Below are 72,089 nucleotides of genomic sequence, written 5' to 3'. Positions count from 1 at the left end.
CAATTTTTTACTCGATCCATGTAAAAACCGGAAGACATGTTAAAAAAATTTTATTTAGCTTTCAGAAACTTCAAACAGAATGTAAAAATTCGCTCTAGAACAAAAGTAATTATATTTTAAGCAGATAGTGGTATTTTTAACAATTTTCAAGATTCTGATGACGTCACAGAAAATGTGCTGACGCAAGCAAAAATTTATTGCCGCCATTTTGTTCCTTTTATGACGTACTATAAGTGTGCCAAGTTTGATTCAATTTGAACAATCCTATGAAAAGTTATTGAGGGGGGGGGCGGAATCCGCCCCCCCCGGTCATAGTATGTTCGAAAAACCCCGGACCGAATACTGAATACTACAATAGTACAATAACTGTACACTAATTTATACATTCTTGGGTTTTAAAATGATTAGAAATCTTTCTAGGACACATAACTAATTTCGAAACATTAATAGATTTATGGTTTTACGTTATGATGACATACATTGTATTTATCAATGCTCAAAATATATTTTCTTTCTTGTTGAATAGTTATAATTGAGTTATATAGAGTAGTGACAATAAAGGTTGTGTAAGTTCTAGTTAAAATAGTATTGCCAAATTTAAATACATGGTAAAGTTAAGTCTGCTAAATTACGTGCCCACGTGTTATACGCGCCTACGTGCTTTGCGTGTCTTAGCGTTCTACGTGCTTTGTGTCTACGTGCCTTTATTTTCTGGGTATTATGGGTTTTCTCCTTCATTTATTAGTATAACAGAGTAGAATTTTTTATTGTCACTTAGAGCTTGTTTTAGAATATATTAAATAATCCACTCTGGAGTACTGTCCCAATATTTTAAAGAAAGCAGACGAGAAAAATGACAAAGCAACTATTATGATAAACGCCGACTTGAAAGCTTGAACGACCTAGCTGTTGAGGACGCAATTTATTATCTGACACTGTCTATTTAAACCCGTGAAATAATTTACTTAAATTTAAAAAAAAAAAATTATTGTGCATTTTATCACCAAACGCTTTGTTGGAAGTTTTATTAAGAAGGCTTAAAAAAAAATTTTTAAACGTAAACCCTTGAAATAATTCACTTAAGAACTTTAAAATTTATGATAAAGATGAAAAAAATGTATCGTCCGTCGATTCACACTTCACTACCTTATCTTGGAGATAAGGTATTAAAGATAATTTTTTTTTATATACGAATTAAAATGTTATTATATTTCTCTTTCATGTGGCCATGATACCATATTGTTTATCAAGGTGAAGAGAGGGAGGTCAACTGAGTTCTTTAAACGACGTACAACTCTACACAGAATGTTAAATAAATATAAACAAGTTTAGGGATAAGACGTCAGCCAGGACGGCACTAAGTGGGAGCTAGTATGAAGATACGGCGGATGATGAAAACGGTGATGATAGAAATGTCTCTAATATATTTACATGAAGAATAATGACATTATTACCATAACTTGCAGTTTATAAAATAACAAATTATAACCAAAAACTGCGTAAACAGATACCGAATATGCTTTCGAAATCCAGCGTGTGTCCGAAAAAGCTAAGAGGTGTTTCTTATCATTTCTAAAACTCAAGTACTAATATAAAAATGAATCAGCATAGAGTTAGCATGATAAATACGGAAATGTTCAAAAACCAAACTTTAGGATACATAGTACTTTTTGTGGTGATTCCTTCTACCCTTGTTACTAATTCTTTCGAATTACATCCAAATAAAAAATCGCTATTCAATGCAAAGAGTCTAAACGTAAATCATCAAAATTTGTTAACAACACTTTTAACATTTTTACACCAAAAGTTGCACTAGCGAAAGCTTTTTCGAAAGATCCATAATTGTTACATCTTTAGTGGTGAAATAAGCGAGAAGTCGACACCTTTTACGTAGCTACAAAAACAAACATAAAAATTGGAGAATTGAATCCAGAAATAACACAGACTTTTTAAGAGAAAATAAAATTAAGGAATAAAAAAAATTGATGGTTTCCTCAACAAATTTTTTTAAAAACTTCGTGTCATCAAGCTAATTAAAATTTCTTCTCATTGAACTCTGAATCCACTAAGTCTTCCATCCTAACTGCATGATCGTAGCTAACATCTAGATTGAGTAAAAACGTATTCCCTGCACAAGTCTCTTCTATATTGAATATGATCGACTAAAGTTTGTGGGGGGATGTGGCTCCCCTGGACTCCCACGACCAGCGACGGATATAATTATTTATTAGTTATGTTCGTACTGGCCGAATGTATCTAGTATATATATCCATTATCTTAGCTATTGCTAATTTAATTGTTTTCGATCGTCATAAATAGCCGAATTCGTTAGTTATTACTGCCAGTAATTGACATTTTATGTAGGCACCAAACTTGAAATAAATTGTTAGTTGGCAAAATAAAACGTGTAAAACAAGCATTTTCCCGCCATGCAGAGCGGATATTAAGTAAAAGTTCCCAGTAGCGTAATAAAGATGTCAAAAATTAAAACATAATAACTATTTACCGACGTAACTAATTAATGTCTTGGTTTCTACCCAGTAGTTAAGTTTAAAATTTAACTTCGAGGCTTAACATAAACCGAACAAAATAATGTAGCCTAGCAATGAAATATGAAAGACGGGTCACTTTAGAAAGAAAATAAAATTTAAATAAGGGCATAGAGCGTGGGTTATGAAAAAAAAACATTTTTTTTTGTTTTTGATTTTTAAAATTGTAATATTTTTTGTGGCATGATACATTAAGAAAGAAGAAAGAAAGAAATATCTTATGAGTATATAATCTATTATAAGCAAGTTCAGAATACTTCCATTCAAATCGATTTTCGTAACAAGAATGTAAAATGTAAATAAATTATATTGTATACATTACATTCTAGTAACTTGCTTCATACGTCTTCGTTATGAAATGTTAAATAATACTCACACCACAATGCAAACTTAAGGACTTCATTTGCAAAGGAAAACATAGAGAGAGTAAAGGCGTTTTCCACGATGGCTGTTAAACTGTCCGAAAGAGCATATAAAAAATGGCTTCAGAAACGAAAACAAACTCTTATTGCATTCACACTACAGAATGTTCTCATTGGAACGGAATTCAGCTTAACATTTTTGACGCTTTGGTTATATTTGAAAGAAATGGTAAAGCCGGATTACCCGAAAGTATATTACAGCGCCATTTCTTCATCTTACCTACTAATATCTATGAGCTCGTCCTTGGTTATCGGACGCCTGAGCGATCGATATCGGAATGTCAGAAGAACTGCTATCGTTTTAAATATATTAGCTGCTTTTGGCAATGTTATTTATGCACTTCCATTTTCACCTTTTTTATTACTGTTCGGGCGACTTTTATCTGGGTTTGGTGGTCCGTTACGTTCTGTTATAATCGGGGAGCTGGCACGAGTATACTCCAATGAGGAATTACTTTCGATATATTCAGTTATGGGTATGGCGTATTCAATTGGATTTGTGTTTGGTCCTGGTATTAATTTCGCCTTTAAATCCGTAAATGTTGAAATCGGAGCTTGGAACATAACATACCTGAACTTGCCAAGTCTATTCCTAGCAGTTTTGTTTATCATCCAAATAATGTTAACTCTATATTTTGTGCATGATTTGTCGAAAGAATATGATCTAAAAGAGGAAGATGGGTTATCAATTAAGCGTAGCAATGCTGCTCAATGCGATTCACAAGTAACAATTTCGTATTTCGAAACAGAAGATTCTCCTTTAATTACCAAAAGATGTAACAATATGCCTTCGACGATTAATGTTTTGAAGCAACTTTTTTCAAAGTTGCCTACAACTCTTCTTTTATGTTCTGCATTCTTTGAGAATTATTTTGTTGTCTCTTTTGACATTTGGTTGCCTTTATTAGTCGTGGACGTTCTAAAATGGTCCATAGTTGAATTGAACCTTATTGTGCTTCTCACCGGAGTAAGTTGTATTGCTTCCTGCATCATATTAATATTTAAGACTCCGGTCGACAAAACAATCTACCTTCTGGCGATATTTTCCACTATTTCGATTATTTTTTCTGAATCTACGTTCATGGTGTTGTCATACATTTCCAATTGTTTACCTCTAAGTATCACATTATGGATCATTTTCGGTATTTCATATTGTTTTTTAATCGTAACTGAAGAGATATTCCTTGTGGGTTGTTTGGCGAAAATGGTATCATCACATATTCAAACTTACGTAGATAGCATTCGGTTAACTATGTATAGACTTGGTGGCCTGGCTGCATTGGCAACTTCTGCATTGATATTTGATTATATTTTAATCGTTGGAACAGTTCATGTTGTGTTGGTAGTCATTGGAATAACATTGTTAATTTATGAACGGCACGCGTTGAGATATCCCAAAATAATTATATATTAATTAATAATTATTTCTAATGAAACATTTTCATAAACATTTTCATGCACTTGCATCAGTGAGAGAAAAACAATACCGAAAGTGTTATGACTTAGAACGATTTCCTCTCTTCCGGGCTATTTATATCACAGGCGGGACGGGTTTGAAGAGATCTCTCTTATATAAACAGTCCTTCAGAATACATAACACGAATCTTATTAAAGTTTTTACACTTTTGATCCTGGAAAATAAACACTATATCAATATAGGACTATGGATTTTTCAACTTATTTTAAATTATACATAATTTAATTTTGTATTTTTTGAGCTTTTTGTAGACTTTGATATTTGAAACACAGAAAACAACACCGCTAACTTGAGGTTTTTAAGATTCTGTCTATAATCTCCACTCCTTTTAGGCGTTATAACTTTTAGATATTTTTGAAAACTAGTCGTTAGCCCGTGGAAAAATCCACGGGTTCACCTGTTGCAGCTAAGCTACCATTTTGCGTGGCAGACCGACGGACGGACGGACAGACGTATACGGGCATTATAATATAGATATATCACGTGATTTGTTTGCAGTTTTGATTATACTCTGCTAGTATCACTAATGCATTTTCGATTTTTTAAAGAAAGAATGTATATTTACGTAAATAAAGTTTGTCGGCCGTCTTCTCAATAATTTATAGACTAGTCGATAAATCCCGTGGAGTAATCCACTTAGGCAGAAGGACAATGGAAAAATATGTTGTTTTAGTTTTCTTGCTGACGTCAGCAGTGCAAATACAAAATAAATATATTTTTTTAAAAATTTGTATACCTGTTGCCTTCATCGTATAGATCTTGAAATGCTGATCAAGAAAATGTATATGATCATGTATCTTTGACAAACGGTTGCAGAGATATCAAGGTTTAAAGATTTAAAGGTTTTTTGATGACGTCATCAAACCGTCCATTCCGAAACGGATTCGGGAACCCGGGTTTGGAAAACTTACCCAAATTGGTCCCAGGTTGTCCCTAGTTACCCACGCGGTGAAAAAAAAGTTATTTGGCCTCAAAGTTTTAAGTGCATTGTAATGGCTTCACTAATCTTAATTAACTTTCCTTTGACGTCAATACTATTTTATCGGTAAAGTTTGGTAAATTACAGAACAATTTTATAGGCGATGTTTTATAAAATTTGTTAAAGAAAATTTTGAAGAATGTAATCCACTTTGCAAAAGTGACAGACAGACACACGGAACTGGCGTATTATTATATAGATACTTCTGCAAACATTTTACGTGACTTGTTTACCGCACTTAAAACTCACCATAACCATTTTCTTTCTATTTTTTATTTAGTTACCTGTGTTGTTAGATGGACACTTGTAGAAAAAATGTCGTAAGCTTCGGCACATGGAGCACGCAATTAATTTGAAATGGCAAATGGTTAAGCGTCCAAGGCAACGAAAGGAATGCTTGCAGATTGCGCGAATGTGAATTTGTAACCTATACATAATCCTTTTTTTAACAAAGCAGTACTAAAACACGTGAAAAAAGCTACACCTTCTGAAGAAACCTCATCCCCATTTTTTCTATAGTTAAAAGCAATCCCGACGACGAGGTAGTTTTGAGGGATCTGTTAAAGCGGACATTATCTTAATCCTCAAAATTTTCTTTTTCTTCCTGCTTACTTTTAGGTTAGATTTCTTTGTATCTACCAGCAGATATGCCTTGGAATGTGCTCTAAAACATAGATGACGATATCTTCTGGACTTAGGAATAAGATTGTTGTAATTGACGTTTTTCATGTCGATATTTTGTTGATATTTTGATGTTTTACATCAAAGATAGGATGGATATTCCAATGCTTTAAGACGCAAATGAATTACGAAAAAGTAAGCACGCAAAATTCTGAAAACTTTTAAAATTTCTAACCAGGATGGTCCCTATTCTTATATCTGTATTGTGTTCTAATTAATCTGAAACTCAAGCCTGATATTCGCACGACGCATATATTCTTATAAAAGCAAAAAAAACAGCGTATTGGCATCCTAGTATCTATAAAACTAACAAACTGCTCCTTATCAGATCCCCAAACAATATCTATCCTTCTTAGTCTTATAAAACATTTGCGCGAGTAAAAAGGAAAGCAACGACTAATGGAAGATGAATGCTGACGGCTTTATATTTAAAAAGCGACATCATCAAACGGAATTATTAATGTTTTAAACTGAGCTACTTCAACAACAATGAAGCCGCTGCGATCAATTATATTGTAAATAACAGATGCTCAATGAATTAGTAAATTGAAAACAAATATACATGACATTTATAGTTAATATTTTTTACCTTTTGATAGCTGGAATACTAAAATTATAACTTCAGGTGGCTGCTATGAAGTACTTTCATTTCTTTTCTATATCGAATTTGTTCCTTCTTATTGAGTTTTAGACAGATGCTTCCCTTATTTTGTTTCTATACGACAACAAATTGAAATACTATTAACTTTTAATATTAACTTCGAAGATGAAATTGCTAATATTTTTCAAAAAATTTATTTTACCCCTTTAAAAAAATTTATTTTATATTCCTTTTCTTGATTTTCTTCTGTCAAAAACCATGTAATGCCAGAGCTTCTTGATAATTTTTTTCAATAATTAACCCACACGTTAGCAATTCACATATTCAGCAGTCTAATTGCCAAAACCATCTGAACCTAAGAAATATCGATTTTATCCTTTTTGCCTGTTTAGTCCAGTGTAGAGGCATCTAGTCACGTACAAACTAACCTGTTGTGGAGCTTCTAGTTGGCCTTTGTTAATTGGATATAAAAATTTGTGGTAGAGAATTTTATACATAGTTTTTGTTTTTATTATTTTTTTTTAATATTAAAGGCCAAGGCAGTAACATAAACATATTTTCTACTAGACCGTTCTTAGACCAGTTGTTTATAAAATAAGAGCTATATTAGGTGTGCCATACTGTCATTGTTTCGGAAGCTGGTTTACTTCAGGTGATACGTAATTTATAACTTTCAAGAGTAATCAGAGCCTTGACTATACTTTTTGTCTCTAAGGTACAAAACGAAGTTCGGTTTTAAGAATGGTGAGAAAGTTTAATAAACGGTAAAAAAGAAGGTTCCTTGAAATGTGAAATTATAAAGGTAAAATGTAACTTTCAAAATTAACGTGCTGTGACTTGGTTAACAGAAGAGTCAGATGTTTGAAAAAAATCCAATCGCAGCATAAAACCACGATGAGTAAACAAAGAATACGTTTTTGTTATGTTAAGCTAGTCGATCAGCCCATAGAAATTTCAACTTAGGCAGAAGAAAAATGGAAAATATCTGTAATTTGAATTTGGTTGTCGTCAGCAATGACCCGTCGATGTACAATGTTGACGTAAAATTATCTTTACCAAGTTGTTTGACCGTTACCAGTATTGTGTAAATCTCGAAACGCTGATCAACATAATGTATAGGATCGTGCCGTATTGAGAAGCGCTTAAGGAGATATAGAAGTTTAAAAATTTTCCTTGTCGAAACACAAATTTTTCTCAGAAATTCATTTATCCCCTTCCTTGATGTTAAAGGCTTGACACGTTAATCAGGAAAAGTGTATAAGATCATATGCTTTTGATAAACGGTTACAAAGATTTTGACTCTAGACTTTAGCAACCGTCTGTTTCAAAACAGGTGGATTAACCCAGCTTTGGAAAAAATGAACTAATCTTGGTCTAAGGTGGTCGATGACGTCCACCCGTTTTCAAGTTATTTGACATTAAGATGTGAGAAAACCCGTTTAAACAGAGAAACAATGCAAAATATAAATGTGTTTTTGTGTAAATGAGTTAACAATTTTCTAGAAATATTTTTTTCTGTGGCGTCATAAAAATTCCTGTCTGTTATTGAGGTTAGCAAAGCGTCATCAAAGTTTTGGCACACTAAGTTTAATTAAGATTTATCTACTTACAGAACGTTTTAAAAACAAAACAAAAATGACAACTTACGCTTGTCATAATTAAGGTGTGGTGTGGATATACTTGTGGAAGAAAAACAAGGTATATAAAAATAGCAAACCAAGTCTATGTTATTATTGCCGTGACTTTTAGTTTGTTATTTATTCCCATAACTAAGAAATAATTCACTTAACGAAGCACGCCACGAGAAGGCAAGTCATGGGATTTTGTGCTTTAATCTAATATTAAAGAAGAGGTACTCCGAATAAGTAATAGTCCGTCAAGTCGCTTAACAGAATCAGTGCAATGCCTATTACTTACTTTTAGGGCAATTTAAGCAGGTCCTAAAGAAACAACACATGTATGTATGTGCAGCTAAAGAAACGTCATCAAAATTTAAAGCACGAAACTACAGAACACTTATCTGGTCTTTATGCGGTAAATCAACTGGATTAGGCCCTACGTGGCAGTCCAATGGCCTGAAAAATATTTGTTATGTGATCCACAGTAGCCTTGAGTAAACCGTGGTTATTACCAGGGCGATGTAACACAAATCTAGCAGCATTACTAAAACGCCTTACTGTTACTATAACTCTCTAACCTAGCTGTTGACTAGACATTGATTTTAACACAGTCACAATATCCAGTCACAATAAATCAGGCAAAATGAAAGAAAAATAAAAGAATTAGTAATGGATCTGAATAACGAATCAGAATGAAATAGGCTAATCATTATTAACTAAACCAACTGCTCTTATATAAAGTTTTCATTGATTCTGTTTTCTTCGTCATTTTTCTTTTACCTACTTAGGTCTCAGAACCCTGGAAACTATTAAAAAATAGGAGACAATATCGAAATGATGCAAACTAGCTTTTTATTAACTAGAACTGTATAAGAAAAAATGCGGTAGAGCAAAAATAAGGTATAGACCTTAGAAAGCGTACTTGAAGCACACACACAAAAAATTTTTTTTGCTTTAATACCTTTTATTTATCGCTTTACTACCACCCCCAAAATTCTTCCTTTTTATAAGAACTTTAGCTACTTTTTCTTGTGGCTAGTCATGAAATAATACATTTTCGCTAGGTAATAGAATATTTTGCAAAGAAAGTAAGCAAAATCAGAAATAACTTACTTCTCTTTTTTAAATAAAATAAATTTTTTTTGTACATCTTCCATATTTACTACTTCTTTCTAAAGTATTTAATTTTTGAAAACTTCTCTTTCTGCTGAAACAAACACAGAATACATATCAAAATCATATTTTTTTCATTAAAATAACCGTATATAATCAACCTACTATCTCCGTAGAACAAACTTTTTAACGTTTGTTTTAATTGTCACGGGAAACTCGTAAATTTCCACAAAATTGGTTTATTATAAACACGTGATTTTATTCGGCAAATAAAAGCTCCTTATTTCTATCACGTAATTGTAAAACGTAAACAAATAAAAGTTGCGGCATTTCTCTACAAGGAAAACATGCTGCTTCAGCTATTTTTTGATAGAAAAAATGAGCACATCCCCTTTGCCTGTAACGGACACATGGACAGACTTAGCCTAATAATATAGCCGACAGGTCGTTTAAGCCTGTGTGCAAATCCACTTAAGCAAAGGAAGATTCTTTATTTAAATTCAGATGACGTCGGCAATGATAAACGAAAAAAGAAAAAAGATTTACCCTTTACCTGTATTCTATAGAACCTGACATGCTAATCAAAATGATTTACAAGATCGTGTGCTTTAAACAAAGGGTTCAGGAGCTATAAGGATTTAAATCTTTTGCTGACTTTAACAAAGACCGCCAAACATACAAAAACTAGTTTTAAGAAATTTGTACACCCGTTGCCTTTATCGCATAGAGTTTGGAACGCTCATCAAGAAAATGTATGGGGTGATTTACTTTTGACGAACAGTTACAGATAAATTGGAGTTTTAATGTTTTTTATGATGTGATCAACCCGCCCATTCCGAAATGGATTCGGAGACACAGGTTTAAGAAATGTACCCATTTTAGTAATATGTTGTCCCTAGTTACTGATGTGGTGAAATATCATTGATTTCACCAACCTCGTCCCCAGGGCTCTTTTTCTCTTTCTGACAAACTCGGACGGCGAGAAGAAATAGCCCTGGCACTGAGCAGTCATTATCGCAATCTGATGAGGTGTCAAATTTACTATTACTGCCGAAATATTAACGGCGAGTTGTATATAGGGGAAATAAAAAAAAATGGTGGAAAAAATGTTTAAAACTCTATTTTTGGGATTTTATGTAGCATAGCCTTACCTTATGTAGCGTTAGTTGTTTAAATATTATATGGAGAAAGAAAAACAAGAAGGACAGAAACGGTTTGCACATTATAGTTTTGGATTCACCTAGTAAAAATTATGTCAAATTTAGTTTTAAAATCAAAATAAGCATGATCCATCGTATAAGCAGTTCTTTTCATATGAAGTTCTAATACTGTTGTCTGATAAGCACAATCTAAGCATGGCCAATAGACAGACTGCCAACTTTCCTATACTCACAATGCGTTCTGAATTGTCTACTACCGGAGTTGAACCGGGACTTAGATAATGCTTGACAGCTTCTTTGAAAAAAGAAATACTTATTTTACATCTGAAATTGGAGATTGGCATTCTTTTATAATAAACTTTAACATTTTTACTTTTTTTTATATGCATATAGATTTTAGTAAACTTCAGTAGCAAAAAACGTTGCTATTTTTTCAAAATCGAACAAAATCGAAATTAAACGGAGAGGTTTTATAATGCAAATTAATCTGTACGGACACTCGTTACCAGTTCTGGAATAATACTCCTTATGAAGCGCTAAAGACACAAAAACAAAAAAGGTTTTTTCATTATTTTGCGTGCACTTCTTTATGTGTAGCCATGTCTATCTTTATTGCAGTTATAAATTCCTAAAAAAACTAAAAAGGAAAAACGCGCGCTTTTTTCATTAACCAAAAAAAAAGAGATAAGGTAAATATCAATAGACGATAAAGTTCGTTTATTTTTCTAATCTATCGTCGTTGAAAAAAATTGCAGCGAAGATATAAATGTAAACTGTCTACTGCTGTTTATTTTTGTCCTAGTTTTTAAATGAACTGAACATATAATTAATATCTTCCTGGTTGAATAAAATAAACAACAACGGTTTGACAAAAATACCAATGAATTTATATTGTTAAAAAATGCCTCATTTTCTATTTCACTTATTTAAGTTATGTTATAGTCTGTCATTGCTGCAATACACATGTTGCAGTAGAGGGCGAACTCCATCTTTAAGCGTTTCTATGTTATTACATTATACGCAATTTTTTTGCATTCTGTTTAAACGATTTTTGTTTCTATTTCGAACACAAGCTGAATTCTACTTCTACTTAATCTCAAACATCATCAATGGCTAATTAAGGCCTAACATAGGCATAATTAACAAAATTTATTTCCTCTTGCCCTTTTTGATTACGTAATATGAGTACAGCCCTTTTATGTATACCATGCTAGCAAAAGCTGGTTTGCATTCTGGTTTCCATACCTCTTTGTGATATACCTTAGAGCTTGGTACTAAAACGGTCAAACGTCCATAAAATAAAGTTACGCCATTATTCTTTTAATCTCAGTGAATCGGTTTGTTAAATTTATTAATGCCTTTCGCAATCATATTTAGGATTTTATCTCTACAACACAAGGAAGCAAGTCTGTCTTTGGAAAGAAAGCAAACAGAATATATAAATAAATTAATAAAAAAATAAAAATTATTTATCTTATCTTGCATGTATCATATCTGTTATTCAAAACAATAATTTTCGATATTATGTATTTTTAAATTATTCATAGAAAATCATGGAAATAGCTTAATCGAAGATTGAAAATTTAACAAATGCAAAGAAAAATAAGAATATTTGATAGAAATGAATTTAATAGCTTTTACTTCTTCTAAAATTAATTATTAAATATTTTCCTTTTTTATCTTTGTTAATATATTCCTCGTGTGTACCATAAAAAAAAGGAAAATAAATGTTTATTATTAATGAAAATAATCTGGTTAAATCTAATAAAGACTCTTTGTACACCCCCCCCCCCCCTGTGTTGGTTTAAACCCTGATGCTAACTAAAAGAGAGCAATATTAGCCTTAAAATTTACAAAAAATGGATTCTTTTCTATCTTTCCTTTCTTCAATCTTTTCTTATCATATATATAATATGTTAAGTAGGACCACCCACAGAGACTTTTGAAACCAGATGAAAAATCTGTTCAAGAAACTGTGCCAGATGAGAAAAGAAAAAATTTCCGTAACTTTTTAGTTTTCTGGAGAATATATTTAAAGTGAAAGAACAGAAATGTAATACATTTTTTTAACATCATTTGTTTTCCAATTTAAGGGGTTATGGAACGGCTGTCGGTTGTCGACTTTAGTAACTTACACGAAAGTCGAGCTGATGGCGGCGAAAAATGGCTATTTTTCCGGAATGTATGTAATTTAGAGACTCGAACATATAGATATATCTAGAATTTTTATCTTGTCTTTTCTTAGTCATGTTTTCATCCAGAATGAGTCTTCTTGAAATATTTCTTTGTAATATACTTTTCGAAAAAAGATATTGAACCAGCAAGCAAAGTGCGCTGGTCTGTTCATTGCGCGAAACGCGTTTGCCGGCATTTTAATATGTGCGTGGGATATACGGAATGTGAGCGTTTTAACCGGTTCGTAGTTCTTTTAAATAACCCTACTTTATTATAAGTAACTTTTGCATCAAGGGCTAAATCCATGTCACGTTTCGCTTGAAAAATTTTGAAACAAACAAAAAAATTTGAGCATGCGCATTGGTAAGTTTTAATTCTCCCTTTTAGTGGTTCAAGAGAGAGTAGAAATCCCATTATACCCAATCCCATTATTCGAAATTAAAAAGAGAAAATATTATTTGCCCTATGAGAAAAAGTAGGGCAACAATGAAAAAATTAACCATTTACAAGTATTATTATTATTTATTATTATTATTATTATTTATTATTTACCCAGGATAGCCTCTTCAATTCCTAATGGTACTGCTATCATCGAGGGTCCTGCAAAGGGTATCCAAGCGCATTTAAAGCTCCTGTTCCAGCAGTTAAAGTCGTGCAAGCACAGCAATCACTTAACTAGACAACCGCCTAAGACCAGTCATATCATCATGCAAAGCACTAAGCAGATATGATAGGTTCGCAATTTTATAGTCTCCGGGATGACTCTCTCGGGGTTTAAACCCAAGACCTCCCGCACTGAAAGCGAACGCTCTACTACAAGGCCACTTGTCAATTGACCTTTTCTCAAAAAGCTGTTTATTTCATGTAGGTGAAAGAAAAAATATCAATTTTCATAAAACGCGCGAAGAAAATACACAACAGTTGTATTTATAGTATTTCTAAATTCTTCGTTGCATTTGTTGACAAATTAGAGAAATCAGCACAAATTTATCTTATCTCTTTTTGATTTTACCTCTGAATGAAAACAGAACGCGCTTTTTTGTGGGATTCACCAATTAAACTATTCCTCAACAAATAAACTGTTCTAGTAGTAATTTTAAAGCCGCACGTCCGTTTTGTTTCTAAAAAGAATGATATAATGGCATTAGGAGATTTGGGTAAAGACATTCGTGAAATTGGAATAAACAAAAAATATTATATAAAACTTAGTCGTAAAAAATCATCATAAAACACTTATTTTCCAGAAAGCTACATTGATTTTTTTCCTATTCCTTTTGGTAAAATTAGTGTTGACATGTATATGTTTCTAAGCCAATACCCAAAACGGTCTTACACATGTATGGTAGAGCGTTCGTTTCTAGCGCGGGAGTGTTAGATTCAAACCCGGGCCGAGTTAAGCCAGAGGTTATAAAAGTGTGAATCTATCTTTTCTGCTTAAAGCTCAGCATCAGAATAGGATTAATATTTTAGGCGGTTTTCTAGTTGAGTGATTGTTATGCTTACACGACTTTGGTAGCTCAAATGGGAAATTTAAATGAAGTCGTTAATAGCAGTACTAATAGGTACTAAAGAGGCTATCTTGGGAAAATAATTTTAACAATAATATTTACGATCTAGATGGAGCAACAGATAGAGCAATGTTTAAAAAAAATTGGCATTGTCACTGGCAATGTCATTTATGCATGGTTTTTTAGCTAGCTTCATTAATGGTGGACAAAATATATGATTTTAGCTAGCTTCATTAGTGATGGCCAAACCATATGATTTAACTTTTCAATATAACTAGTCGCTAACCCGTGGAAAAATCCACGGGTTGTCCGTCCTTCTTTTACTGCATTTGCGTGCTGCTCACTACCTACGCAGCTAAGCTACCGTTTTGCGTGACAGACAGACAGACGGACAGACGTATACGGGTATTATAATATACATCAAATTTTTCTGTCGTACAGTGTGCAATATGTTTTGCGCAATTTAAAGTTTAAAACTTAATTTTCATTTATTAATTATAGTTGGCCATTTTTTATTGTGAAAAAAACGTGCCTTAAAATTTTAATTAAACTTTTTCATTATCTATATTTTTTTCTTTATTTAGAAAAGCAAGAAGTTATGTCAACGGGGGGAAGCGAACAAAGAAAAAAATGTATTTCTTATGCATGAAACGTGGATGGTCAAATATTCTCATGATCAGAAAACAAAAGAACTTTAAAGATTTATAAATAATAGAATAGTGTGTTTCGACCTAAAGGAATGAAATAAAGAATTATATATATATAACACAATAAAAACAATGCTAAAAAAATATTGCTTATTCAATTTTAAGTTTATTTTTTATTTTTTATTTTTCTTTAAGAGTGAATAAAAAATTGATTATCTCAAACGAACATGGAACATTTGTAATTTTGTTTAAAAACACTTTTATTAAGAAAGAAAAGAAAAACGAATTGAGAGGCGGTTGCAACAAAAAGGTAATTTTTTCTGCCCGTACAAGTTTATTTTATTAGAGTATTCATCTATAAAACAACTTTGGCACGAATCCAGTTATTTTTCTCAATCAAAAGCAAAAAAGATCTAAAATCGCTAATAAAATTTGCTTCATCCTTTAGAAAAAGTTGTTACGGACTTTTTTAATAAGAATCGTATTTTTTTCTCAGTCTGCAATAATACTGAAAAAAGCCCAGCTAACATATCAGCTGTTAACAAATGCTGCAACATTAGCGTCGCTTAAACGGAAAAGGAAAAGGCTGTTATAACACAACAAGAAACTGAATGTCAAAAATTATTTGAATTTCTTAAAATACATTCTCATGTCTACAGATCGAGCTTTAGTATTATTTTTAAAATATACATGAAATTTTGGAACTTCAGCCTCGAGGAAGTATTCTTAAAAAATGTGTGTAAGCCTGTAAACGCGTAAATGTTCTTAAATTTTCGAACTTTTTGGTAAGCCTTAGCCTTCTGTTACGCTAGCTAAGACTGATCAATTAAAGTATTATTACAAGTAATAAGCAGATATTGTATATGCATTTGTTGAATGTCAAGATTCATTCACTTGAGGTAAAAAAGGGATATTTCACAAGTATTACCGAAAATGAATAAATCTGATTCAACAAACGCAAAATCATATATTATTGGTTGAACAATTGCTGCGTTGACGAATTGATTTTGAAAAGTGAAATGGCTAATATGGCGACAGCACCATGGTTCGAATGTTTTCGAAAAAAATTAATGCCTCCAGATTCTAAAAAGTTATCAAGTACTACCGTTTTAATGTGCTAAAATGATGAATCTTTAAAAAATGGTGGGAGATATACCAACACCCCATGATTATTAAAATTCCAAATGGAACAGGAAAGGATAGCAACCCTTCTACGCCCGTCGCTCCCCTCTCCCAACCCACCACATTTCTACAGTCCTGTGGCAAAATTGCTTATACAATCCCGTTCTGAGGTTGCCATATGGTGATACTATGAGTGGATACTATGAGCAATGGTACGTACAAATACATTTTAAATCGGACAGCAATCTTGTTCAATTTTTGTATAAAATATATAGATTCACATTTCAAGTATTGTACCAGATCTATATTTAACAACAAAAGATGTAAAAACATATACCCTGATAAATAGGCAAATTTCTATTAATTTAATCTCTTTGTTGTAATATTAATGAATGCTGCATTCTCTGAAACGGTATCAAAGCTTTTACCTGCGCTTGCCAACTTTCACAAAATACCACTGAATGCTTTAAATATTCAAAGAACGCTTGGCATTCAAAACATATCTCTGCACTTTCAAAAGAAAAGCAAAACAGAGTTTATGTATAAAAACAGTATGCCGACCAATAGAAACGAATTCATACCGAATTCATGAATAATTAATTATTTTCGTTTCAAAAATAGCTCATTTTAGGCATGTTGTTCTTCCTTTTTTTGATCAAGAAAAATCGATTATTGTTATTGTGGAGTAATATTTATAAACGTCTCCCATGGTACGGTCTGGACTAATTCAACAACCGATTTTTAGAGATAGTTGTAAAAGATTAAAATCTGCATCGTGGAGACACCTATTTCTTGCCGAAAGTGAACAACGTGGTTGTCGAGGTATGCTCAAGTATTCTGTTTACTGTTGTTTTTTTTGTTTCTTGCAAGGCGATGTTTTTTGGTAATTTAACAACATTACAATAACAAAGAAACAAAAATTCAGATAAATATAATACAGAAAAATATATTAAATTGGAATCAATTCAAGGAAAAAAATTAACAGATATTTCTTAAAAAGAGAGATTAAAACGGATCATTCGGGTGCTGAAATATCAACTATGGAAACACCAAGTACGGAGAAAATTTGTAAGAAATATTATGAGTCACAAAACTTTCAAAAAGTCAAAAGTTTAGAGCGATATTGTTCTATGCTTTGAATGGCTTTGTATAACAGAAATTTGCTGAAAAATAAGAATCTGCAGATATCATTGACACCCTATTTAAACATGCATATTTTATACCATAAGGTGGAAACGAAGTGAGAGACCAGTTCTAAAGGATCCTTAGGACAAAAACATTTTAATGTATAGTTTGTTCCTTCTCTAATGTTACTTATCTCCATCCTACTTGAAATGCGGTTTCTAGATGGCTACCTTTACCTCTCTCTTTGTCTTTTATAAAAAAGTTGCGTAGAAGAGTTTGTGTTTAAAAAATTCAGAGAAAGGATAAAAAACTTCAGTTCTCGTTCAAAATCTATATCCACTATGTAAAAATTGTATTAAAGTTATACTGATGCGTCATTTATATTTAGTCATATTGCCATGTTTTTAAGATAGCTACCTTTTTATTCGACAATTTGAAAAAAAATTCACATGTATATGGTTAAAATGATATAAACCATGACAACAGAGATATCCTAAATTCATGTGCATTTACATAAAATTTCTCTGAAAATGTAACAATATCTGGTCTGGCAAGTTGGGTCAAAGGGAACTTGTTCTACACTGTGAAAGATAAAATAAATGGGAATTACATAAAACACAATGTCAAGCTTATGATTGCCATATATGTAAAGTAAATTCTGACAGAGGACATGAGGACAGCAAAACAAACATGGGAGGAACAATAGGCTTCCGATAGATGAATAAAATGTCACCAAGTGCTCTCAGTGAAATCTATTGTCAAACATAGGAAGCATAGCAATAATTTACAAATAAAAGAGAAAATTTGTATGTGTATGTTACAGAATAAGGACAGACTTAACATCAGCATTTCCCTAAACAAAGTTATAATTTAAGCAAATAGCAAAAGATATATCAATAGATCCACGCATTCCCTTCCTTGCATTTATTCTGTCTCTATTAATAAGGAATTATATATATGCAACATTAAAAATACTACAGAAAGTTGATGGTAAATATATATATATCATTATGTGCAGAATTAGTTACGGTATAAGCAACTCCCTTTTTTTATAAAACACCTTTCTTACTGTTGATTACAGATGTCATGAAGGAAGTCTATTTTAAGAAGGAGAAAACTAAATTATTGATGAATCTTTTCCTATTTATTGATGTGTTTGTTAATTTCTAACTTCTTATCTATAATAAATTAGATGTTTAAGTTATGTTGGTGGCGCGAGGTAACATGTTTACAAATATATTTTTCATATAGCTAGACAATAAGAAGTAGCTAAAAGTTTTTTTTATTTCTGTTCAACTATTTTTTAAGTTTTGTTGTAGCAATCTTTGTCCTCTATTTATGTCCAAAGTTATAAAGCAGTAATCTGATGCCTAACCTAGATAAATAACTAAGAATGAAGAATAGCTTTATTATATTATATTTATAATTATTTATTTTTAATAGTACAAATAAGGTCAAACTGGTAACATATATACCTAAAAAGGCATTTTGTTTCTGTCCTATGAAGTGTCTTGTAAGAAAATATATATTTTTGTTTTCTGAATGACTCAGCAACGTTTTTTAAAAGCTGGTAGAAATATTTAAAACCAATATTCTCCAGGGTTTAGTTTTTGAATCTTATTAAAAATATGTGAAAAACAGCTTTATCAAGTACGAAAAAGAAGAGTAGCAAGGTAAGCATTTAGCTATACATACAAATAAAAGAGATATTCCGAAGAAAGAAAAATGATAAATGACATGCAATTTTTGTGGCTAGCTAACTACTGTTTAAAATAACTGAAGGTTTCAAAGCATCATTTCTCTGTTGCTACAATGGTTATTGTTGTGCTAAAAAGTCTAAATACATTGCATGCAACTGATTTAGAAGGCTACGCTCGAACTATATGTTGATTATATACCTTTTGTTGGAATTCGAAACTATCAATAGAGCTGTCGAAGTAACGAGAATAATGTAATATTTTATAAAAAGGATCACTTAAAACTGCAAAACGAAATACCAAAAAATATAATGTCGATGGTAAATAAGGAAGATAGTACGCAACATTAAACTAATCATACCAAAAAAAATGTAGTTTTCCATATTTTAAATAAGTTTGCTCTCAAACCACTGCTCATGCCACAATATTTGTTTTGATAGACAGCAAACTTTCTGTATTTTTATTTCAGCCAATTACAAAGGTGCTTTTGGTTTATACCCAATAAGACGGTTTTCTATTGTTCCTAACACAATAAAAATTAAAGTTGGAAGGTAATTAACATAAGGCGTTAACCGAAACGCGTGAAAGATTTAATTTACATTTGTTTTGCTGTTGTTAATGGACGATGCGGTGTCTTTGAATTATTTGCTAATAGCTGCAATGGGAATATGGAGAAGCATTTACTTAATTATTTAATTAAATATAAGTATAATGTCCATGAAATCTCACTATTTCTATTGTAAAGATATATATAGTAGTCCTTTTAAATTTTCCAATCGGTACTAATAGGAACACCGTTTGTTGTATCAAATCTGTGACATTGTGAATCATATGTTAAATGCTGCCTGCTTTTTTACTAATTTAAGAGGCAAAAATGGTTTAATTTGATTCGACAAAGCTTTTAACGCAGTTATTCACAGTTTTTCTGCTGAGGAAAACTAGACAGCCTTCAACGCGAAAAAAATATTGAACGAATCAAAAACATTCTGGCCTCCACAAAATCTTTTTATGAATGGACATTTTCCGGAATTAAATATTTTTATTTGTTTTGTTACGTTCCGGAATATAGAGGGAGCCTCGACATGCTTTGCAATAGCAGCGTACAAAGCTTTTTTAATCTTCAATGTTTTGATGAAAAAACGTGTAAATAATTTGCATATCTGTTCAGTTTATGAGAACTAATTATCTTATTACTTATGTGTACCTATATGCTACTACTGGCTGTGGATTATATGTCTAAATATGATTGTTGAGGGATGTAGCTATTCCAAAGCATTTCTAATGCTTGTTTTTTCTGACACTGTTTCTTAGAAGTGTTGTAGTTCAACTAGAACACATGTGAAATATAGTGTTACCGATTGTGATAGAGACTTCAAAATGTCACTTTTGTGTGTGTGTGTTTTACGTTATATATGGTAGCTATCTTTGCTTCTTTGGAAAAACCATGAGCACGATATTTTTTCCTATTTAACTAAATCTTTAACTAATTCTTATATCTTTGGCAATCTTTATTCTTTTTTTAGATGGAAAAGGGAACAAAATTTTCCGAGGAACTCATACATAAATATCTGTATGGCTACAAAACAGACATGAGGCTTGTCTCTTCCGAAGATGTTTTGCATACTTTGCAGAAAGGTGAGTTTCAAAAAAGACATAAAATGTTGATTATGTTTGTTTTCGATATCAAGTATTAATGTGGCGTGGATGTTAATATTTTCACTACCTTGTTACAGCTAGATGGGTTAACACAGCGTTTTCAGCATATGGCTTTTTAAACCTGTAATTTTCTCGCATAATTCGTGTGAAGATTTCTACCCGTGGGAATAAATATCGTCTGAGCATGTGTAGGGGCAATGGTATTTAGTTGGCTCCCTGAACGAATTGCTTTTTCTCATCTAAAAAACATGGAATTTATGCATTTGTTATAAAAAAATTAAATTGGTTGTGGTAATCAGCCATTGAGGGATTTTTTTAAAATTCCATTGTCAGGGCAGGATGATTGTCCTAACATTTATTGACATTAATTTCTGTTCCAACTGAAATACAAAATAATATGTTAGAAAAAAACAACAATATGGAAACATGTGACAATTAATGAATAAAATAAAAAATACCAGCTATTCAGATCACAGAGTTCAAAATTATTTTTAAATTGATCTTATTTTATTTAAAATTTAAAAAACCGGAGTACCAACTTGATAATTTTATATGTAAATCTCCTTCAATTTTGTTTAATTGTAGCGTGCTGCAAAAAAACCTCCTTTCTTGACCATTTATGAGTAATTACACTTCAGACATGATTCATATAAGAATTATTATCGTTAGCAAATTATGCAAGAAACACCGTGTAAAACGATTAAAAATTGTCTATAATGGGAATTACTTTTAGAATAGATGAACTTTCAAGCAACTCCCCTAATTTCTGTTTTGGAAATATCTCCGAACTACTACGAACTTTTCCGTTTACTTGGCTTTCTTTATCTAGCACTTCATGTGTTAGATATTTCTTTAAAAATACACCTTTCCCGAATTAGTTTTCTTTGACGTACTGCTGCTTTCTCTTAACTTTTTCCAAACAAAATGAATGTGATTTTTGAAATGATCTCCTGAAACTTGATAAAATGTTAAATCACGAGATTCATACAGCAAACAAACAACCTGTTATAATAGGTTTTTTAATTTTCTACTAATTGACCTTTGCTGGTAACCGAGGGTTTTTAGTACAAGTCGAAAAATGAGAAGACTTTGTCTGTAACATTAATACCACCAAAACAGCATTTTGACATGTCAGATAAAGTTAAACCATTTGTACACACCAACTTCATGATGCTGACTTTAGTTATTTCTTATGTATTAACTCTTATTTCAAAAATTGTGTTTAGCAAAAGATGCTTTTACCCTCTTGCTCTTTTAATATTCCTCAATTTCTAAACTAAAGCAGAATTTCTTTTCATTTTGAAGAATAAAGCAGAAAAGAAAAAACAAGTGCTACAACTCCCCTTTGAAAATTCGCGGATAATGTAATACGAGAAATGCATACATAGCAAAGATAACATTGTACTTTACACAGCGCAAACTTCTTTCGCAGCAAACTTTATTTAAACTCAATAAAGGACTCTGTTGTTGCTCCTTCTTTTTCTGATCACTAAAGTCAGATCACTTTGATTTGGAGACTCTTTCATTAAAATGTCCATTTGACAGCAACATACGATTCTAAAAAGATATAGCCATTAATAATGTTGATACCATTTTTATGTATTAGATTTGTCAAGGAAATGTCACAGGTTACCAGAAACTCCTCCACTATCTCCAAGAAAAATTCGAGTCCCAGACGAAGTATCTCTATGTACTTCAAGTGTGCCTGGGAACCTGTTCGGAGCATGCGCAATTAAAAGAATACCACATGGAACATGGTTTGGTCCATTTGAGGGAAAGTTGGTGCGAACGACGGATGTGACTGAAGGAGTCAATAATGAATATATGTGGGAGGTAGGGAAGCACTTTCTGGTTAAACCAACAGTATAACACTTCCGAAGAAGTGCAAGTGTAAACAATAGGCTTATTATTATCGTTAACTTAATGATGAAGATTTTCTATGCCATAATGTGCACACAATGTGCTCCTTACGAAATATCTTCAAAGATTCGTTATTCAGGGTTGTCTTGACTCCTCAAAACTCCTTAAATCTTCCCTAAAGTAGATTTTTAAAGAATGTTTTTATTTTTGAATTGCATTAAAATGCTGCTTTTGTACAGCAAGAAGTTGTTCTTCTATGGCAGCACCTTTAGATTACCAAATATTCTAAAACATTTTTGAAAAAGCTCAATAATTCTTTGCATGAAAACACCATCATCTCAAAAATTTTGTTGAAAATTCTCATGAAAAGTCCACAAGCCAAGTTTTGCTCTATAAAAACAGTGGCAAACTGTTATTTTGTCCACGACACAAGTGTATGCTAAGAATATAATGAAACATTTTTCTTTTTATGCCATTCTTAGATATTTCACGACGGAGAAGTCAGCCATTTTCTCGATGGATTCAACGAGAATAATTGGATGTCATTTGTTCGATGCGCTCGTCATAAGAAGGAGCAAAACTTAGTGGTGTTTCAATATCACGGTTGCATTTATTATCGCACCACCCGCGATATTCATCCTGGTAGCGAGCTACTTGTGTGGTATGATACCAAATATACCCAACTTCTTGGGATACCTTTAGCTTGGAATGATAACAGAAGTACGTATAATATATTGCATCGCAGTCACTTCTAGCAGCTCTGTTTAAGACCTTGTAGATAATTTTAGCAGTTCTGTGGATAATTTGACAAATCAGATAACAACTTCTTGGGGGCCAGTATTCAAGGTTTTGTCAGCAATATAAAAAAACTTGATGGCTTTTGCATAAAAGTGAACTCTAAATATAATTTTCATTTTATTTCAATTTTCAGATTCCAACAACAAGAGAAAATCACAAAACCAAACAGAATCTGATCCAAATAAAAGAAAGAAGGACGCTACCACATCTTTACTTCAAAAGCTAGAACCCAAACCGTCTCCTCGCAAAACATGCGATATAGAAACGTTAATCGACGTATCAAAAAAGCTGGAGATGCAATCTAAAACTTTATCCTTGGATTTATCCCCTACCTTACCAATGAGATGTGAAAAGTGCCATTTTTCTTTCCATTCTAAAGATCAACTACTTAACCATAAATGCATGGCCGTATCCTGGACTCCAACCAGCCGTCTACCAAGCATGGATAAATTTCGAGAGAATTATTTCAACCGACCCATACATGTGATGCCGTACACAGATCCTATTTCCTATTATAACAACTATTTTCAACGCAACGTATCCAATTACCATTATCCTTCACCACCAATGGATCCGCTGCGTCAATTATCATCTGTAACTCATAAGGGTGCCCCTATAGCCATAAAAAACTTTTAGAAACACAGATATATATATATATATATGTATATATTTTATTATTATTAAAGTAGTTTATTATATACGGTAAAGAAGTTTTTTAGGAGATAGTTGCGTTGCATAGATACTATTGTGCTTTTTTATACTTTTGTTTTGCTGGCAGTTATGATGCTCATAAAGTTTTAGTCTAAAGTGAGATAATTGACATTGCTTCTAACCAATTTAAAACTTAAATAGTTTCCTTGTTTTACTTTCTTTATATTTCATTTCTTCATTTTTTCTGCGTTAATTTTCTAGTTTTTGTTTGATATATTAGATTGCGGCTTTGTCCATTGAACTTATTGACGCGGCTCAGAAACTTTTATTAGCTCTCGTGTAGGTAAAAAGATTTGCAACGAAGATATTATCTTCTTTGCTCAATTTTAGTTGATATAGTGGTTTAAAGCCAGCTAAATATGCCAGTGAAATAAGAACAGATGGTGTTTTGACTATATTTTTTAAATCATGCTAATATCGTTGGTAACCTGCCCAATTGTTTTCTGCATAAAGCATAGTGCAAATCTTTTTGCCTAGGCTAAATGTTACTAAAAAATATAGCTATTGACATGCAGCCAAGAAAAAATTAAAAAGTTCAATTAGTGTTTTCTATGTTATTGTTTATTTTTATTTCCTGTAGCTTTTGCTATGGTTTTTGTTGTTGGCAGTGACGTTTTCGTTGTTGTTGGTTAGTTTGTTTATTTTTTTTACTTGTGTTTGTTTGTTTACTATTTGTTTTTGTTTATTATTTTGTTTGTCGTTTGTTATTTTTGTTAGTCTCTTTGTTATTGGTGCATGTTTGGTATTGTTTATCTGTGATTATTTGTATCTGGGGTGGTTTGTTTGTTTGTTAGTGTTTGTCGTTTGCTGTTCGGTCGTTGTTGTCATCTGTTTGTTTGTCTGGTCCAACGGTTTTTGCTCTTTAAAAAAAATGTTCAATGGATAGCCTTCTTGTAAAAAAGTCTCTATTTTTAGTTAGTTTAAAACTTTAATGTACAAAAATTTCTAGTTTATATGTTTTCATATATTTTCTCGACATATATTTTATTTTCATTGTGTTTAGCTATAGAATATATTATGTAGATAAATAGTAACAAAATCCCTTTTTATTAGCTATCCTCTCGAGAGTTTGGGACCTATATTTAAAGTTTAATTTTGAAATCCATTTATTTTAACTATATCAATAGCATGGTTTTTGTATGTAAGCTGGTCTCCTCTGCACTTGACAACTCATTTCAAAATGAGTATACAAAAAGAACGCAGTACCGAAATGAGTTCGGGAAATATTTTTGGCTCCTGATTATCATAGGCCGGCTAAAGAACGGGAAAAAAATTCCTGGTTTCCGAGCTCTCTGTCAGCTAAATAACAGGGTAAACACGGCTCCTTATTACTTTGTCAGGTAGCTAAATAAACGAGAAAAATCGTTGCTTATCATCCCAATCAATTTTGTAAGAATATTTAAGCTATTTTCTTGTGAATAACATACCAGTTTTCTTCAAGAAACACTGCAAACATTTTACTCCAAAGTCGGAAATCCGTTAGGCATGCACATATTACACTTTCCCTAGTTAGGCAAAAAACATTCGAAAGAAAATTTGACCTTAAAAAATAAAATTTTGCTAACCAGAGACGTTTTTGAACATTTTAGGTAGTAGGATAGAAGAATATAAAAAACTTGTAAAACTAAAAATAATTTCATAATTATACAGCTGGTGAAAAGTTTTTTCGTTCGATCGCATAGAGCTAAGTTAATGGAGAAGTGTCCGCTTTAAGGAGGTGTCCGCTTGGATTGTCCGCTTTAAAGAGTTCTTTATATATTAACGCGCTTTTACAACATTACCTGCGGTCTGTTGTGTCCAGAATGAAAAATTAATAAGTTTTTGAAATTACAGGAAAAGCGCGTTTTGACAATTTAGTATCACTTAAAAACGCGGGTACTAAAAGTAAAGCTTTTCCCCGTCTTACACAGCCATGTGTTAAAACAATGTCATCTTTTTTTCTTATGGTTAAATAAACCCACACACATATCAGGAATCAAGCCTCGCCATTTTTTTGCACATAGGAACATTCTGGGGGTCGCTTCATCATAGGACCCCATGAGAAGTCAACAGTCAACAATTTAAAAAAAAAATAACCATTGGCTTGAGTAACGTAAAACGATGCAAAAACACCAATAAGCTCATTACCTTTTCTTCATCCGAAGCCTAGTCTATTCCATAAACCCTGGGTTCTTCAGACAGAGTAACCCTAACGCATTTTCTCCAATAAACGCCCTCCCTTTTAAACGCCCCTCTGCAATAAACGCCCCCTCTAAAAGCTGAAAATTTTTATAAACGCCCGGGGCGTTTAATTGAGAAAATACGGTAACCTATATTGAAATTTTATGAATTGTTTTAGTTCAATATCGGTGCCCACAATATGCGCGGGATGACAGAACAAACGACGAGAGAAGATGTGAGATGAATAGGATTTCTAATCTGACGCTTTTGACTCTAAATATAGTTTTTATATGGGATTAACAAGCATAATATTAGTAATTGATGATAGATAAAAGCAAACCATCATCAATTATCCGCTTTCTGTGCAACGCAATGCTTTGACGTGTCTCTATAGCGTCCGTCCTAATTACGTTATTATAAACACCTCCATGCGCCGATCTGGCAACTCTGCTCGTTACATAACTTCATTGTTTTGACTATACGCTATCCCTAATATTAACTTTGGAAAAATGCTGACAAAACAATGCAGGCAATTGCGCACAGGGCCGAGCGAAAAAAAAAAACAATGTGAAAAACGTCCTATTTCCATAGCTAGCTATATATTTGCATCTTAATATCGTGATGTGTTTTTTCCAATGCGAGATCCACCAAAATTTTTTCTAAAGTTCATTTTATGATAAGAATGGTTGCAATAATTGCAAACTTGTCTGAGATGGAGCTAAGTATTGTTCTGCCCGGATAATGAACATTAGCCTGATTGAGTATGTTCTGCCCAGATTGCGAAAACGGCCTGTTTACAACCGGGACGGCCGGATTATGTACGCATGGTCAGATTATGTTTTTTTGCACTGGTTATGTCGTGGTGACCGGATTATGAACGCTGATATAATGGCTGGCCAGGCAGGCTGTGATTGGCATTTTCTTCGAACTTTTGTGCACCTTGCCCCGGTTAAGAACAGGGCAGAAAATACATAATCAGGGCAACATAATCAGGACAGGCAGCTACGACATATACGACAGTATAATATTATTTCTCACTTATTATAGAACGAACATAATCGGGGCAGGCCGACTTATGTATCACAGTCAAATATTATTCGGGACTTATAGAACGAACGTAATCGGGGCAGACCGGCTTATGTATGACATTTTTTCTATTATTTCTGACTTATTATAGAGCGCACATAATCGGGGAAGGCCGGCTTATGTATGACAGTCAAATAAATATTATTCAGGACTTATAGAACAATTATAATCGGGGCCGACAGCTTTTATGTCATTCGTCATCACTTCTGACAAGCAAATAGCCCTGGTGGCAAAGTTGTTGTTGATCTCAAATGAAACAAAATTTCGCCGCAAATACTAAATTTTTGGATTCGCAAGTTTTATAACTTTTCACCAAACTGAATTCCCGCAAAAAGAATAATTTAGGTTCCGTGAAATTTAGTTACTTTAAAGTATATTATGCTGAAATGTATTTACTACAAAAGTAAAATCTCTGGGTTTTTTATGTATAAATAGGTTTTTTTAGCATAAAAATAAACAACATAATAATTATCACGGATTGTCTGTAACAGCAATGTACGGAACGCTCTTTTCTAATGTTTATAGAATTTTTTAATCTATTTATATCTCAGCAATCATAGTGTGCATGATAAAATGAATGGTGGCAATGGAGAGGAGATTTGCATGTGTCCTATGAAATGCATTTTATATTTATTTTTGATATTCTCAGTGACCACCTGTTGCTTGAAGGTAGTGAAGATAAAAAAAGAAAATTATAATCTATACTATTTATCTATTTATTTTAACATTTATCAATAATTTCAACAGGAATTAATAATTTAGTCCTGGGCACTAGGTTGTAAAATACATGTTAATTAAACCTAAAAATGATACCTGCTATACTGCTCTTTTACCAGAAGCAAATCATGTGATTGCAAAGATTAGATTAGAATTACATTCAACACAAATGAAGAATGATCTCCAGCATTGTGTTTCAGAGAGAGCTCATGACATTAGCAAACAATTGAAAGTTAAAGCAGTTTCACAACATTTTTTTAAATAGCAGAAAAAAGATGTTGTGCAATAATTGAAATGTATTTTTATATTTTCACCACCAGGTAGCTAAAGATTAAAATACCTTCTGGTGGCCCACAAATATAATTGTTCATACACAAGGAGAGTATGACGTGAATATTCACCTTCATGCCATTCAAAAATAAATACTAAAAAAAATTGTTTTATTCATACACAATGAGAGTGCACAACTCAAAATTTTTCTTTTATATTTCTTTTATTCATATTTTTCTTGCAAGGCGTATTCAAGCATCATTTCTATACAACTTAAACATAATAACGTTGTGGTAAACAAAAAATAGTTAAGTGTGAATCACACTTGCAAATATTTCCATCGCACTTGTAAATTTTGCTTACAAGTGCGACCATAGCACTCGTAATTTTTTTAGCAGGTGCTTTTTGCAGCTCTGGCTTAGTTTTATTCAAGAAATGGCCTGTTTATACTGGCATTTTTGCAAAGTTGTTTTAAGGGATGACTTACAGTCAAAGTAATAAAGTTTTGTGGTGAACAGAGTAGGAAGATCGTTGCTAAAAGCTGTTTTTTCACAAAAGATTTTGTTGAAAAGTTTATTGTAAAGCGCTTGGTGAGAAACTTTTTATCATGTTGTGCGTATGGAAAATGTATTTCCTTTTATATTGGACTTTTTATTTTTAACACGATTCAATTTAACAATTTCAATCATTTGAAGACAGAAGGATGTTAAAGATATAAAATGGATATCACTTCAGTCATGATATTAATATGAAAGACTTTATATTTGGCGAAATTATTTGTACTTTCGAAGCAGTCGTCAGGAATTTCATTATTATCTTTGCAGCACAAACTTTCAGAGAATCTCATTTACATTAATTATTGTTTCCAATTCGATTGCCTCCTTTTTGTATAACTTTGTCTTCATGGTTTGAACTTAAAAATTTATCTTGCTCTAAAAATTTATCAGTCTCAAGACTAAATGACTTTAGAGCCGAAATATCTGGAACAGTGTTTTCTTCATCACTGGACAAGAAACTATGATGCATTTTTTTGTTTCTTATTCGAAAGTCTGTTGAATTATAAGCACCAACATAGGGCCTCGTTTAGCTCGCGCAATGTTTTTAACTATAAAACGTCATATTAAAATTAGAACCCAGTCTTTTTTATTTTGACGCGCTTTTTTAAAAAACGAAGATTTTGCGGAGATATTAACAGGGTATATAGGTAATAAATTCTTGTGTTTATGTGTTATTTTTCGGATTTTATAAGTTCAAATACGTAGTGGAAAAAAAAATTCACATTTTTGAGGTTACTTCCCCTTAATCTGATTATAAGTAATTAGTTTCGATTGCTTCATTTTTTATAACAAAATTATTGAAATTTTTATGTTTGTAGGGTCATTTTCTCTTCTTTTTAGAAGGGAGTATGGCACAGCTGTTTTTTCATTCTACGGCAAACTACACAAAATTTTAAATTTTATAGGATCGCTTTTTTGTCAATTTAAAATGAAAAACAGTGATTATCCAAGAGAGAGATGTGCATTTTTTACATAACTAGCCTCACAAATATCGAGAGATATACCCTGTCTATTATTTCCTAGAGGGGCCATGGTTTAGATGGAGAGTCCTAGAGTATTTAATGCTCAATTTGAGCGACGCGAACCCAATTAGGGCCTGCGCTCTACTAGACAACTCCCGGCAGCATTCAACGGCCCACACAGTTAGCCATCTGCCCAATTTCCGTCATATGGCTTGGGTTAACCCCGTGCTATGGTAACATTCACTCGCCCATGTTGAATCGCTGTCAAGAGGAATCGAACCCCGGAGTCCTGCACAGAGACGAGAGCTATAACCACTAATCTATGGCGCCACACATAACCACTAATCTATGGTGCCACACATTTTTATTTAAAGATAATAATAAACAAAGTTAGTTTCACTACAGTACATACACCAAAACACGTATTGAGGTTCAACACTGTATTTTGTTTTAAAAGCATCAAAATGTGATCCAATAAGCTTAAATAACGCCATATTTAGAACACATTAATAAAGTTTCCTGAATATGAAATTAACATTTTTTAAGAAAGTAAAAAAAATCCAAATTTCGCAAGAATTTATACTTTTTTTTTTAATAATTTTCTGAGAATTAATTTATGCGAAATTAAAAATATATAACTTTTGAAATTAATTCCTATCAAAAGTAATTCCCTAACAATACAGGAATTAAACATTTTTGTTTTGGTGAGTGCAACCATTCAATTCAAACATTGAAAATAAGGGAAGTAACAAATCAATAAGAATGATCAATATTCTTTACTGGCAAAAATTTGTTTAAATCCCAGCATAACTTTCAACACCTTATTCCTCTAAGTTCCAGATAATATAATACTGAATCTGATAGAAATTTTAAATTATATATTATATATTAAAGTTATTATATTAAATTGGTAATGACATAAACTTGTATTTTTGTTTTTTTCAGTGATAATATAGCTCACAAATTGAAGAGGTGAAATTCTCCTAAAAATGTCTTCATTTTCTGTAAATCACTTGGAAAAGAAAATTAGGACATTGACCATGTCACAACAAAGTATTCAGACATTATCGTTATGGTGTATACATCACAGAAAACATGCAAAGACGGTGGTTCAATTCTGGTTTAAAGAACTACAAAGAGGTATAAGGCAACTATAAATTCAGCTTATAACTTTATTTATGTGCTCTTGTGCAAATTAATTGTACATAAATTTTGTGTATTCTCCAACAACTTAAATTAGCCAATCAAACCAATAATAAGTTTTTGCCCTTCTATTTATAATAAAGCCAGGTTTGTTTAGTGGTAGGGATTCATGTATTTTTTCATGTTTAAATCAAAGACAAAACATTTCAGGGAATACAAGCTTGGTTAAAAAGTTTTACCGTAAATCAGATCATTAGGAATTAAAATTTACTGAAGGAAGGTATTGGCATAGTGACCTAATTAAATTCTTATATATATACCTTAACAATTTGCAAAAAAATTAGATCTTTGTATTTTTTAATTGTTAGTAGCAATTACCTGATGCATTAGGCGATGTTTAAGTGCATATCTTTTTTAGGAGGTTTCTTTTTTTAAAGTTTTATTGATGTGTGCGCATTTTTTTTCCTTAATTTCCTACTGAAGGGCCTGTTGTTTTAGCATAATAATTTAGAAAATATATAGCAGAAATTTTAGGAGAGTGGCCACTGGAATAAAACAAAAAATACTGGAAAATACTTGAATTAAAAATTAGCACTTAATTGTACTGAAAAAATTTCAAATATATTTTAGTCATTTTCTAGTATAAGCCTATAAATATACTTAAACATACTAGAATCAGCCATGTCAAGATATTTTGTGAATAGTTTTCTCGCAACTGTACTATTTTAAGGTTTTCTACAAATAATTATTTTTACAGATTAGTAGTTTTTCGCAATTTTGATTCATTTCAGACCTATTTATTGAGATAAAGTAGGATTTAAATGAATTTGCTTTAATTACAGATGCTGTCCATTATTTTTATCAACTACAAAAAAGAAAACTTTTGAGAAAAACTAATTTTTCTAAAAGTTTCACGAAGTTAATTTTAGAGAAAAATTCATTTCTACTAATTTTGAAAAGATTTATATTTTTGCGAATTGAACTTTCCGGAAATTTTGGCATTTGATTTTCAGAAAATGTTGCATTAACTGCATTATGCGCAGTTCCACAGTCTAAATTGCGCATACAGGTAAACATTGAATTATTGTGAAGAAAGTAGTGGAAAATGTACAATTCACAAATATAAGCATCTGGCAGCTTTTTGATGTGTCTGCTTTGTTTTTTATTTACTGCAACTAACTACCATATTTCATAAGTTTACCAACACGTCGTACAATTATAAAATTAACCATGATAACATTTCGCAAATAAGCACTAGCCATTATTACCGAAATACAATACTTTGGTTCTACTGCAAATAAAATTTGTAGGCTGTATTTGTTGGTGTAAACTCCAATCACAATATTGTTTACTTCCCAAAACGTGGCTGCTTTTTCCAAAGGAGTAATATTTTTCAGAATAGAATGGTTAGGAAACTGACACTGTAAATAATGGCATTGAAAATGATTATTGGATGACAAACTCTTTAAAACTCCTTGAAATGCAATTTATTCCTTGAAAGAACTCATGGAACATTGTAAAAAAAGAGAGTTTTTGGAAAATATTTTTTTAGAACTTATCTTTCTAAATCATCGTTTTATTGAAGCTATTCACAGTTTTCATTAAAATTCCTGTTAAAAAAAAAGGTTTAACATCTCCTGCGAAATTTCCTAGAATTTTACTTTGTGAAATTGAGTGGTGAACCTGCTATGGTTGTCAGAAATTGGGAAACTTTTTCAAAATCAAAAATATAAAAATATATGAAACTGCAATACTTATTTTGAAAAACATTAGGTATTAGGAGGAAGAAATGTGAGCAATGGAGTTTCCTCACATCATTCTTCTCATCAAAAATCAAAATCAATTGCCCAAGTATTCTCAAAATGATGCCTTGTTTATCTCTTAGTAGTCTGACATTGCACTTGATAATGTGACAATGAGGATGATACTAGATGCTGAATATTTTTCCGTTTATGCATTAGCAAATATAGTACTGATTGAAACCATAGCAGCCTGTGTGTTTACTAAACTTTCAAATTAATTTTTACATTGAATTTTTTAACTTTATGCAAAAAATTTTAAGTAAGCACCCATTTAAATGATAAACAAAAGATGTACTTAAAAGATGTGCCGTAATTCCATTCATTATGATCCAAACTGAAATAATATACTTAAAAACTTATAAGGAAATTATAATTGAATTCAGAGTGGCTGCCCTGGTTAAGGGCTAAATTAGTACATATATTGTAAATTTCTACCCTTCAGATAACCATCTTTTTCTATTTACAGTTAAACCCAAAAAGAAGCTGGCACTGATGTATTTATCTAATGACATTTTACAGAACAGTCGTCGAAAAGGTGGAGAATATGCAAAGGAATTTGGAAATGTCATGCCAAATGCATTAGTGCATTGTTCTGAGTATGTAAACTTTGTTATAAATAAGATTTTAATAATTTGCGTCTCTAATCCCCAACTTGTCATTTTTTTCCAGTCAATGGTCAGCAGTGACTAAGTTTTTATGTTTTCAAACATTTTGGCAAAGAATTTCGGCGTGCTATTTACAAGCACATCAGAAACGGGCAATAAGTGTATATAGAAGTATTATTGTCAAAAGTAGTCTTTACTAACTTTAATTGCGATTATTGATATCATTATTGTTGGTGGAGACTCGATAGAAGAGATGTTAATGTAATATAAACTATTTTGTTTCGTGAGCAAAATGTTAACACTAATATTGTTAGACTACTTTCGGCTGCTATGCTTAATTCTAGCTACCATGCTTTCCCCGTAAAATTCATTTTCAACAGATGTTGATTTTAATATTGCTGATACAGAAATTTATATTCATAGCACTAGTAGTAAGGAATCCAAATGGACAAAAACTGTTTTGACATTAGTAAGCTGAAATTGGTCACTGAACAATTACAGCTTCAAATAAAGTTTTTAAAGGCTCAAAATAATTTTACTTCATCACAAAAACAAATTAAAGAAGCCAAATTACAACAAATGAAGTCAAAAATGCCAAGCTACAGTTCTGTAAAAGAGCAAGCTAAAAATTTTATAATAGTAATAACAATCAAACGTTTTAATGTTATATCTGAAATTTTCCACTAACCACAAATAGATATACACTGTCTTCAGGGACCATAGATAAGTTTAGCAAATCAATGTTACAGCAATGAAACATCCTCAAATGACATCTTCTGAGAATGGAATAATCTTAGCACATCAACATGTCTGTTTGAATTAAATAGCCTGACCATGATGCTAATATAAAAACATCAGCAAATATGTTTTATTAATATTTCCTAAGATTAACCAGCATAATTGACTGCGCGGAAATATTTATCAAACATCCAAAAATTTAGGCTAGACTCGACATCTAGCCATTCCATTAGATCATTAACCCAAGCATTAGTAGGAAGTTGATAAGGGCACTCTGTTAATCCACAAATATTCAGCTTAATTCGATATCGTTCTTTAGCTACTCCAAGCAAATCTTGTGTATTACAAGAAGCTATAAGTAACAACTACTGATTAAATCATATAAGAACTGTAGTATTGCAGAAAATGCTCACAACAATGTCTTAACCTATCTAAACTCGCCCTTTTTTCCCCTGCAATTCACTGCAGTTTGTTTTCACTGCAGCAGTTCGCGCATGACTATTGTGCTTTTCGATTTCCCGAAGTATTTTAATCTTATACCTAAGTTGAAACAGAGTATTGTGCTAATGGATTTGATTTTGTAGTAGTCTGTATGTAATGTAGCTATGTTAGATTCTCCAGCAATGTTATTTGTTTACATTTATAGCTACCATTATGGTTGCTATAGCCAGTCAGCACTACAGATTTCCTTTTCATTTTGTACATTTTGAGAAAAAATATTTTGCTCTGGAAAAATGGTATAAATTTAAAGCAAAATCTCTTCAGATTCTTTAACCAAAATTTCGCGAAATATTAGGGCTTAGCTACTTCGCGAAATTAGTTCTTACGAAAATCAAATTTTGTTTTCAAAACTTTCCTTGTAAAAATTAGTTCTTGTAGTAATGTAACTTTTTTCAGATTTTGCAAAACTTTTTATTCAAATTTTATTTACGTATAGATTACGCGATGCAAAAATCACAGAAGCCTTAAGAAGAATTATCGGCATTTGGAAAGAAAGAAACGTTTACCCAGTTCCAATGTGTGACAGATTGACTAAATGCTTGGGTATGTTCCTTATTTTTTGAATGCACTTCTTATTGTAAGCCCTTCATTGTGATATTTATATGTTTTCAGTTTATATATTTTTATGACATCGCTAACCTGGAAATTTATTTTGTTTGAAAGGATTGAATAAGTTATAAATTTGTATCATACCCCACCGACAAACGTTAAAAAAGTGCAGAAAAAAGTTGTTACTTTGAGCATCTTCCGATGTTGGGCAGAAGTCCACTTCTTTTCCTCGGTTACTGTCTAAACTATTTGCACTTGCTGATTTTCTTGATTTTCGCAAACTTAAGTTTTAATATCGAGGTCAAGAGCTAACCTTTTGATTGGTGTCTTTGACCTCTGCCTAAAAAAATAACTGGTAGAGTTTTTATTAAATTTTTGACTTTTTTCAAGATAGAAATTCTGCTAACTAATTCAATATTTATAACCTCCATTGATTTTTGATATGCTCTTTCTTTTGATATGCTCTTTCTTTTGTAGTTTGAGTAGTTTATGCAAATTAATACAGTTTAAAGACAAGCTTTTATATGTACAGATTAGAAAATTATAAGCTTCAAATTCTGAAACGGCATATACTGGCTTTTATATTATGTCGCCTCTTTCACCAATTATCCTGTGCTTCCCATGCCACTGTAATGATAGCGCGTTGATATCTGTTTTTGTTATGTGTTGCCGATGAAAGTTAAGCAGGACCATTAAAGTAAACAGACATAGCGCTCTGAATATTACTTCATATTGAAAAAGGGCAATTAGTAATAATGTTTCTGCGACAAAAACAATTCAAAGTTGATTAGTCCCACAAGATGAATATATAGCTAGCAGGCGGTTTTACGATTTATAAATGGACAACAAGGAATGACTTGTTTTGAAAGACATTTTTCGAGTTTTGCTATCTTTTAGAAATTTGGAAATTTCTAGGCAAAAGTATGATTTAGGATGATAGTTCCTACAACCTAAAATTTTCATTACATTGTATACTGCTCTATAAATTAAAAATTATACCGCTCTTATCTTCTGGTTTTAATTTTTAGATCAAGCAGGCTTTGGGGAAGAAGCAAGTACAACGCCACCACTTGATACAAGTCCGGTTAAGGAGAGCAAACAAGTCGAGCAAGAAATTGAGTTTTCCGTTACTGACTATAAACGACCAGATAAGCCACCGGACGTAAGCAGATACAGATTTTTATTATTTATAAACTGTGTTGCTCGAATAGTGCCTTGTGTCATGTTTTAGCAGACTTTGATGACATAAACATATGACAAAAACCAAATTCAAAATTTGTAATCAAGTTTATTTCGTGAGCTTACATCCGTACTCCCCTTCGTTTCTTCAATTCACTGTGTTTTGAACTTTCCTTCCGACATGACTGCAGCCGCCTTTCGTATTTATTTGTGGCCGATAAAACCAAGTTAAATTATTTCACACCTTCCAATAAAAAGGTGAAGTAGGGCCATTGAAGTGACAGGACCATCATAAATAGCATAGTTTTAACATAAATTATTTTTGAATAAGGGAAAATTGGCAATGAAATCTTTTTCAGGTTTCACATAATTGTGATTTTGCGAGAAACAACCACAAAAAAATTGCAAACATAGTTCTTTCTGTAAGCATTTCTTTGCTGCTAGAAATAAAAAAAGAGAGGTTGTATTGTGATATTTATTTTAAAATAAATAAATGCTTCATTATATCCAGAACTTTTTGCACATTGCTTATAACTTATCCATTGGGGAAAAATACTTCTATCGGGTTGTGATGTGTTGTTTTGAATTTGTTGTAGCCCGACGAGTTGGTTAAAAGACTTCAAGATCTAGAAAATTCTGCCACACAAGACGCTGTGGTGAGAGAACGAATTGCAAATCTTCCAACAGCAGTCACCGACCCAACACATATCGATAAAGTACAAGGTGGGATGCTTTCGTAGCTATATTTCATTGTAGCTGTCTTTTATTGTAGCTAGCTTTTATTGTGGTAACTAAAGACCCAACTCAAGGCAAGGCAACATATCTATTATGCAGATTCTATAACGTTTTTAGTGTTTTTTTTTTGTGAAAATAAATTAAAAGGCCAGAATTTTTCTCAACTTAAGGTGGTCCTATACCTGAAAATCACAAAAAAATCATTTTTTTAAATTTTATCGTTTTTATACATTTTGGTATGCGTAGAAAACAGTGGCATGGTTTATTTTTATGAAAAACCCCGGAAATTGCTCTATTTCGTTATCAAAAATCAGTAGTAGTTTTCAAAAATCAAAAATTCTCCTTGGATACGGCCTTAGCAACGTCTTTTCCTCTTGTTATTTGGCCTAAAACTTAGTTTTTGCACCAAACCCGGGATTTCATTTTAATCTATGGGCCTTGGGTTGTCAGCAGTTGTTTCAAGGTATAGCTAAAAATGAAATAAACGCGTGTTTGAAGAGTGTGTTGTTGTGGAGAGATTTGACTTGCATTGTTCCTAGTATACTTATTAAAACAGTATCTCCTTGCTGTATAAATACAGTGGGAAGCTTTTTATCATGTTCATTATGTTGGAATGTGTTGGTCACATTCATAAAGGAGTCGATGGACGCTTGCGAAAACTAAAGGCAACAAACAAAGCTCTGCTACAGTTGGAAAACCCTTAGCTAGCTAGCTAGCTAGCTAGGTGGAAAAGAAAGACTCACAGAAAAAGTAATAAATTAGCAAAATTATTTTGGTATAGCTGTTCGTCAGTGCACTGGTACTTCTGCGTATCAACCGAAGAAGGAAATTGGTGCAACATTGTACCATTGTTTTCGTGCATCTGATTTGTACTTCAAACATGAAATGTGTCCACGTACTCTGGTAATAGCCGGTATCACTTTTAAGCTGACCGATTGATTGGCACAAGTACATATAAGGAAACACCTGGCTTACCAGTAGCAATTCGTGAAGCCATTAAACCAGTATTTTTTGATCTTAGTGACAACAAGCTACCGAGCAAATATTTGCACGGTCAGACTCGAAACAACAATGAGTCAATAAATGGTGTCATTTGGAAGCGTTGTCCTGAGGATGTTTATGTTTGACGTAGTACCATAGAAATGGGTGACAAAAAGATAAAATGTAGCATTTGAATAGAGTTTTCATTGATATTAATATTTAGTCATCATAAATAAAGATTTTTGACATAACAGCTTTATAGTTACTGTAAATTTGGCTTAAAGAAATGAATTGAAACCGGAAAAATATGTTTTCGAAATTTTAAGTCGATTTTTCTAATATATGGTTTTTTTCAAACGCTGCGGTCAATAACTTTTTGTCACTTTCACCGATTTATCTGACATTTTCAGAGAATATTTATCCATATAAAAGACAGGTACTGATTGATTTTGGGTATGTGATGATTTTTCATTTGTGAGTTATGGACCAAATTTATTTAAAATTTGGGCAATTTTTTTACCCGAAAACTCAAATGCGCATAAACAAGTATCCATTTGACATTTTGTTTTGAATTTAACCAGTACCTGTACTTTAATAACATGAATAATAAGTGAAAGATTGAAGAAGGTATCTTCACTATTTCTTGAGTTATTGACCGCAGCGTATATAGCGCTTTTTTGGTCCCGATGGACCGAAAAACCATGATCAGAATATAAAGAATTATTTTTTATTTTTTTATTGTATTTTATACATGTAATGTCACATTCAGTCAAAAAATAAAAGCACGCAATGCAGTAAATCGGATTTTAGCATTTCAGCTATAGGACCATTTTAAAGACATTTAAAGACGTCCTTAATAAATAAAAGAAAGAAAAATTAATCGAGTGAATTTTAGAAATAACCAACGTGTCGGTTATTTCTAAAATCTTTACACTTAGTTCCATTAAGCTTTGGCTCTTCTTAGCTTATGCTACGTTTTCTGAATGCCGAGGCCTACGTTTAAACACTTTATAAGGCGATGTGCATAGCTTGTCGTATGACACACTCGAACACGCATTTTTTGTGTGAAGGTTAAAGAAATGTCCCCAATTGTGTGGTGATAAGAATTTTATTTTTAAATTCCGTTAATTGAATTCCATGTAACTCAGAGGCAATGATATCTACGACTAATAATCCACGTCTGATGTTAAGTAGATCTCAGAGCATGTTAAGAAGATTTCGAGCATGCTTAGTCGATCTCGGACTATGCTAAGTAGATTTCGGAGTAGAGCGTCGGAAATGCCCGTCAGTGAAGTTGTATTTCCTTCGGTCTCAGCTTTCCATGTATACACTCCGATTCTGACTATATAAAAAAATGATTGATGACATAATGATCGCGCGTAGCGCAATTCTGTATTGGTTCCATTCGCCAGTTCGTATGTTGAATTTGTACATTATAACTAGAGTTTTTTTTTACAGATTTGGTAGAAGCAAAAAAGTTAAAGGAAGAAATAGACAATGCATGCTCGTTGTTGGCAGAATATAATGCAAGGTTAGAAACTGAACAAAAAGACCGGCAGACGGCACAGAAGATGTTATTGGATTACACGGCCTGTCAGAAATACCAACTAGCCATAACGCAGGAACGAATTGAGGTATGTACATCAATTTCTTTGGGTCTAATTTCAACGTCACTTTTTTTTAAAGACTTAGTGGGCTTGATTTGAAAATTTTTACGTAAAAGTTATAGCGAATCAGTTATTTAACATTTCCATTTTTTTTTAAAAAAAAATTGCTTATGACGAATGAAGAAGTGCCACAATACAAGATTTTTGTCGTCGAGAGCTGAGATGTCGATTCGAGGAGTTTGTTAACAAATCTAGCGTAGGGTTTAGAGGCGCTGTAATACTTCTCCTGTTTTTGTGTTCTTATCCCACTGAACGATGGTTTTAAATAATACAATAAGGACCGTTTTTAAAAAATGTGCTCTTTCTTTCTAATATGTTTGAATTGAGGTTTCGATTTCGCAGTACCGGAAGCACTTTGCGGGTTAATATTCTTTGTATCTTCCGCAAGACCTTAAATTTACATCTATGTTTTGTTTGGCTTGTTTTTATTTTTTTGATTTTTGACCACTACTGAAAAGCACAATATGGTTTCATGCTAATGTTGAGTTTCTTCAAACGCGTGCTATAAATCTTTGATCTACATACCGGGCCATGGGTGTAGTTCTATGTGCATGCTTGCTAGAAGTACTGTCAAAGTTAATGTATTGTTTACCTGCCATACCGATGTGTTCGAAGGAAAGTCGAGACTTACAAACATTTGGTAAATCACGTAATTCGATATTATGTTTGACAAAGTATGTTTAAGGAAGGGTTTCCGTGTCACAATTCATGATATATAATTTTTGTATTATTTAATAGCGATAACTAAAGAGATAAGTGGTGAGATCGTTAAGGCTTTTCTAACGGCGGCTTTCTCCATTTCATGGAAGCTCTTGTTTTGAGTTTTTTAGCTACTAGGATACAACCATTTTGTAATTTTTCTCTATTCAAATAATTTATTTTTTAGGTTTTTGGTTATGTGTACAGTAAAAAAATTAACACTTTTAAAATTTTTAATTTTCGCGAAAATTAAAAGCCGCGAAAATCATTCTGTCTTTGTTAATTGTTAAATGTTCATGTAGGAATACGTGGCGAAGCTTCAGAAAGTGACAGCAGTGGAAAAAGAACTACAATCGCACTTGGACAATTTACCCGATTTGTCAAAACTACCGAATCCTGTGCCGCTCCCGTCTGCCGGAGATTTATTCGCAACATCCTCCAAAGGTGTTAAGTGACCTTTGGAAAAATTTAAAGCGTATAAATAAGAATGCCCTTGTCATTTTAAGCATTTTTTTTTTCAGACCGTATTGTAAATATCCGAAGAACTAGATATAAATAATTTGAAGAGCTAAAAATAGAAGAATAGGAAGCTAAGATTGATGGAAAGAGCAGAGAAAAATGTTAGAGATAAATTTTTTACTAGATAATATAAATATTATGTTATGAATTGCTTTGGCTACTTTGGGACAGCTACAGGTGTCATCATTAAATGTGTCATCATTCATCATTGAAGTTTTTATCGACAGACGATAAAGTTTATCTACCTTCAGGGAATTAATTTTTGCGTGAAATCTTTTAATAGTAAAATTTTGATTTCGCGAGAACCATAACTTACACGATGTTGTCAAATCGTGATATCTCACAAAAAATAAATTTTAATTGATGACATTTTGTTTCTTAATTTACACATTTTCACGGATTTTATGTGGGAGACTGCTAAAGTTGAATACATGTTATAATTCTAGGGAAATAAAAAAAACATGTTATAATTCTAGGGGAATAAAAAAAACATGTTATAATTCTAGGGAAATAAAAAAATACATGTTATAATTCTAGGGAAATGAAAGAAATAAGTGTCAATACTTTTCGTTGGGTAGACAAAAACTCACGAAATCTGCGAAAATTAATTCCCTTCAGTTAGTTTTGCCCATTTTTTCTTGCTAACAAAAAAGTGGACAATTTTTTGGTACTGTTGCATCACGTTTTCAGTCTGTATTAAAATAATGTAAAATAAAAAAATCTGTATGAATCTATATTACAGAATTTGGAGGCGTAATAACGTGAAATCCGCCTGAAGGGGAAGTGCCGATAAATTATGTACATTTTTTCCTATTAACTGACTAAGAACGCCACACAAGGCCTACCAAGCAAACGTTCGGACCTTTCTCGTATTTGAGATTTTTGGGGCTGGGAAAAGAAGCTCAGACGCACCTTACCCATATCCCCCTCCCTTCCTCCCCGTTAACTACGCCCCCTGGTGATGCTATTGTAAGATCTATACATTTTTATAAATCAAAGAACAGGGTTTCGTATTAATTAAATGGGACAGGTGATTTGCGAGATATCGAGTCAGAGAAAGATTTTCCACACTTTCCATTCATCTTGTGACAATTACAACTGTAACAAGTTACTGTGGTACAACTAGCATGAATTTTGGATGGAAATCAGTCGAAATCAGTCGTAAACATCACGTATGAAATATGTCCCTGAATTAATGAAAACAACCTATAACATCGTAGCAATAAGAAAGCTATATATAGCCTGACTGTTGAATCTGCAAAAAAATAGTGGTGCATCACTAATGTCATAGAATATGTTTACTTCTTAGATTTGTAAAGAAACTAGCTTTTTTCATATTCGTGTTGGATCCGTTTTTGTTCTGCAAAATACACATGCGAAAACGCGGAATAACGTAAAAGCGAGATTCGTTATTAGCAAATCTCTAGTTCACAACGAAGCAGTGCACGCATAGTTTGTATATTTGCATTATTTGTTGTCATACAGCCTAATTATTAATATTTAGTAATATAAGATAATAGCATGTATCCGCCATTCACTGAGCAGTTTATGGTTGATTTTAAACGAGCTAAGCAAACTTGCTTTGTATATGATTAAATCCACAGATATTCGCAGCCGTTATTCGCTTTTGGCTCACAGACGAAAGGTCGATTATTACAATGTAAACCAGATGAATGACCTGGCGTGGACCTAGGCTAAATGCATGTAGATTATGGTGAAAAGCTTGCAATCTCGTCCCCAGGGCTTTTTGTGTCTTATCGGCGTTGCGTTTATTGATAGGTCTGACAAAAAGTATTCTTCTTTTGTTACCATCTTTGAAAATGTTACCAAATTTTTGAACATAATTCTGAAATCCAACTTTTAATTAAAAATTACTATTGTTTCAAAACATCTGCATAATGTTTCTATCCTGTATTTCGCAGCTGATATGGAAACAAATTTAAAATTAAGAATATCCTTTATATTGTCGCGACATGTATTCACGTAACGAAGTAAAAAAGCTATTGTAACTCATAAGTGATCTATTGATGCTTTTAAATTTCATTTCTTTACCATATAAGAATTGATTTATCAAAAGATTACTGTAAACGAAAATCTAATCTAGCCGTAAAAGTCGGTTAACCTGCATGAATGTTTGAGCAGAAAACAAAGAATGAGCTATATTTAAAAGAATACAGTGCATTAGTCATTCCTACAATACAACAATTGGAGAATTGGCAGATGCACATGTGAATTTATATGTGTCAATGTCTCATTGTCTGTAATGTCAAAGTTTAAATTTGTTTTTGTGATGGTAATTATAATTTCATCTGCATAATTTTATTGATAATGAACACGAATACTGCAACGCGTACACCAGCCAACATCAAGCAAGGTAAGTGCGTGAGATCAAATATGAGATAGATTATGGATAATAAATACACGTTCCTAAGGGTCCTGAATAGCAGTGAGGGTTTTATAAGCGGGTGGAGGTGGTGTTTGGGACCTTAGAGTAGTATTTTCTGTGGTGTTCAGTTATATTCTTTCTAATGTGACTTTATAAGTTGATTATGGATCTTGTTTCAGTCTTTGGCGGACATAAATTCTTCCACTTTCCTCACCATTGCTCGCTAAAGTTAAAAATCAACAACTTATTTTGTAGTCTTCTGTCTTTACCAATAATACGTGATGTTTGCTTTGATTTCGTTATAGTTGTCGATCCCTGGCCTCAAAAGTAACGGGAAAAATGCAGCAATCAATAATTATATTTTGTTTTCATTCCTTCCTTGGTATGCCGTTCATAATTATTACATGTGCCTATCCCCAAGCCTTAATGAATAACGACCTTTATCTTAAAACGTTCTACTACTTCGATGGCAACGAAACAGCATGTAGAATACAAAGTGGATCTCTATATGAAGCACATCGTTGCCTGTGTTCAACAAAACAGAAAAATACAGTTGTCAACGAAAGATTGATGGCTAAAATAAAGAATTTATTTTCAGCATGGTTGGAAGTTAAAGCGAAACGCAGTGAAAGACAAGAAGAGGTAGGGCAAACGATAAGTGTCAATTCTAGGAATGGTTTTGTTGTAGTTTGTTCTATCAAGGGGGTTTAAATTGTATTAATGAGATAAACCATTACCTGGCTGTCACATCTATATGAATCACAGCGACAGCTGGGTTTTTCCTAAGTATTAACAATAAAATGGCCTATACCGCTTTTGTAAACTTTTTCAGCATTTCGGTGTTCTCCATTTTTTGCGAAATATTGAAACAAAAAAGAGGGGAAATTACATTTGCTTGAATTGAATCAGATTGCGCCGAGCCTTGAATTATTCCCAGCTACGCGTCATGTAAATATTTTTATTCAAAAGCTTTTCGCTGTTACTACTTGTGCCCTGTACAAAAAGTTGAGAGCGTCTTTTGAGCTTAGCTGCCTTAAATGACAAGCTTTACCAGTACATTTGATTATCTGATTCTGGTAGGAAATCGAGCCACAAGTGAACTAAAGGAAAAAATAACATTGTTCTATAATTGCGTAACATTGTACTTTCTGTGATAGCGTGCATCTTGTAGCGCTTTTTTATTGTAAGTTACAAACATTTTTTCTCCAACAGGAGAAAACCAGCGTTGTGCAAACATTGGAACCTTTATGCAAGATATTGCAGTATTTTCACGGAGATGTTTTTATCACCTACGAAAGTAACAGAAATAGATTTAACACTGAGAACACTTGCAACAGCCGCCATGAATACATTTACCTACCCGAGAGTTTTAACAAGACGTTCCTTCGCAAACAGTTATTGTATATGAGGACAGTCGACACTTGTGTATTTTTGGTTTTGTGCTCACTCGAGTGTACCGTGATGATTTTGGAAACGGCTGTTCAAGTTGGAATGGGTGGATTCAAACACATATGGGTTATTCCTTATCTCGACGTAACTCTTCCGGGAACAGCACTTCCAAACAATTTATTTATTGTTACAGATGATGAAAGAACAGTAAAGGGTAATGGAACTGAAACAAGATGTAAATACAATCTAGAAAGGTATTTTGTGAATTTGCGAACGTTTATAAGAGTTCTTACCTTCTCATTCTTATCTACAGAGTTCAATCATCATCTTCTGTATTTAGCCAAATGAAACAAAGCCCGAGTGTTGGTATACAAAACGCCATTACCGAAGAAACGGGTCCTAAAATTTATGCAAAAGTCCATGGTCATCATCTAGATTTAGTTGGCGGTTTTAACAGCTTGAAGATTAAATTTAATTCAAATGCGAAAACTGTATTACAAACCTTACATTGCCAGTATCGTAAAACGGTTCGTAATATAAGAGCTGTTACAATAATACACGCGCCTTTTGTTATGATACATGACGATTCCCGTAATATTATAAACCTTAAGGACATGACTTGTACCATTGGTAATGTTTGCTGGCGATATCAAGTGTACAACGAAACAAAGAAGCGCGTGCCTTATTGCTGTATTGGTTTTTCTATGGATTTATTTAATCTTATAGCGGCTAACTTAAAACTGACGGCCGATATTTATATTGTAGAAGATAAAGCATTTGGCCAGGTTGTGAATGGTAGTTGGGTAGGATTGATTGGTGATCTCATCGCTGATAAAGCGGACATTGCCATTGCCTGTATATCAATCAATAGTAAGAGAGCAAGATACGTTGACTTCACAACTCCGTATATGGCAGGAGGTATCACCGTCGTGGTAAAAGCGGCACACAAAGAAAAATCTTTTGTGAATTTTGAAGCATTTGAACCATTGACAGCGATGTTGTGGTTGACGGTTATTTTAACAACTTTTCTATCAAGCTTTGTTCTTGTTGTTTTTGAATCAAGGTGTTTGTTTCGCAAAGTAGATTCATATCCATGGATAGAAAGCATCGTGTATCTTGCTGGATTGTTATTTCAGAAAGATATTGCAGGAAAGAATCCGAACAAGCCAGCTGCTAGAGCAGTATCTGTCATGCTAGCACTAGTGCTACTTGTCATCATGTCATCATACACAGCTGTGTTGACGGCAATTAAAGTGACGTATGAGTCTCAAATGCCTATTTCAGGATTGACAGATCCGAAGGTGAACTTGTGCTTTTCCCCTTTTTATTCGTTTAGGTATTTGTTTGTTTTGTTGTTTTCGAATTCATTAATTTTAATGTGTTTATCTTATGTCCAGTTTTCTATCATAGATGACCAACCCAACACATAATTTTAAGTTTGGTACACTTGCCAACTCCGTATTTACACAGATTTTTGCCGAGAGCGAAGACCCAACTTGGAATCGTATGGGAATCTTTATGAAATCTTATAACTTTCTCAACTCTAAAATAGGCTTCGAAAAGCTTGCTTCTGGGTACGTATCTTCTCTTATAATAATACAGAGACTGTGTCTGTCCGTAACAGGCAAAGTGGATGTGTTCATTTTCCTTTGATGTTGCCGAAACATGCATGTCTAATATGGTAAGTTTTCTGACGTTACGGCGTGACGCCAATAACACTCCTTTACCGTCAATATCCTATATTAAATTAATGAAGCCATTACAGTGCACTTAAAACTTTACGTAAAAAGTTACTTTAAGTAACTTTAAGTAGAAGTAAAAAACTTAAAACTTGAAATAACTTGGAAACGAGGTGGTGACGTCAATGATTTTTTACCGCGTGGGTAACTAGGGACCACCTGGGACCAACTTGGGTAATTTTCGAAAACTTGGATCCCCTAATCAGTTTCGGAATGGACGGGTTGATGACGTCATCAAAAATTCTTCAAACCCTAATATCTCTGCAACCGTTTATCAAAAGTACATGATCCTATACATTTTCTTGATCAGAATTTCAAGATCTATGCGATGACGGCAACAGGTATATAAATTTCTAAAATTAAATTTTAAGGTTTTGAAGGTTTAAATTTTAAGGTTTTAAGGTTTTGCTGACGTTAGCAAAAGTTTTAATCCCTGATATCTCCTTAGGCGTTCCTCGAGAACATTTGATCCTGTACATTATTTTGACCAGCGTTTCAACCTCTACACATTACAGACAAAAAAAAAATTAACAAATTTCGCGAATTTTTTATCTGCACTGCACTGCTGACATCAGCAATACATTTTTTTATTGACCTTTTGCCTATGTGGATCATTCTACGGGCTTTATCGACTAGTCTCTATAATAATAGCCGTATTTTGTGTTAAAAAATGGCTGCTGGCCACTACATTCCGGGTCCCCAGCAGAGTTCGTAATTTACTGACGCGTGACCCCCGTGGATTTTTCCAAGTATTAACGACTAGTCTTTATTGACAATATCTATTGTATACCTTTTACACGGACTGATTTCGTGTTAAGAATGCACAGAATATTTTTGACCGAAATAGCAAATGCAATATACTTCTAATTCTACACGAGCCTGATGAATACCGGGGTCGGTGTGTTCGTAGTTGCAGGGTTCATCCTTGTTGCTAAACTAACTACCAACTCTTTTGCTGTTTTTGTTAAAACACGCATCTAACAGAAGAAAAAGTTAAAACACTTAGCTATCTTGTAAGTTTCCTAGGTAAGTTTTATGTAACCTTTTTTGACGTGTTCGATTTAAACTCAAAATAAATCCCAATGAATCCATAAATTTAGCTACTTTCATATTAGTTAGCTATGCTTTATAACAAGTTAAGTATTAATGTATTACACACCCATACACTCTTTTTTATCAGCAACAATTTATAGACAACAAAAGGCTCAAACCCTTCAAGAAAAACAAACAAATTATAGCGAGTTACAAAAGGAAAGAAATTATACAAACAGGAATAGTTTTCTTGTTCTAAAAATCATAAAGTCCTGTGATTAAAACAGAGGTTTAATTCAGTTTGTTCCACCAACCTAACTGAGCCATCAAAAACATAAATTTGGTTATCACAGCATAGTCAGCAATTAATAAGCAAAGTCAAGCTCGGAAAATACAAAACTCCCTGTTTGGTCTGATGCGGCCTGCTAGTTTTCTTTTATTTGCTTTATTTTGCTATACTGTATGGTTATGATACTGAGTTTTTATCTATTATGCACTTTTGTGCAAAGATTTTTAGTTTCTTACCTTTGGGAACCTTAGATATTGGCTATTACTCGAAACTACCCATGAATATTTCTATGAAATCTTTATAATGGGGTACACATAATAACTTTCGTTAGGATTATCCTTAGAATTTAAAACTTACAACACAATTTTATTTCATCAAGAGGCATCATTTTGTACATGGTGAACACGGATGTTCAGGCAAACTATGTAAAAAACTGAAAAATTCCTTCTATTTGGCTACCGGAAACTTACGTTATGTCATTTCATGCTTAGAACTAACATACATTAAGAACTAAAATTTTGGCGGAAAATGTTTCAGCGGAAAAACTTTCGGGCACAATTTTTTATTTCAGCGGAAAAAATTTCGGAAAAAAATTTATGGGTAAGTATTTTGAACAAAATTTAACTAAATTACACAAATAACGATTACGGAAAAGAGATAAAAGAAGGCTAAAAGCATTTAAAGTGTACATATATTCAATCAAGATTTCAAATTGCTGCAATTAGCCACCCGACTTTCTTTCTTTTATTTAGAGAACTGGACGCATTAATAAGCGACCATCAAACGTCACTTTATTACATGGCAAAGGATTGCAGACTTCAAATTGTTGGTGATGTCATACCAGAAGCTGGATATGGATTCGCTCTTCAAAAAGGAGGGTTGCTAACTCACGAGATTTCTAATCTATTTCGATTATATAGTGAAAATGACGTTATAAGGAATCTAGAAAAAAAATGGATTATTGGGAGTTGCAAAGACGTTAGTGATGGATATTCAAGTGGGGAGGTTGCTAAAATAGGAATCACGTACTTCGGTGGTTTGTTTATTGTTGCATTTTTCTGGATAGGTTTATCAATGTTTATTCTGTTGATGGAATTATTTACGAGAAAATATATTTTAAGAAATTAATTGAAAGAACAATACTTACAAAACTCGCGCCAAGGGTGCTTCAAAGAGAAACAAAATTCGCCTAAGGACATTCACGTGTGAAATTTATCAATATTGGGTAAACACAACCTTGTTGCCAGCGTCTTTTTTATATCGCGACGGCGAGAAAAAGATGGCGTCGAAGGACGCCTGCGATGCATAGCCCTCAAATGCTCAATTTTTCTGGGCGTAATGTTTAACGAAGTTTGCCTCAATGAACCACAGTTTGCAGAGCTAAACGAGTTCCACGTTTTAAGTCATTGCTCTGTGCGTCTTTTCTGCTTTTATTATTTTCTTACTTTTTTGTACATTGCTCTTGATTGTTTTTCAAATTATTAACATACAATTATGTTATTTAAGCTATTCTTTACTTGAAATTCATTTGGTGTAGTTATGTGTATTTTACTAAATTAATTGGCAAGCAGTCATTTCTCTGGGCTGCAATACTTGTGGCAAGCTAGCTACGATAAGGTAACTTGTTGTTGAAAGTTGGCAAAAGATTTGTCCAACGGACTATAGCACTTCCTTTCAAATGGCAGCTAGCTAGGCAGAAATTTAATACATATACAATTTGATAAGACGTTGAAGTTTTTCATTCATGCTTTATTTATGCTAAACTTTTGAATATGCACAGAGAAGTTATAAGTTATTGCAACACCCAGGCACTGGATCTGCGTTGCAGCTTTTATGCGATGATCCAGATTTTGCTTTATAGTCTTTATAGTCAGGGAGCCAGGGGATCAAAATTAAACAATCGAGGGGTGCAAATTAATTTTGCTTCTAATATGTTCAAAGGACCCTAATTCCGTGTGTCTGTGTGTGACTTTTGCAAAGTGGATTATATTCTTCACAATTTTCTTTGATCAAGTCTATAAAACATCACCTATAAAATTGTTCTGTAATTTATCAAACTTTGACGTTAAAATAGTATTGACGTCAAAGGAAAGTACATTAAGATTAGTGAAGCCATTACAATGCACTTAAAACTTTAAGGCTAAATAACTTGGAAATGAGGTGATGACGTCAGTAATTTTTTACCGCGTGGGTAACTAGGGACCACCTGGAATCTGATTCAGAAATAAAGGGTTGATGATGTCACCAAAAGACTTTAAAGGAGAGACGAACAAAATATTATTTTGGTGGCAAATATACAGACCGGAGACATTCAAAAACAATTCGAACGCACATATTATGGTGGCTTCATCTTTATTCACGAATCTTTTTCCCTATCTTTATCTCACAAAGTAAATATCAATTTCTTAATTACGTTCTTTATCTATTAAAAATTAAAAAAATATGTTAGTCACATGTTGTTCTACAAGTTTTGCTATTTTGTTCTTCAACTCTCCCTTGATTCATAATTTTGAGCGTATTAACCTGTGACTATCACAATAAGGAGAAATATATTCCTTTTTTTAATTCAGCCACCCGTTTAACAGACAAAAAACCAGCGCCACGATTGGATCTAGTTTGTTTTTGTTCTGCAAATTTTTAGGTCAAAAATTTACCGTTTTTATGTAAACTACATCAAATTTAACTCTACGAATATTATTAATATCAAAACATTCTTAGTCTTTGCTTCTAGACTTTTTTTTTTATAATAGCTGTAACACTCTGGTCTTTAAAATTAACACTGTCATCATGAACTTTTATTCAGCAACCCTGTCGTAGCGCAGTTTACCTCTCCTTTAAATAAGATTGCTTAAGCCATTGCATTTCACTTTTAATGTTAAAAGCTAAATAAATTGGAAACGGGTTGAAATACCTGTCGTCCGTTAAAGTTCGTCGAAAGCACTTTTACCTGATTTGCGTTTGAATCTTTCTATAATAAAGGCAACGGGTGTACAAACTTCTAGAAAAAATTTGTACTTTGATGGATTTTTGGTGACGTCAGCAAAACTGTTTGTTAAAAAAGAACACGATTTTATACCTTTTCTTCATCAGCGTTTCAATCTCTACACATTAGAGGCAACGCGTAAAAAATTTCCCTGTCCAAAAAGAATTTAGTATATGCACTGCTGAAGCCATCAAAACTCCCAAGACATCGGTTTTCTACGCTTATCGACTGGTAAGTACATAAAATAAAAGAGAAAACAGTTAATGCAAAAAATATTTCTCTTGTCTGCCTCTTTGTGTTTTTAACTTGACCAATTTTGAACAAATCTGTATTGTGGGTATGCACCTGTTCAAAAAGAATTGTAAAACTAAAAAGCTTTTCTTTATATTACCAATGAGATTTTAAGATATAACAAAATAGCGCCGTTTATGTGGGTTTTTTAAGTGTAAAAAAAAAAATGAATATACATATAGCTATTGTTACATGTAAGGCCAAAATCTACTATAGATTTCAGCTGTAAGCAATCTCTACATAGTTTTGAAGAGCAACTCATGGCCTCTCAGTCGCATTTTTTATCGCTGTTAAAAAAAGTTTTATTATAATGAAAAATTTGGTTGACCTGTGTTCATAATTTTGTTGCAGTTTGACACTGAACAGACATTAAAAGTTAGCTGAATATACCTACTCAATATACTACGTTGAAAGGTTTTTTTATGGACTATCGTTTCTCAAGCAGAGCAGTAAGATTTTATTGAGAAAAAAACAATGCCCAGGTAAATGTTTGTCGTTTTTCTTACACAATACTAACTTATCAGGGTGATGACAAATAAAGGTATTATTACATGCAACTAGTATTTAGTCCCTTGAAAAAATCCACTATAGATACCAAATAAAAAAACAGCGAAATAGTGAGCGAAATCAACCATCAATTCATTGTTCTTTTCGTCAAAACGTTTCGTTGTTAATGTCATTTAAGCGGAAATAAATAAAATCTATATGTTTTTCATATAACAAAAGAAAAGTGCTTAAGGGAATAAAAGAAATTAATTACCCGTGACTTTTGTGTAATAAAGTTTACATCATTAAACAAAGGTTTTTATGAGAACAATAAAATAAATTAACCGTGACTTTTTTAAAACAAAAATTTTAAATCAATTTGAAAAAGCACACAAAAGACAGAATAAAAATAAAAAGCAAAAATGACATGTTACCGCGGGTGTTCCTTTAGGAAAAACAACACATCCACTTTGCCTGTTACAGACACACGGAACTGGCGTATTATTATATAGAAACTTCTTTTTCAATATCAGCTATACAAGCTCCGTTAAAATGTTCTTGCACATAATTTTCACACACTAAGGACTTGCCATATGTAAGTTGATAGTAACTCCTTATTTTACCTTCTGGAACGAGCATTTTAACCAGAGCTTTAATAGTGCTTGATAGTTCCCACACATGAACTTTTTTTACTTACAAAAGGATAATAGATCTGTAAAGATGTAATTAGATTGCTTGTAGTTAAAAGCATACTTAAACCATCTTATAGATATTTCCTTTTTAGATTTTAATTTCAAAATAGAATGTCTACGAATTTGTAAGTAGTTAGAAGAAGATATGCATCGTTCGATCACCACATTTTTTTTTCAATTTTTTCTTCTTCTTTTGCTCCTGTTGATTCCATCCATTTATAACGTATGTGTACAATCTCCAAAAGACACACACCTCAAGACATTTTACTACTTTGATAGCAACGAAACAGCATGTAGAATACAAAGTGGATCTCTGTATGAAGCACATCGTTGCCTGTGTTCAACAAAACAGAAAAATACAGTTGTCAACGAAAGATTGAAACTTAAAACTTTGATGTTATTTTCAACATGGTTGAAAGTCGAAGACAACCACAATGAGCACTATATTGAGGTAATTTTGGGTAAAACAAAACTAGTCAGTATAATCTACTTAAATAAAAATGCTAAAATAACAATAATGATAATTAGTTTTAGCTGTATCGAAGCAGGATTTTGGGAGTTGGCGGTAGAATCCCATCAACGCCTCCTAGTATAAGTAGAATTACTAAACTGTATCTCCAATCTAACATTCCTTACGAATAGGTTTAACAGTATCCATATTTAGTATATTTACACTGCGTTCCGCTAATACTGGTACATATATTTTAAAATACTCTTTCGACTGTTTATAGTTGGTAAATTTTGCGTGCTTTCATGTTGCTTTCTGTAAAATCCATGCCTGATGCTAGCGCGGCCATATTTGTTTACATTCTGATTTACCACAACCACCACGATGCGAGTTTTCGTTACTACGGAATTGACGCTATGGTAAACTTTAAGTTGATACATAAAAATCAAGAAGGTGCTGTTAAATTTAGTAATAAATATAGAAAAAGATAGTTGTAAAGGGTGAATGATAATATATGCCATTTGACATTGTAACTGAAGAAATACTTTTTTATAGGATGAATATAGCGATTTGCATTCGTTCGAACCTCAATGCAAGATATCAAAACACTTCAGAACATATGGAGAGCTGGTTTTTACCTATGAAAGCTATAAAAATAATTCTGAATTAAGACGTCCATGCAATAGTCGCGATGATTTGTCAAACTACATTTACTTGCCCAAGAAATTAAGCAAAGCCTTTCTTCGAAAGTTGTTATTGTACGTGAGAACAGCCGACACACGAACGTTTATAGTTTTGTGCTCACTCGAGTGTACTGTGATGATTTTGGAAACGGCTGTTCAAGTTGGAATAGGTACACACGAGTACACGTGGATTATTCATTATCTTGACGTCATTCCTTCGGGAACAGCACTTCCAAGCAATTTGTTAATTGTTACAGATGATGAAAAAGAAATAACAAGTGATGGGCAACAAAAAAGCATTTGCAGTTACTATTATGATAGGTATTCTGTTTTCAATGCTATAGGTCTCCGAGAACCTCCTTTAACACCCACCCATACACGCTAACCCACACACACCTTTTTGTTTTGAATTATTCTAGACATAATGTTAATACACGTTTCAGACATTAAACTAGTCCTAAAAGCGTCAGAAAAAATGTGAAAACATGTCTCCTTCTACATGTTTCATTTTCAACATATCCATGCTCCAATCGCACTTATCATTGTGGGCAACATGGTTGCGAGTAATTTAAGGGCCATTTTTATACACAAGTAAAGTTTCGTCACTCTTGTAATCTTCGCACTGCCCTTGTGTTTTCTTCTCCCTACATCACTACATGAAGCAGATGAAGCAAGTTTAAGTGAAAAGCGTATTAAGTGAGAGCAAGGTGCCATTGTGAGTGAGGGTGGACGGTGTTGTTCCAAGTTTGCGTAACAAACGGCTCATTTTATAATATCTTCCGCGTTTTTGCAACAATAGCGGATTATTTCGTAGTACCAACCGCGTTTTGTAATAAATTATCGGTTGGGTTTGTAAATCTTACCTAAGTATTTATACGCTGTATTTAGCGGAATGAGACAGAACGAAACAGTCGCATTTAACAACGTTATTACAGAAGTTAAAGGATCAAAAATATATGCAAAGTCTGACGGTTCTCATCTGGTACTAGTTGGTGGGTACAGTAATAAGAGAATTCAATTCAATTCAAGGGCTGAAGAGATACTAGAATCTTTCCCTCACAAACATGTAAAAGCCGTTCGAAATATCAGAGTTGTGACAATTAAAGATGCGCCTTTCACCATGATTCATGAGCACTCTGACCATATCCTAAACCTTCGCGATTTAACATGCAACACTGGTAATCTTTGCTGGCAATACGAAGTGCACAACAAAACAAAAATACGCGTGCCTTATTGTTGCATTGGGCATTCCATGGATTTGCTGAATAAAGTCGCCGTTGATCTAGACTTGATACCAGATATTTATATTGTAGAAGATGGAGCATTTGGTCAGGTGGTGAATGGTAGTTGGGTGGGATTAGTTGGTGAACTGGTTGCTGATAAAGCAGATCTTGTTGTTGCCAGTATATCAATCAATACCAAAAGGGCAAGGTATGTTGACTTCACTGCCCCCTATATGCCAGGGGGTGTTTCCGTTGTAGTCAAAACGGAACAGAAAGAGCAACCGTTTTTCAATTTCGAAGCATTTGAGCCATTGTCCGTCACTTTATGGTTAACGGTTGTTTTCATAACATTCTTCTCAAGTTTTATCCTTGTTTTAATGGAATCGAAGTGTTTCTGTCACCAGGTAAATCCATACCCATGGAGGGAAAGCATCACTTACGTTGTTGGGCTGTTATTTCAGAAGGATATTGCAGGAAAGAATCCGAACAAGCCAGCCGCTAGAGCAGTATCTGTCATGCTAGCACTAGTGCTTCTTGTCATCATGTCATCATACACAGCTGTGTTGACAGCAATTAAAGTGACGAATGAAAGTCGTTTGCCTGTTTCTGGAATAAACGATCCAAAGGTAAAGCCCTGATTGATAATCGTTCTCTCTTTGTTTTATTCATGCATGTTAATTTCTTATTATTTTTTTGTCAATTCAACTCTATCCTGCTCAATCTTTCCACTAACTTTTTACGTGTTTATAGTTATAACTTAATTTTTTGATTACTTTTCCTAAGTTTTGGGTAGTTTTTATAAGATTTGTTTTAGAAAATATGCCGACATTTTTTTAATTTTTTTAAAATTTATGGGACTTAATAATGTACATTGCTGCATTATTTTTCTTTGTCATATTAGTGTGACTAAAAACCAAGCATTTAGACAAATATTTTACGAATCTCCATGTTAAGTCAATTTTTACCTAATTTTGCATATTTGATGACATCATTAGTAAAAGTGTTGACATCAGCAATTTGTTTTGTTATATGTGTAGTAAACAACAACTGTTACAATTAGAGGGAGGGGAGAAAACAAGCCTTTGTCGAATCCGCAGCGTTGAGGAGCAGCAATAGAGTTAAAACATTGTTTTATCAGTTTTTGCTTTTCCAATATGGCTAATTCTTCTATCATAGATGACCAATCCAACACATGATTTTAAATTTGGTACATTTGCCAACTCTGTATTCACACAAATGTTCTCTGAAAGTGAAGATCCTGCTTGGAACCGTATAGGATCATTTATGAAAGCGTATAATTATCCAAACCCTGATGTAGGATTCGCAAAACTGACTTCAGGGTACGCTTATTTATCTATACATGACAGAACTTGGCAGGATAGGATAGAGCATGGTTTTTCTTTTTTTATTTACTTCTCTACATTTTTATGTTATAAAAATATGCTTAATAAAGATATAAGACTGAGATTTATTAAAAAATTGAGAATATCTTAAGAATAATTTTCAAGCTGATCTTTCTTAAAAGACAGATTAAAATTGACTTAATAATATATTATCCAGGTGTTAGTATTTTTTAAATTGCGTTCCCAATCACCTGAGCACATATATGATAGCTAAATATGTTGTTTAGCTAAAATATCCTAAATGTTCCTAACTATATCCACCCTGCTCTGATTACACATTTCTCAATGACTAACTGTGTTTCTTAAATCTAGTGAGCTGGACGCAGTGGTGCATGACTATTACACGTCACTTCATTACATGGCAAAAGATTGTCGTCTTCAAATTGCTGGTGATATTATACCAGAGCCTGGGTTTGGATTTGCCCTCCAGAAAGGAGCATTACTAACCAACGAAATTTCAGATTTATTTCGATCGTATAATGAAAATGACTTGTTAAAGAAACTAGAGCAGAAATGGATTGATCGTTCGTGCAGAGATGTAAATGGTGGCGATTCAGGTGAAAGAATTTCTCAAATAGGAATCACGTACTTTGGTGGTTTGTTTATTGTTGTATTTGTGTGGACAGGTTTATCAGGTTTTGTTTTGTTGGTAGAAATTTTAGTAAATAGATATATTTTAAAAACGCGATTCCGAGAATCATATTTAAAGGCTTGCTGAGATAATAACAGCGGTTAAGATTTTCTATGACACTTGCTGTTCATGATATATTGCTCCAAAAAACTCAAGAAAATAACTTCAAAAGACTAATTCAAAAGAATAACTCAAAAGAGGGCAATCATTAAGCAAGGTTTTATAAATGCTGCATGTCTTACTGTGTTGGTTAGGACTACAGAAAAAGATCTCTTTCGATTGTTAAACTTATGAGAGAGTAACCACAACTAATGCATTTATAATAAATTTTTAAGCTACACAGAGGAGATCAAAAAAATGTAATAATATATAAGACAGTCGTCACATGTTCACTTTTCTGTTTCTGGTGGAAATGCAATGTTTTGTTGTGAAATATCCAAAAAAATCTCTTTGTTATTATGGTTTATTATTTCAATGCAAATGAAAATAAAGGCTAAGAATTCTGCCTTTTTTGTATCACAAAAAAAAATAATTGTGTGGTCACTTTCAAAAATTAACTTCCAGAAAGTTTTTTGACATTTCTGCGTGATTATATGGGTGGGTTGGCTCAGTATTGGCTCGGTTGACGGGTATAAGCTTTTTTTAAAATAATCATATTTCATGGGAAAAGTCAACCCGGGATATGATCAAACCAGCAAATTAAAATTGTCCATGAATAATTTGTTTACCAATAGTTTTCTGATTTAATTTCAAGGTTTTCTGTTTTTGTTTTTGTTTTAACAAAATCATTTAACACAAAATACACTGACATATTTTTGACAAAACGAAACTGAAAAAACATTTAAAAATATATGATTGTTTTTCTTTCGTTTTAGCTTGCAATGCATATGCTTTTACTTTTCAATCTGGCACTGACTTGCCAAAGTGATTTAATATGCGTTGGATCAACCAACCTTATTGAGTAAAGAAACAGGCTGACCTCATGCAGATTGACACGTTTCGTATATTGTCAAATAAACTTTAGTGGTCTTTCATTATGCCCAGCTGGTTAGCTGAATCAAGCTGAACATGTGGAGGGCCACGAGCGGGTCAACCCGTCTTCTATATGCAGCTCTTAATCTAGTTCAACAAAACAGTTGTAACAGAAATATCTATGTTTATGATAAGGTGTTCCTTTTCGCAATGTTTCTGAAGTTTATTTTAAGAATCATATTTGGAGAAATAGCAGGCTCCTTGGTTAGATATAACACATAAAATGGCAATATAATAGTTAACTAGTTAGCCTACTTCCTAAACTTGTACATTAGACTTTCACTTAGCTAGCTAGCTATAGCTAAAACCAGTATCTAAGCTAGGGTAAGTATTTATAACAAAAATAGAGACTTGCTACGTAAGTAAATTTCAGATTTTACATGTAGCCTAAATATTAAAAAGCTTTTAAAAAAAATTAAATAAGTGCTTTGGAATCATCATCAAATTAAATTTCTTTTTAGGATCTAGTATTGTACAAGTATACCTTTTTTTTTCAAGTTGCACCAAATCACGGTTCCAATTAGGTTCCCACAAAAGATAAGTCAAATTACATATAATGGGTTATTTTTATCACGTGACAGACGGGTCTAGATGTTTTATCTCAAAGAGTTCTGGGGACGAGAACATGTAGTCGAGCTGCCTTTGCCTCAATTTGAGCCAATGACCAGCAACTGTACAAAGCCGTTTAAAAAAGACCGAGGTTAAGCCTATTAGCTTATCCATAAACAAAATTCCTAAAGAAAACTAGCCAAGGGATCGCTCTTTTGATAAGAAATCTAAATTTAAATGCTATATATTTATTCTTTATAAAAATGAGAGGAGGTTGAAGTCGTTTCGTATGTGTGGTGTGTATGAATTTTTATTAATCAAATAATTAAAATCGAGAATGTATAAATTATTGATTCACCCGTCGTAATAGTTAATGTATCTAAAGTCCCCCTCCGAGCAACTGAAAGTGGGGCGTCATACAAAGCTTGTATGAATCCAGATTTCTTCAATGCAGTATTTGGAGCCATCGTCGCTTTACCAAGAGTAGCTGAACATTTGAAGTAATGAATGGTGCCTTCTGCTTTGCCGAATATAATAACCTGGATCTTTACTATTTCCTGTTTCATTCCAGTTTTGACTGTGAAAGCTTTTCCAGCATATATAGCTCGCATGAAAACATTGGTAGGAACTGAGATGCTTCTTGATACACGTTGAAACGAAACACCTTTGGTTGTTTTTCCTAAACAATAATTGATATCACAAGGAGAAGAAGAAGATCATTATGGAGAAGAGGGAAGTGTAAAAGAGAGGAACAGTGTGACAGGAAGGAGAGAAGAGTAAGAGAAAAAAACATAGAGATATATATACATACTTTCAGTATCTATATTTAGGTCATATCTATATCTCCACGTATAATGCACCCTAACTGCTTGCAAAAGGATACTATTTATCACTTTGGCACGTTGAACAAGTTTTGGAAGGCTTTGACTTTTCCAGTGGAAAGGTTATGCAAGTGAAAATATAGTTAAAAATAAAGAATGAGGACAGCTTAAAAAAGATAAAGACGGAAACGAAGGAGGAAAAACACATCAGACCAAGAAGAGGCGAAATAAAACACCACATACCTGTTATTTTTATTTTAAACGGTTTACTGGGAGGTGTCAATTGTTTCTGTAGTGTACCTTCTGAAAGAGGTTGAGGAATCAAATTTGATATTATGTCGTTGCCGCCCACGTCAATAAGATGGAATGTTATCGTTCTCATGTTGACCAAATGGAATCCTCCAAGTTGAACAGTCATTACATTGTTTTGAACTAAAAGTAGAATTACGTATGATGATCGCAAAAAGTGGAAAAATTATGCGCAGAATAAAGAAATCTTATTGGGAGTTTGTGGAACAATGCAATATGTTGTACTTGGAACTTTATGTCTCTTCTACAGTTTGTACGACTTGCAACTTATAACACATAAAGCTCTCTGTAACTGTGAATTTCGGTGTGTTGCTTAACTTTGCGGGTTTAAACAGACTTTACGCATCGTACATTCATATGTTTCAGTGAGTTTTTGAATAACTCTACTTACTTCCGTTTAATGTCATTTATTTCAAGATATATATAGCTAGCTTGCCACAAAATAAAAACATATTTATATTACTTCTCATATCATATCTGTTGTTACCTCGAAATTTTTAAAGTAAATAAATAAATGCACCAATTTGGTAAAACTGCTGGCACATATATGTGCAAAAACAAAAAATAAACATGTACTCACATTCAATTGGATTCAACAGCGAGTATGGGTTTTTTAAATCATCAACGTAGATAAACTTATAGGTGAAGTCAATTGCATCATTAGCAACAGCCTCAATTACATATTCAAATGTACCACTATCCGGTGGAAGATACAAGGACCAAGTTCCAACATCAGGGTTTAAAATTTCGAACAACTTTGACATTACCAGCGTATGAGTGACTGCTATTTCCTCTCCAGATGGGGAAATCAATTTTACACCTTTCACGCCATTAATTTTACTTGAGGATATAGAAGCAAGTAAGTGGGTCATTTTATTCTCCACATTAAAATATATCGTCTGAGCTTTGTTGGTTGTAACGCCACGTAGTTTTCCACCTGTTGCCAGTGTTGTATCTCGTTTTAAGCTCTCACTGACGACGTTTTTGTACTTTAATAACTCTTGCGTGCTTGTGAGTGGGAATATTTGTCCTGAAGAAATACAACATAAAAACAGTCTCGTTTTTTGTAATGTCTTTACAATGCGCGAACTTAACAATTTCTTTAATAATGGCCGTGTTCCGTCTGTATGTTTGTGCGAAAAATGGTAACCGCAAAGCCAAGACACACGAAATACAATAAATAAAAGAACGGACAAAGCCGTGGATTATTCACGGGCCATCGTTGAATAATACAAAATAATACAAAGAGGTTACTTGGACGGGGGTAATTGCTATAATTATAGGTGGCGTTCTGGACTACGAAAAATAAATCTAAAAATAACGCAGAATAAAAACGCAAAATAAATCGAAAAATAACGCAGTTTCTCTGTTGTTAATAGCTCTCTTGTTGTAGTTACCCAGTCTCCATAGCGTGTGATTTAATAAGGGCTACGATCTTCATAGTAAAATTGTTTCATGCCGAAATGATTCAAGTGAGTATCCATAAAACTTGTCAAATTGACACAAAACAAAAAGGCTTTATTTCTCACATTGCAAGATTTTACTGCCCTAAAAAAAGACAATTTCTAAAATTGCAAAAATCAAGAAGATGCCTTAAAGAAAAACGTTGTAAATGGTATACTTAGCTTGGAAAATAGGAAGAAAGTATTTTGCGCCCTCTATGAATAATATCGAACAAATAATTTAAAGATCTGGAATGTTTGAAAAGTATTAATCTTGCACATTCACTCGCCTTAATGTGAAGAGATGAACAGCATAGAACAGCTTGAATTAAAAACAGAAACATCTGAAACGGTGTTATGCCCTACGTAAAGAAAGAATTTGCAATTTGCGAACCTGCAGTGAAGGATGCAATGTCTTTAAAACTTTCAATTCCCCGTTTGTTTCCACTTTTGCAGCCTTCAGTGTTGGTAAAAAAGAATATTTTGCAAGACAACGAATTTGCTTTTTGCTTCAATGCCTCCATATTTTCCAATGTGTCGTCTTTCGATGTAGCGTCTGTAAACACGAACATAGGGCTGCCATACTTTGGACCATAATTCAATGCGTTGAGCATACCTTTAAAAGTTGGTTCAGGACAGTCCAACCCACCAGTGGCTGGCAGTTTATTCAAATCCTGAAGGAATATTGTTTTTTCTAGATCACTCCTATATGTCACTGGTCCGACCTCTAAAAATAATATTAAAACAATCTTATGTCATTGTAAATTATTCGATCGTCACGTGCAAAGAAATAATTTTTGTGTTTCTTATTTTACTTGTTTTGTGTTACTTGTGTTTTTTATTTAGTCTTTTCTAAATAAATGCTTTATTTTAGATAGCTAAATACATTCATTCAAAACGTAAGCAAACTAACGTAATTAAATTTACAGCAAGCTAGTCTGTTATAACAATAGCCACTACGATAAGAAATACTGGCAACAATAAGTCATTTTTGGTAGTTTTATTCATTGAGTGTTAGTCACATGTTCATTCACTCCTAACCAAGGACATGAAGCTCGCATATGGTGCGTTTAAGAGACGGGTTTTCCATTATTTGATAATTAAACCAACCTAATTTTTGAGGCTTGCTTCCACATATTAACCTAACATGAATCCTTTTTTTACATTTATCTAATGCTATGTTAACAAAGGTAGAAAATAGATGGACCAAAACAAACACCTTCTTTTGGAAAAGAAACAAACAGTTACCTACTTGGATCGTTAAATGGAGATAATATATAATCAACTGGAAAATCCCACTTGTCATTAATAACAGATCTTGCAATGGCTTTGGACGCGATTATCTCATGTCTCATTGACCCAGTTGTGTCGATAACAAATATTAATGACGCGCCACCAGTGCTTGGAATGATTTGGTCAAACTTATTCTGTCCAATATCTGTTTTAACTTGTTTGAGGTAAGTCCCAGCCTGTTTATTAATTTCGTCGATGGCGATACCTTCTTTAATTTTGGTCTAAAGATTGAAGCTCTTTTGTTAAGATCTACAACGCTCAAAGTGCGGAAATTAAGCGCAGTGTGATTTAGACAAGACTGCTATAAATTGGTACCTAACGGCACTTCATAATTATTCTCCACCCACTGTATATAAACTAGCTTTTTGTTTTTTTCGAAAAGTAAGGACACAAAAAATCCGCCAAGTCGCAAATCATTAGCCTGAGAACTAACAAAAAACGTTTACGTTCTCGTAAATAAAAAGAAATGTAGAACTTCGACAACCACAAAAACACCCAATCTCCACATATTATAAATGGCTAAAGAAATTTTGAGAAAATATACATAAGCAAGAACATAATAAGTCTAAATTCTGAAGTTGTATTCTGACCATCAAAAAAAAGGATCAAAAATAAGAACAGTCAGCCTTTAGTCACATTTTAGTACTACTTGTAACGCAAAAGCGTGTATTTTAATCTTAAATATTTGGTACTAGTTGATGTGGCCGTGGATGCATCCACGAGGTCGCCCGTCCTTTACTGCATGTTGTGTGTCTCGTTACTTGAAGTACCATTTTGACGCACGAACAGACAAACAACGGCTATTATTAAAGGAACTAGTGGTTAACGTGGAAAAATCCAAAGGGTCGCCCGTTCTTCATATAACGCATTTTGTGTTTCCGTAACAGGAAGCGGCTTTCGCGGACATACAGACAGACAGACGACGGTTATTATTGAAGAGATGTTTCCATACCTCTATAAATGCAAACAAGCTTTTGCCAAGAGTAGATCTTGCAAAATCAATACTTCCACCTTCTGTTGCCAATTTTAAGACACTTTCCAATTCCTTTAACCGTTCTTCTGGTGCTAACGACTTAAGTGAAGGATCGTCTGCTAAAAAAGCTTCCGCTACTGCTTTCTGGACATCAAAGATAGCTTTGTAAAACTTCCCTAAAATAATAATTGTTTATAAGATCCTTATGGATTATACTTCTTTTAGTCAATCACTGAATAAGCAACTATTGCCGGGGTGGTGAATTTTTCTTTTTATGCTACTTTGTATTTGAGCAATATTAAATAATATCAATATAAATATTAACAAAGGTGCTTTTTGAGTAACATGTTATCAAACTAAAGTTATGGTAACTGCGAACTTTTGGTTTAATTAGTTAATTTTACGCGTGAAGATCTGTTCATGATTAACATTGTTGCACACTGGTGTTAACCAATGAAACTGTTACCATAAAGTAAATATTGAGCAACTTTTACCACTTTAATTATTAGATATAAGTATCTTTTAGTGTCGGTGTAAACTGTATTTACTTATTCAAAAAGTGTGTACTGATAGTATCAATAATATGATCTTCGAGTTGGTATCGTAAAGAAGGAACAAAAGCAACAGGAAAAAACTCCATTTTATTACAATGGGTTACTTTGCTGGTCTATCGTAATCTCGTTTGTACGGTTATTTGAACATAATTATTTTTCATTTCCCCTTAATTTTTTCTTACAAACCCCTATACTTTCCTTTAGTTATCCAAGCCTGCACTTGTTCGAAGTTTCATTTAAACTCGAACTGATTTTCGATCAAGAAAATTCCCTTACTCATTTGGTTTTTTCAAAAAATCCTGATTGCCATTATAGAAAAGAAATCAGGAGATTTGATTTGCAAGGAATTCTCATTCACTCATTGACGCCATACTTGTGCTAAAGCTTACTTATTTAAACCAAATTCAATCTGTCTTAGATTGGCGATACACGTAGCTAAGACTACTGCAATTTAAAAGCACCGATGGCAACCTACATTTTAAGAATACCAAATATAAAACAAAAACGTTTTATCTTAAAGAATTAATGAGTCACAAGTTTTTACCTGTCGGTTTCTTTTCTGGAAATTCTGAAGAATGAAATTCTCGTAGAAAAGTCTCTACAAGGCTTTGAGCTTTCGCAGCTCCCGCCGGTCCTAAAATTAAAAAGTGTTTCACATTACCGTGCTAAGATGAAAACGGTCAAAATCAAGCAATGATGTTTTATTTAGCCTTTTACCTTTGCATAAATTATTAACACAACCCTTTTTCTCTTCACAAAAACCCTTTTCGTTGCTACACAAGCGAGTTCTCATTTGCAAGCCACCATCGCACGTTTGTGTACAGGGCGTCCAAGCTCCCCAATCATTTGCTAAAATCAGTAACAGTACTTCTTAACTTTTTTTAACGACTAACATTCTCATCACTTAAGTTGAGTGTTCACTGAAGAATTACAACCCCATACACAAGCAATTAGGAATCCCGTTTCTTTAAAAGTAAAAACACGCCATCGTAACTTGTCAGAGTCCACTTGTCAGTGTTAAAAGCGGATTTAGGGTTTCTTAGGTTATTTTTTAAGATCCAAAAACTAGAGTTCTAATTCTCGATCACGTCAGCACGCCCTGTTCCAACGATATTTCAGACCTCTCTGGGTCGTGGAGCGGATTGTTCCATAATGCGGACATTGTGGAAAGTGCACTTAAGACGTTGGTTAATCGCCCTACACCCCTACCAAAATAAAAATTTTGCAGCTTACAGGCTGCACAGTACTGGCCAAGTCATGCTGTTTGTCCATTTCAAGAACGAGCTAAAAAACGACAAGTTCCCAATTCTTATGTCCACGGTTGTAGGTTAGTCGCGAAGTTTAATTCTCATTTCGGTGGACGGATGAGTAAAAAACACCTGTTTATAACCACCTTTTATTTATTAAAAGGTGTTTAGTTTTTTGCGATTAAGATGGCAAACATTTTTGGTACTAAAAACTGTTTCTATTCTTCAGAATTACCAATTAAAAATATAACAAAACATCTTATGTAATAGCATACTTGGACATTCTGGAAGAATACAACTTTTCGTCTCAACTGAATGACCCAGAAGATCACAGTTCTTTCCATTTGCTTCTGGCCTAGGATTGTTGCACTCTCTTGTTCTTTGTTCGAACCCAGTCCCGCAGGTCACGCTACAAGTACTGAATGCGCTCCATTGACCATAAGCTCCATCAACGCCTAGGAGGTGATAAAAATAATTGATAAGATGATGCTGTGACATGCAGTGAACATAGTAGTCGCTTTAATGCCGTTCTCACTTCGACTCAATTAGAATGATTTTGAGGTAGAATGTGAATATGTTATTAAATGCAGTAAAAGTGTGATATGAATATACTTCTGATAAAAGCACACAGAAAAAGCGAATATAACTACATCTTCAACTGTTGTTGTCAGTTTCGCATCTTTGCAATATTGACAGTAGCCATATTTGTTTTGATTTCATTTTTACGTTACCGCCGATTCTTAGTCGATTCTTTCTTAATCAATTTTTGGCGCGTGTTTTACTTGACGGGCTTTCGTGAAAAGTCATTGAAAAAGGTGTTCTTGTTTTGTAAAGTCCCTAAGATCTCAAAAGTTGATAAGGCGTCATACAGAACATGAAAAAGCTTTTTTGTTGTATGAAAGAGCTTATTATCTTTTTTTATTTATTCCTCTGTGTTTTTATTGTTAGTTACGAAGACGTGTCTTAAATATATCGTTGGATTTCATTGAAGCCTGCTTAATTGAATATTTCATGCCTTTTTTCCCCAAAGCTGAACTCTGGCGATGACTCTGAAAAATCACCTATTAATGCGCCAGAGCAATATCTTTTTTAAATGTGCCTTAATAAAAATAAATAGCTAAACAATAAATGGCTAAATTACTTCAGGATTTCGTGCTCATCACATTCTCTACCCCAGATAACAGCGTGTTAAATTTTTTAAAAAAAGTACAAAAACGAGAAGATAAACTTACCAATTTGAAATGTGAGATCTCCATGGTTTATTCCAACGCAATATTGCGAGTCTGATATATTACATGTTTTATACCCTTCATTTATGCACTTTGTGCCGTTAGCATTTGGTATTCCACTAATACCTGGTAGGCCGATACAGATACCATAAAAACGAAGAGCAAAGTATTTGTATGTGTTGTTTTTTCTTGCCAGCTCATAACATTCACATGTCAAGCTTAAACATAACAAAATATGAATAAAATTATTGTGTATAAAGCGAGTGTAGAAATTTGAATCATCATGGTACAAGCGTTGTTTCATTCAACACATACGATGCTCTTTTTTGGGGGGGTGTTTTTGTTACGTCGTTTCCCAACGAAATGTTTTTTGTATGTACAACATGATTTCAAGGAAGAAGGAAAGGAAAAACTTCAATTATAAACTTCAATAAAAATTCAATTATTTTACTTGGTGTAATTTCTATAGCGTGTGAGCGCATGTTTTAGCCCTAAATATACTGGACTTCTTCGAGGTCCATAAATCTTGGGCAAAGGGGTAGGGTTCCATAACTTCTGATTTGTCAAATGAAATATTGAAATATTGCACAGTTATACAATGCCATGAAAAGAACAAAATGGTAGAAGTTTTTTTTGTTTATGTCAGGACGTTTCCTGTCCCTTCATTAGAAGCTTGAAATATGTCCAAAGTAGATAAAACTGCCTGCTTAAAATCAGATAAAAAAACGTTTTTAAAAGCCAAATGAAGTTTATTTACAAAATTTTCCGGTTTCTACAATGAACAGAAATATCCGATTTAAAATGACTTTGCAATTATGCCAAGTGGCAGTATTTAGTGCAATGAAGAAAGTCCATCCAGAGCATCTTATCTTTTTTAAACAACCATTTCTTTGTAACTCGTGCGGTAACCATTGATAACAATTAATTAGTAAAATTATGTAAAGCATCTTGAGTTCAAAAATTTTCGCGAAAACAAACTTTTGCCAATTTCACCGATTTTTATTATAATTGCTAAAATTTATCTGCTATAGAATTGGCGAAAATGAATCTTTTTGAAAATGCTAGAAAACCCTTATTCGCTAAAACTAATCGTCGCGAAATTAATCTATGATAACCAGTTTAATAAAAGCCTATCGCACCTTAATAAACAAGCCCAAAGAATAATTCTTTGCAGAATACAATAAAGTGGTACACGCGCAAAAAAAATCTTTGCGAAATATTTGAACATAAATAATGCACGAAGATTAATCTTCGCGGAATGCATTTGTTTTGACAGTAAGTCTTTTCAAAAATCATTTAACTTAAGATACCTAAAATTTAATTAAAAAAATCATGAAATTGCCCTCCACAACTTTATAGAGTGTTTTAAATTATATAACTCTATATTCTGCATTACATTATTCAAATTAAAAGTTTTAATTACCGATTCAGATATCCTTTAAAATCATGCCAAGTGATTTCATCTCTTAAGTTTAGCAAGGAGTGGCCATAACCTGTTTCTTGAAGACAAGCAACTTTCTTGAAAGATTCCACGCATGTAGTGCCACCTAAAATTAAGGTGATAAAAAGTAGCAAAAAATTTTAAGTCGCCTTGTTAATGCTGGTAATACTACTCTGTATAGCGCTCTCTTTTAATCTGTTTTTACGTGACTGATAGCTTTTTATTAGAACGTTTGCTTACGATACGCAAGATCTTGGTTTTCAACCTCCGGCCGAGTCATTCCCGACACTATAAAAGTGTTAATTTTAATACTCAGCACGTGAACAGGATTGATATCTTTGAGTTGAGTGATTGCTTTTCTTGTACGATTTTAGCTACACTAGGACCCCCTCCGCAGAACTCTCGTTATTATCAATCCAATAGGTACTAAAGAGGCTATCCCGGGTGAATAATGTCAGTAATAAGCGTATAACAAGTCCTCAAAGAGGAAAGGAAATGAAAAACCTGTAACTTAACGAAACTTACAGTTTTAAAAAACTTGTATAATATAGTAACTTTCTCATTGGAATTGTCTGGGTTATTATGAATCGAAAAATAAAAAAAGGGCCTAAACGGTTTAAAAATTTCTGCTTTCTCACATAATTCTTGAGCAAATTGAAAACATCAAAAATGGCATAATTATGAAAAACTTTGTTCTTGTACAAATTTCCTTTGCTACATTTCGCCAAAAACGAAACCTAGAGGAGACTTGTAGGTAATGCGATGTAGGTATTACAATCGTATACAACATTGGATGAATATATCAGAAATATCTCGACTAATTATTTTATGGTTGAACTAAGATATGGAAAAAAGCTTTTTTATTTTTTAATAATGTCAAAGGGAGGCGCGATATAATGTATTTAGTAAGCCAATTCCACATCACAGAGGAAATAAGCGCAGAATATTTAAATGCTTTTCAAAACTTACCAATTTTTCTTGTATTTAAGGTAGCAAATAAAACCAAAATGACCACCCTACGTACAATCATTGTTACTTGGTAATTCATCAATCAGAAGTTTTTCAAATCGCTAATCGAATCTAAGTAATAATCGAGAAAGAAAACGAAGATACCACTCTTTGACCGGGGGTAACATTAACTTTCTATTTTTCAATAGAATCAAAAACTGAAAAAACTCGTCATGAAATGTCTCGGATAACCGTATATGGCTACAACTTTAACCATACCTTTTTGTAAACATTGTACTCCAATATACATTACGATTTACGTAATTATAGGGTTAATTTTTCCTTAATATAAATAAAATACATGGCCTAATTTCTTGCTAAAGACGGACCGAAAGCTGCTTTTTTCTTCTAATGTTCAATTTTTACACTCCATAATGCATTACCATTTTTAAAACAAACCCCCTGTTTTTACTTATTACAACGTTAGTATATGAATCATATTTTATTATTTCGAAATATTTCGGAAGAACATATGCCAACACATTAGATGTGAGAATATCCATTCTTCTGCATAATTTTGAAATATCCAAGCAACAAGAAACTATTATATTATTCAACTATTTAACAAGTTAGATTGGGCGCTCCCAGCATTGGAATACAATTGACTTTTAAATGCTTGGCAACGAAGAATTTCATTTTCAACAAGTAACAAGAATTACTTATTGGATCCTATTTTCTTTTTCCATTACTGATAACTTGAAAATAGGATAACAATTATTAATAACTAAATAAATAAATAAATAAATAAATAAATAAATAAATAAATAAATAAATAAATAAATAAATAAATAAATAAATAAATAAATAAATAAATAAATAAATAAATAAATAAATAAATAAATAAATAAATAAATAAATAAATAAATAAATAAATAAATAAATAAATAAATAAATAAATAAATAAATAAATAAATAAATAAATAAATAAATAAATAAATAAATAAATAAATAAATAAATAAATAAATAAATAAATAAATAAATAAATAAATAAATAAATAAATAAATAAATAAATAAATAAATAAATAAATAAATAAATAAATAAATAAATAAATAAAAACGAGAAAGTGGCGTGACGCAACTATTTCTTTTTTTAATTTTTTTAGCTTAAAAATTCGATTAAGGTTCTATATAGACTTATCATTATTCGGATCGGCCTTTTTTACTATGTTGCATAGTTACTTTTAAGGTGTAATATTGATTTACTAGACACATGCATGACAAACTTTTAAGTGCTATACCTCTTAGAACCTTTAGATTAAAAATTACTGTGAAATTTTTACAATCGGGAAAACATTATAACTTTCGATATCTTTGGAACTTAAAACTTACAACGCAACTGTGTTTTATCAAGGGAAATCTAAATTTTGGACACCTGATTATTTCGATTCTCCCATACACTTTTCCCGAATTTAAATTATCGATCACATCATCGGCATGAAAACCAGGCATTTCTTAGTAAACTTTGTAAACATTAAAAATACAGCTGGTGAGTGTGATACTTTTATGCGTTGTGAATGATCTTTTATTGTGTATTTTTCTAAAGGATTGCAGTATTTTCTTAACGAAACTACTTATAATGTATTTAAAAACATACTTGTCTTGTAAAAGAAGAATATGTATTTGTGATGGCGAGTAGCAGTCAGAAAAGTCAGCAAGAAATTGATCATAATTTAATCTATCCAGGTATATCGACCTCTCGACCTGGTAACTTTTGTTGCGTACCTTTATGCAAAAGTTCTACTCTTAATAAACCCAGAGTTAAACAGGCATTGGAATTTTTTCATTTCCATCGAATACAAGTTTGAGAAAACAATGGGTAAGCATCCCTTCAAGATATCGTAGAAGGGAAGGTATGATGTGTTCACAGCAAACAAGAACACGAAAGTATGCGAAGTCCATTTTGAAGTACACTGCGCAAAGTTGGGTTTTGGTTGTGGACGGAAAACATTAATCAATGGCTCTTTGCAAAACATATTTACGTTCAAACAAAATAATACAACACAAAAAAGGAAAAGTCCGAAAAAAAAAAAACTTCCAGTAGTAGTCGAAACAGATTCTGAAAGCATATATGAAAGTTCTTCATCTGATTCTTCTGAGATCACTGAAGAACAACCTGGTTTTTCCACTCCTGATGAATTAGAAACTATCAAAACTGAGAATTCAATGCTAAAAGAAAAACTAATTGAAGATACTATAAACAACTTTACTGAACAGCTAGGTGTGTGTAATGTTGATTTAATTTACCCCAATCTTTTATGATTACAGAAGCTGCAGACAAATTCCCTACACTTCGTGCAGCAATAGTATTACACGCGGAGTTTATTCGCATGGTATGCGTATATAGGTGATTCTTTATCATGGCAGGTCCGTTTGCTAACAGAGAATATTTCATCCCGATTGGAATACCGATAATGACAGGCGATTATATATAGTCGATGTAAATCATATTAAAATATAGTTCTTCTTCAATAGGAATTACACCGACTATATATCCGAACTTCTGGTAAAGAATATCTCTATACTAAAACTATCTATTACTGTTGCCATCGTTTTGTGTTATCATTATTATTCTTTTAGTTCTCTTTGCTGAAATGACACAACTTTATAACCTCGTCTTTCGCGGTTTTCTTATGCTTCTCTCCTTTCTTCTTCTCTGAAAAAAAATGTTTAAACCTCATTCAAATTCTTCACTTTATTAGTATATTTTGCGCTGGTTTTTACACAGTTTCCATAAAAAAAAGCGAGTTGGCCGATAATCCGATTTTATCCTATTTATTATTATGATAAAACTCAGACATTTTTACCTGATACATTACTTTCATTTGTTGGAGATGTAACATTAAATGCATCACATATTCTTATATCATCTTGTGAAAAGAAAAAAGAAAAGATTTAAATAAAATCAGTACAAAAATGTTCACAATCAGTATAAAAATAATTTATATACTATCAGCTAGTTTTACTTTAACTAGGTTAAAGGTTTTCCAGTTTCTCTGCGGCAACCTCTGCCCCTGCATTGCTCTCAGGGCATTTACTTTTACTGGCCACCTAATTACTTCTTCTGCCGCAAATACCCATGATGATGGTATTGTTGCCTCTTGTTCCATACCGTTTAATTTTTCTACCCACACGCATTTCGCGTATGCCATTTTTAACCTAAAAAGTATTTCAAAACTATAAATAATGAAAGAGAAGGTGGAAATGAAATCTACATTAAAATTATTTTGAACACAGTTTTATAATAATATATCCGTGAATTGGCTCAATAACATGGCATAAAATGAAAATAAAATGAAAATATCATTCATACCTGATGTCATCACGAACATCCATATCGGATAGCACGAAATCCTCATTATCACTACTAGATGCACATTCCACATCTGATGATATTAATTCATTTATATCACCGTTGTAGGCATCGTCACCATTACCATCACAAATAGCTTTTAGTGATTAAAATATTTCATCTGTTGATGAGGTATCTTCGTCAATATAAGCAAGTACTTTTTTTTCTTTTCCTCCACTTTCGAGCTCGATCAGCCATGGTTCTAGTTAAAACAAAGTAAGTTTGAATAAATATATATAGCTTGGCAGTGGGGAAAAACATGTTTTGGTAACTAATTAATTGTACAGAGTAGCTAGCTACAGAGTGTGCACAAGGTATGAACACACTAATCGTATGTATACTAATTTAATTACTAATGACGGTTGCTTTTTTGTAGTGTATGGTAAGTATTGCTA

At 32.8% G+C, this 72,089-nt stretch overlaps 4 protein-coding genes across 10 annotated transcripts; all 4 read left to right on the top strand.

The window, feature by feature from the left end:
- The first annotated feature begins 2,349 nt into the window (after nucleotides 1-2,349).
- On the top strand, nucleotides 2,350-4,708 carry LOC130614710 (uncharacterized). The gene has a single exon (XM_057436149.1). The coding sequence runs from the start codon at nucleotides 2,994-2,996 to the stop codon at nucleotides 4,383-4,385; it is 1,392 nt and encodes a 463-aa protein (XP_057292132.1). The 5' UTR covers nucleotides 2,350-2,993; the 3' UTR covers nucleotides 4,386-4,708.
- A 10,424-nt stretch (nucleotides 4,709-15,132) lies between these two features.
- LOC130613654 (PR domain zinc finger protein 5-like) lies at nucleotides 15,133-24,954 on the top strand. Of its 4 annotated transcripts, XM_057434971.1 has the most exons (6): nucleotides 15,133-15,241; nucleotides 16,799-16,875; nucleotides 20,399-20,510; nucleotides 22,138-22,364; nucleotides 22,874-23,111; nucleotides 23,323-24,954. In XM_057434971.1, the coding sequence occupies exons 3-6, from the start codon at nucleotides 20,399-20,401 to the stop codon at nucleotides 23,823-23,825; spliced, it is 1,080 nt and encodes a 359-aa protein (XP_057290954.1). In that variant the 5' UTR covers nucleotides 15,133-15,241; nucleotides 16,799-16,875; the 3' UTR covers nucleotides 23,826-24,954. The 4 variants fall into 4 exon arrangements, with proteins under 4 accessions (XP_057290954.1, XP_057290953.1, XP_057290955.1 ...); XM_057434970.1 differs by lacking the exon at nucleotides 15,133-15,241 and having other exon boundaries at nucleotides 16,563-16,875; XM_057434972.1 differs by lacking the exons at nucleotides 15,133-15,241; nucleotides 16,799-16,875 and adding an exon at nucleotides 16,931-17,121.
- Nucleotides 24,955-30,282: 5,328 nt separating this feature from the next.
- LOC130613653 (glutamate receptor ionotropic, NMDA 3A-like) lies at nucleotides 30,283-49,329 on the top strand. 2 transcript variants are annotated; one of them, XR_008975705.1, is made up of 8 exons: nucleotides 30,283-30,792; nucleotides 33,064-33,193; nucleotides 34,878-34,984; nucleotides 36,019-36,152; nucleotides 36,766-36,892; nucleotides 39,344-39,519; nucleotides 40,554-43,144; nucleotides 43,462-43,799. XR_008975705.1 is itself a non-coding variant. In XM_057434968.1 (6 exons), the coding sequence occupies exons 2-6, from the start codon at nucleotides 43,496-43,498 to the stop codon at nucleotides 48,731-48,733; spliced, it is 2,235 nt and encodes a 744-aa protein (XP_057290951.1). In that variant the 5' UTR covers nucleotides 42,581-43,144; nucleotides 43,462-43,495; the 3' UTR covers nucleotides 48,734-49,329. The 2 variants fall into 2 exon arrangements, 1 of the variants encoding a protein (XP_057290951.1); XM_057434968.1 differs by lacking the exons at nucleotides 30,283-30,792; nucleotides 33,064-33,193; nucleotides 34,878-34,984; ... (1 more) ...; nucleotides 36,766-36,892; nucleotides 39,344-39,519 and adding exons at nucleotides 44,369-44,799; nucleotides 44,886-45,846; nucleotides 45,956-46,119; nucleotides 48,358-49,329 and having other exon boundaries at nucleotides 42,581-43,144; nucleotides 43,462-43,798.
- A 144-nt stretch (nucleotides 49,330-49,473) lies between these two features.
- LOC130613651 (glutamate receptor ionotropic, NMDA 3A-like) lies at nucleotides 49,474-58,276 on the top strand. Of its 3 annotated transcripts, none has more exons than XM_057434965.1 (6): nucleotides 49,474-51,361; nucleotides 52,150-52,508; nucleotides 53,061-53,509; nucleotides 54,077-55,037; nucleotides 55,588-55,751; nucleotides 56,127-57,275. In XM_057434965.1, the coding sequence occupies exons 2-6, from the start codon at nucleotides 52,203-52,205 to the stop codon at nucleotides 56,530-56,532; spliced, it is 2,286 nt and encodes a 761-aa protein (XP_057290948.1). In that variant the 5' UTR covers nucleotides 49,474-51,361; nucleotides 52,150-52,202; the 3' UTR covers nucleotides 56,533-57,275. The 3 variants fall into 3 exon arrangements, with proteins under 3 accessions (XP_057290948.1, XP_057290949.1, XP_057290950.1); XM_057434966.1 differs by lacking the exon at nucleotides 49,474-51,361 and adding an exon at nucleotides 57,321-58,276 and having other exon boundaries at nucleotides 51,398-52,508; nucleotides 56,127-56,449; XM_057434967.1 differs by lacking the exon at nucleotides 49,474-51,361 and adding an exon at nucleotides 57,321-58,276 and having other exon boundaries at nucleotides 51,399-52,508; nucleotides 56,127-56,371.
- The last annotated feature ends 13,813 nt before the right edge of the window (nucleotides 58,277-72,089 follow it).

This window comes from Hydractinia symbiolongicarpus, chromosome 11, assembly GCF_029227915.1.
Source record: "Hydractinia symbiolongicarpus strain clone_291-10 chromosome 11, HSymV2.1, whole genome shotgun sequence".
NCBI lineage: Eukaryota > Metazoa > Cnidaria > Hydrozoa > Anthoathecata > Hydractiniidae > Hydractinia > Hydractinia symbiolongicarpus.
Note: the sequence above shows the minus strand (reverse complement) of the source record. Positions and strands in the feature narration are given on the sequence as shown.

What these genes read in the sequence shown, in the direction of transcription:
- LOC130614710 (XM_057436149.1), top strand. Translation starts at nt 2,994, where the DNA reads ATGGCTGTTAAACTGTCCGAAAGAGCATATAAAAAATGGCTTCAGAAA.
- LOC130613651 (XM_057434965.1), top strand. Translation starts at nt 52,203, where the DNA reads ATGCATCGTTCGATCACCACATTTTTTTTTCAATTTTTTCTTCTTCTT. An exon ending in CTGGAATAAACGATCCAAAG is followed by an intron (nt 55,038 to 55,587) that starts GTAAAGCCCTGA and finishes CTTCTATCATAG; the next exon opens with ATGACCAATCCAACACATGA. An exon ending in TTCGCAAAACTGACTTCAGG is followed by an intron (nt 55,752 to 56,126) that starts GTACGCTTATTT and finishes TCTTAAATCTAG; the next exon opens with TGAGCTGGACGCAGTGGTGC.
- LOC130613654 (XM_057434969.1), top strand. Translation starts at nt 18,371, where the DNA reads ATGTTTAAGTTATGTTGGTGGCGCGAG. An exon ending in ATAATGAATATATGTGGGAG is followed by an intron (nt 22,365 to 22,873) that starts GTAGGGAAGCAC and finishes TGCCATTCTTAG; the next exon opens with ATATTTCACGACGGAGAAGT. An exon ending in AGCTTGGAATGATAACAGAA is followed by an intron (nt 23,112 to 23,322) that starts GTACGTATAATA and finishes TTCAATTTTCAG; the next exon opens with ATTCCAACAACAAGAGAAAA.
- LOC130613653 (XM_057434968.1), top strand. Translation starts at nt 43,496, where the DNA reads ATGCAGCAATCAATAATTATATTTTGTTTTCATTCCTTCCTTGGTATG. An exon ending in CAGGATTGACAGATCCGAAG is followed by an intron (nt 45,847 to 45,955) that starts GTGAACTTGTGC and finishes TTTCTATCATAG; the next exon opens with ATGACCAACCCAACACATAA. An exon ending in TTCGAAAAGCTTGCTTCTGG is followed by an intron (nt 46,120 to 48,357) that starts GTACGTATCTTC and finishes TCTTTTATTTAG; the next exon opens with AGAACTGGACGCATTAATAA.